This window comes from Hordeum vulgare, chromosome 1H, assembly GCF_904849725.1.
Source record: "Hordeum vulgare subsp. vulgare chromosome 1H, MorexV3_pseudomolecules_assembly, whole genome shotgun sequence".
Lineage (NCBI taxonomy): Eukaryota > Viridiplantae > Streptophyta > Magnoliopsida > Poales > Poaceae > Hordeum > Hordeum vulgare.
Genome location: NC_058518.1, coordinates 257,620,561 through 257,692,649, shown reverse-complemented (window position 1 = coordinate 257,692,649; position 72,089 = coordinate 257,620,561). Strand labels below are relative to the sequence as shown.

General features: G+C 43.0%; 1 protein-coding gene across 4 annotated transcripts; it reads left to right on the top strand.

Annotated features, from left to right (window-relative positions):
* The first annotated feature begins 28,018 nt into the window (after positions 1 to 28,018).
* On the top strand, positions 28,019 to 37,090 carry LOC123430382 (WD repeat-containing protein 70). 4 transcript variants are annotated; one of them, XR_006622925.1, is made up of 10 exons: positions 28,019 to 28,609; positions 29,480 to 29,692; positions 29,781 to 29,981; positions 30,242 to 30,349; positions 30,456 to 30,593; positions 34,528 to 34,779; positions 34,865 to 35,185; positions 35,324 to 35,503; positions 35,585 to 35,651; positions 36,640 to 37,090. XR_006622925.1 is itself a non-coding variant. In XM_045114264.1 (9 exons), the coding sequence occupies exons 1-8, from the start codon at positions 28,127 to 28,129 to the stop codon at positions 35,492 to 35,494; spliced, it is 1,887 nt and encodes a 628-aa protein (XP_044970199.1). In that variant the 5' UTR covers positions 28,019 to 28,126; the 3' UTR covers positions 35,495 to 35,503; positions 35,585 to 37,009. The 4 variants fall into 4 exon arrangements, 2 of the variants coding, with proteins under 2 accessions (XP_044970199.1, XP_044970188.1); XM_045114264.1 differs by having other exon boundaries at positions 35,585 to 37,009; XR_006622924.1 differs by having other exon boundaries at positions 28,020 to 28,609; positions 35,324 to 35,651; positions 36,640 to 37,009.
* Positions 37,091 to 72,089: the final 34,999 nt, after the last annotated feature.

Genomic DNA, 72,089 nt, shown 5'->3' with positions numbered 1-72,089 from the left:
TCTAGGGCAAAGAGTCGTTAAGAAGTTGAATGTTATTCACTATGCTAGTAAAACTCTAGATAGTGCCCAAAGAAACTATGCCACTACGGAGAAGGAATTTTTAGCAGTCGTGTTTGCATGTGAAAAGTTCAGGTCTTACATAGTTGATTCCAAAGTCACTATTCACACTGATCATGCTGCTATTAAGTACCTCATGGAGAAGAAGGACGCTAAACCTAGACTTATCAGATGGGTTCTCTTGCTACAAGAATTTGATTTGCACATTGTCGACAGAAAGGGTGCTGATAACCCAGTAGCAGATAACTTGTCTAGGTTGGAGAACGTTCTTGATGACCCACAACCTATTGATGATAGCTTTCCCGATGAGCAATTGAATGTCATCAATGCTTCACGTAGTGCACCGTGGTATGCTGATTATGCAAACTATATTGTTGCCAAATACATAGCACCTAGTTTCACGTACCAGCAAAAGAAGAAAATCTTCTTTGACTTGAGACATTACTTTTGGGATGATCCTCACCTTTATAAGGAAGGAGTAGATGGTGTTATTAGATGTTGTGTACCTGAACATGAACAGGGAAAGATCCTACAGAAGTGTCACTCCGAGGCCTACGGAGGACACCATGCGGGAGATAGAACTACACACAAGGTATTGCAATCAGGTTTCTATTGGCCCACTCTCTTCAAGGATGCCCGTAAGTTTGTCTTGTCTTGTGACGAATGTCAAAGAATAGGTAATATTAGCAAACGTCAGGAAATGCCTATGAACTAATCACTTGTCACTGAACCATTTGATGTCTGGGGCTTTGATTATATGGGACCTTTTCCCAAATCCAACGGGTATACTCATATCCTAGTTGCCGTTGATTATGTCACTAAGTGGGTAGAAGCTATCCCCACTAGTAGTGCTGATCACAACACCTCTATCAAGATGCTAAAAAAAGTTATCTTCCCTAGATTTGGAGTCCCTAGATATCTAATGACCGGGGGTGGTTCACACTTCATTCATGGTGCTTTCCGTAAAATGCTTTCTAAGTACGATGTCAACCGTAGAATTGTGTCTCCCTATCACCCTCAGTCCAGTGGTCAAGTAGAGCTAAGTAATAGAGAGATTAAACTGATTCTGCAAAAGACTGTCAACATGTCTAGAAAGAATTGGTCTAAGAAGCTCGATGATGCACTATGGGCTTATAGAACTGCCTATAAGAATCCCATGGGCATGTCTCCGTACGAAATGGTGTACGGTAAAGCGTGTCATTTACCTCTTGAGCTAGAGCATAAAGCTTATTGGGCAATCAAAGAGCTCAACTTTGATTTCAAACTTGCCGGTGAGAAGAGGTTATTTGATATTAGCTCGCTTGTTGAGTGGAGAACTCAGGCATATGAGAATGCCAAGCTGTTCAAAGAGAAGGTAAAGAAGTGGCATGATAAGAGGATACAAAAGCGTGAGTTCAATGTAGGTGATTATGTCTTGCTATATAACTCTCGTTTAAGATTCTTTGCAGACAAGCTTCTCTCTAAATGGGAAGGTCCCTATGTTGTTGAGGAAGTATATCGTTTCGGTGCTATCAAGATCAACAACACGGAAGGTAATTGTCTGAGAGTGGTAAATGGGAAGAGAATCAAGCATTATATCTCAGGTACTCCCATAAATGTTGAAAGCAATATCATCAATACCATAACTCCGGAAGAATACCTAAGGGACATTTATCAGCCTGTTTCAGACTCCGAAAACGAAGAGGTATGTGATTCGGTAAGAAAACAGAGTCCAAAACTTTTCCAGTAGGAATTTTTCTCCGTTTTGGACTATTTGAAAAAATACAAAAATTGGAAGTAGTCCGGAAAGTGCGCGAGGAGGCGACAAGCCTGCACGGCGCGGGCCCACCCCCTTGGCCACGCCGTGAGGGCTTGTGGCCACCTCGTGCGCCTCCCGGACTCCATTTTCATGCAGGGTACTCCTTCTGGTCTGGAAAAAATCATTATATATACTCCCGTTTGGTCTGACCTCTGCATCATGCAGATTTCCTCTGTTTTTCGTTTTGAGTCTGTTTTCTACCGTAGATCTAGGTCAAGATGTCATCCCAGAAATCTGTGGGGGAGAACAACCTCCGTCAAATCTATGGAGAAGTTCATGCTGATCTGAAAAGGATGGAGGTCATGGAGGCTAAGTGTGACAGCCCGATGCCAACGTTCCAGAAGATTCCCCCTTCCTTCCGTTTTCGTCGTGTGTCTATTTTATTTGTCGCATCATCATCGCATCATGCGCATCATCAGCATTGCATCGGCATCTCCATTGCCGCCAGTTTTCAAAACTTGCATCCGTTGTTAGTTGCCGGTTTGCGTCGTCGTCCGTTCTGAGCCCGACCGCAGTCGCACGCGCCCGCGGCACCGTCGAAACCCTGTTTTAAAAGTGTGCGTTAAACTTTCTCTGATCGGGTTGAAATTTGACGTGCGGAGTTATTTTAATATAGCTAGGCCGCCTATCAAATTTCGTCGCGATCGGAGTCCGTCTGGTACCCGAACGGTCGACCGTAGCGGCACCGTAATCGGTCTACCGTCGGACGTTTGTCAGTGTTTGAAAAATTCGTGCTGCGCCGCTCGTTCTCCCTCTCGTCTCCGGATATTCCCTCTACATGGCCGCGTACCTGTTCCCGCGTTCGGAATCGTCCGAATCCGACCCCGCGGTTGGATCCGGAACGCGATTCCGGTTAACCGAGCCCCCCCCCCCCCCCGTTTGTCTATATATAGCCCCATGCCATTAATTAGAGAGCCACTCCTCTCTCTGCCTCGAAAACCGTGCCCTCACCTAACCCTAGCGCAGCCTCCCACCTCTCTCTCCCACCTCCAGCCGTCGGGCCCGCCCGAGCCCGGGTCAGGCCTGCCGAAGCCCATCTCGGCCCGAGGCTAACCCTAGCCCGAGCTCCCGCGCCTTCGCCGTCGACCGCCGCCTCCTGCCCGCAGCAGCCCAAGCTGCCGAGCCCCGCGCCTCCGGCGACGCCCGCCGGTCGTCCCGTTCGCCTCCCGTCGCCTGCTCACAGCGTGAAGCTCTCCTCGCCCGAGACCTGCAGCACCGGGCCGCAGCCGCCGCCATGGCCGCCGCCCCACGCCGTGCCTCGGCTCCCCGCCGGCCTCCCGCGCCAGATCCGGCCGGCCTACGCCGGAACCGGCCGCCTGCACCGACCGTCGGAGGCGCCCGCCTCCATCCCCGCCGACGCCTGCTGCTGTCGTGTTCTTCGCCGCCGCAGCTGCCTGTGGCTCCCGCTCGGGAGGAGCCCGACGGGAGTTGCTGTCCGCTCGCCAACCCCAGCGTGGGCCGCTCCTGCGCCAGCGGACCAGGGCGCCAGCTCCTGCCCAAGCCGGCCCAGCTGGGACGGCCCAGACGCCCCTCTGCCGATCCAGGCAGCAGCGCCCTCGCCCCGCGTGGGCCTTGACTGCTCGAGCAGCCGAGCCAGCCTACCTCTCCACCAAACGGGCCGGCCCAAAGTGAGCCAACACCCGAGCCTTCTTTGTTTTGCACAATGCGGTGTTAATTTATCTTGCGCCCTGTTAGGCCCATTAGAATAATTAGGTTAATTTTTCGGAATTGATAAATTCCAGAAAAATGACGATATTAATACGTCCGTAGTTTTCAACTCGTGTATCGGATTGCGACGAGTAGCATATGTTTCTCTTGTAATTTTTCGCGTAGAATCCGATTTTACAACTTGCACATTTGTTTGACGTCGTTTAGCATGTTGTATGCCTAGATAAGCATGTTGTCTCAATAGGAAAGTGCCCGCATTTAATTTCCACGCGTGTTTGAATTGCTCGAATGCCATGATAGAAATGTCCATGTACTAGGAATCATTTTTGCATGCTTTTTAGAGCAATCATTGTATTTTTTACGTGTAGGGATTTGCCGGTAGTTTATTTTCCCGTATCTAGGTGTTTATCTTGCATTTTTGTGTGGCATTATTTTGCGTTGCAAACCCCACATATTTTATATGTTTCTGTGCATTTAGTTTTAGCTTTCGAGTAAGTTAGTTCGCGAGATATTTTGCCGTGTTGCCCTTTTGATTAATTCGTAGAATTTATTCCGTGCTCCGTTTGATTAAGTTGTCAACTAGGGAGTTGATCTTGGATGTTTTGTTTAGCCCCTGGTATTTTTGGTTGCAATAGAAATGCATGTTTAGGTGTTGTTTGCTTGCTCTCAAGTTGCTAGAAATAGTGCTGTTTTAGATGAGCTGAAATATTTCTAAGTCTGGAATCTGTTATTATTTTGTTGCTGTCTTTTCTTGCTTGCATCTTGTGATCTGTAGCTCTTCTGAGGTTGGTCCAATGGAGTTAGTTGTACCCCTTGTGTTTCTCTAGCATGCTGTGAAGTTTCATGCCATTTGGAGTCCTGTAGCTATAGGTTGTGCTGCTGTCAATATGCCTTCAGGCTGAAAACTGCACTTTCATGAGGTGTTATTTTCACTAAGTCTGAAATAGTGCGTGAGATGTCATTTTGTGTCTTCTTTTCCTAGTGCTCCTTGCTGCCATGCTAGTTGTTGTTAGTTGTTTGTAGTAGTGCTTCTTGCCCTCTTCCGTGCCATGCCTTTCTTGAGCATATCGGAGTTGGGTAGCCGAAGTTGTGAGGCGTAGAAGTTGCTATGTGGCTGTTTTGGGCAGTTTGTAGTCATTTCTTGTTTTGCTTGTAGATGTTGAACCGTAGCTCCGATTTGATCGTGTCCTACATGAAACTTGCTTAGAATCTTGTGTAGTTTCATTTTCTCTTGCTGGTTGCATGTGTTGAAGTGCTCGTAGCCGCCGTTGCACACATTTTGCATTCATGCCATCATATCTTGCGGTGCTTGTATCTTTTGAACCGTAGCTCCGTTGGAGATGTTCTTTATGTGTAGATTGCTTTCCTTGACGCGTAGAATCACGTGAACCTATTTGTTTTGCTGTCTAACAACTAATTAAAGGTGTTAATTCAGATCTGGACAGAATTGTAAATTAACATGTGAGGTCGTCTCGGAGATGCTATATGTCATTTCTGACCTCATTTAAAATGTCTAGATAGGTAGTTCAATTACCGCTTCACCTCTTGCATGTTTGACAACATTAATATTGTCGTGTATCTGATCGGGATAGAACTAAATAAATTAACGTGGAGTTTCGTCAATATGCAACTCGTGCATATTGAACTTCACTTAATGTGTAGTGTTTGATTGTGTGATTTGTCATGCCGTGACTTGCATGTTTTCAGTAGCTCATGCATCATGTGTGTTGTGCATCGTGTGGTGAATTCCGTGTGTTGATTTGTGTTTCCGTTTTCCTCCGTCTCGATAGAGTTCCGCAAGCGTGTCGGATGTGAGTACCCGTTCGACTACGTCGGTTTGTCTGCTTCACGGAGGCATCCTTCTTCCAAGCGGGATCTCAGGCAAGATGATCATTTCCCCAGATACCATTACTATCATTGCCATGCTAGTTTATCGCTTCTATCGTTTATGTCTCATTGCCTACCACATGTTAAATTCAGCCTCTCAACAATGCCATGTTAACCTTCAACCTGTTCAACCTAGCAAACCACTGATTGGCCATGTTACTACTTGCTTAACCCTGTTGTTAGCGTTCCTAGTTGCAGGTGCAGTTGCTTCCATGTGAAACATGGCTTCCTTGTTATATCACCGTATTAATGCTATTTAATTTAATGGACCTATATACTTGGTAAAAGGTGGAAGGCTCGGCCTTTCTAGCCTGGTGTTTTGTTCCACCTTTGCCCCCTTTAGTTACCGGCTACCGGTGTTATGTTCCATAATTGAGCGCTCCTAACACGATCGGGGTTGTTATGGGGACCCCCTTGATAATTCATTTTAGATTAAAGCTGGTCTGGCAAGGCCCAACTTTGGTACTACATTTGCCTAATCACCTAATAAAATTGCATAGGGACCCGCCGGCACCCGCGGACTATTTTAATCAACCCCCGGGCCAGTGCTCCTCATGAGTGTTGGTCCAAAACAGAGCAGCTTATTAACGCTACCCGAGGCAACTCGGCGTTTGGCGTGGTAACCATCCTCATCCGTCGTGTCCTGAGAACGAGGTACGCGACTCCTATCGGGATCGTCGACACGTCGGGCGGCCTTGCTGGATTAGTATTACCTTTGACGAGATATCTTGTGCATCGGGATTCCGGTGATGCTTTGGGTAATCTCAGAGTTGAGGTTTTCCACTAGGGAATCCGACGAGATCACGAGCTTCGTGATTGAGGATTTCTATGCGGCTTGTGGTAATTTGTGATGGACTAGTTGGAGCACCCCTGCAGGGTTAAATCTTTTCGGGAAGCCGTGCCCGCGGTTATGTGGCAACGTGGAAACTTTGTTTAACACTGGTTCTAGATAACTTGAAGTTAACTTAATTAAAACTTGCCAACTGTGTGCGTAATCGTGACTGTCTCTTTCGTGAGTTCCTTCTCCGATCGAGGACACGGTGGGGTTATGTCTGACGTAGGTAGGTGTTCAGGATCATTCATTTGATCATCAGTAGGCATGTCCGTTATGCGTAGATCATCCCCCTCTTTATTCTTGTACTCGTAAGTTTAGCCACCAAATATATGCTTAGCCGCTGCTGCAACCTCACCACTTAACCATACCTCACCCATTAAGCTTTGCTAGTCTTGATACCTTTGGAAATGAGATTGCTGAGTCCCCTGTGGCTCACAGATTACTACAACACCAGTTGCAGGTACAGGTAAAGGTTACGTGACGCGAGCGCGTTGATTGTTCATTTGGAGTTGCTTCTTCTTCTTCTTCTTCATCGATCTAGGATGGGTTCCAGGCCGGCAGCCTGGGATAGCAAGGATGGACGTCGTTCTTATTTTTCTCGTTTGTTTTCGTCCGTAGTCGGACCCTGCTCTTACTCTTGATGATTATGTAATGTACTGATGTGACTCTGATGTAGCTTGTGGCGAGTGTAAGCCAACTCTTTATATATCTCTTCTTTTCAGTACATGTACTTGTAACGATATCCATTCTTGCGACACGACGAGATGCGCTTCTATCCCTGACGAGGCCCTCGTGCCAAATTGAGGATAGGGTCGCATCTTGGGTGTGACACTAAGGAGAGGCTACCTAAAGAAACCAAGGGCAAAGCTAAGGAGAAGGATCAGGCATGGGACGAAGTGCAATCTGTGCTCAACAAGGAAGAAGTTGAAGAAGTGGATTTCCTCCAACCTTACCTCCAACTACTGTCTCCATCTTTGATTGAACTCTTGAGGTTTTGTGAAACAACTCATGATCGCAATACTTGTCTCACTCGTGAAGTTGTTTTGCTGGAGAAACATATCAGAGATCTCCAAGGTATAAATCAAAGACTGATGGCCCTATTGGAATCAAAGGTTGCAACAACTCCATCACCATCACCACCAAAGGAAGACAACTGAGCATTGGTATGGGCAATCCCCTTGGCTTGTGCCAAGGTTGGGGGAGTTGCCCCGGTATCGTATCACCATCACATCTTTTGCCTTTACCTTTGTTTTAGTTTGTTCCTTTTTAGTTTTCTTTTTCTCTAGTAGTTTAAAAGTCTTAGTGTTTTAGTCTTGAGTTTTGCTTTGTGTCACCCCCGATGTATTCTTGCTCGTGAGCCTTATAATAAAGAGTGTCTTAGTTGAAGGGCTTTGCCTTTTGCCATGATCAAAAGAGTGAGAATAGAACAAAAGCATGAACGATCATGTAATGATCTTATGGGAAGTGATGGCTTCACATATAAAAAGAATGAGGCGTTGCAATTAATAGGAAGTGATAAAGAAGGAGAGGTTCACATATAAATATATCATCTCTGACACCATATATGATTGTGAACACTCACTAAACTATTGCATGCCTAGAAGTAGATGTTGGAAAAGGAAGACAACATAATGAATTGTGTTTGCTTGGCTCTGAACAATGTTATATGATTAGATATCCCTTAGCATGTGACGATTGCTTCCACCTCACAATAGCCAAAACTCCCGCACTAAGTAGAGATACTACTTGTGCATCCATAAACCTTCAAACCAGTTTTGCCATGAGTGTCCATCATACCTACCTATGGATTGAATAAGATCCCTCAAGTAAGTTGTCATCGGTGCAAGCAATAAAAATTGCTCTCTAATATGTATGATCTATTAGTGTGTGCAAAATAAGCTTTATACGAACCTGTGATGAGGAAGACATAAAAGCGACAGACTGCATAATAAAGTTCCTTATCACAGGAGGCAATATAAAGTGGCGTTCCTCCGCACTAAGAGGACACGCATCAAAACCTCAAAAGCGCATGACAACCTGTGCTTCCCTCTGCGAAGGGCCTATCTTGTACCTTTACTTTTTGCCCTTGAAAGAGTCATGGTGATCTTCACCAATTCCTTATTTTGCCTTTGTCTTGGCTACCGTCATATGCTTGGGAAAGATCTATATTCATATGTCAACTTGGAAGTAAGTACTCATGAATTATTATTGTTGACATTACCTTGAGGTAAGCAGTTGGGAGGCAAAACTATAAGCCCCTATCTTTCTTTGTGTCCAGCTAAAACTTCGATCTCATGAGTACCACGTGAGTTGTAGCAATTGTAGAGAACGAAAGAATGATTGAGTATGTGGATTTGCTTTACAAGCTCTTATTTGACTCTTTCTGATGTTGTGATAAATTGCAATTGCTTCAATGACTAAAGGCTATCGGTTGTTACTTCTCGATAAGGTTCTTGATCCATGCTTTACTTTGTGAAGGAATTAGCACTTTAGCATGAGAGATTATATGTTGGTATTGTTGTTCTCATCATGATCATGATGCATGCATGTTCGTATCTTGTTTTGTCGACACCTCTCTCCCTAAACATGTGGACATATTTATTGAGCTAGGCTTTCGCTTGAGGACAAGCGAGGTCTAAGCTTGGGGGAGTTGATACGTCCATTTTGCATCATGTTTTCATCTTGATATTTATTGCTTCTTTGGCTGTTATTTCACTTCACGGTACTATTCTTATGCCTTTTCTCTCTTATTTTAAAAGGTTTACATGAAGAGGGAGAATGCCGGCAACTCGAATTCTGGCCTGAAAGTGGAGCAAAGTTGAGATACCTATTATACGCAACTCCAAACGCCGTAAAAATCAACGAGGAATTTTTTTCCCGATTTATCAAAAATATTGGGCCGGAGAAGTGCCAGAGGGGCACCAGGGGGTGCCCACAAGCCTGCACGACGCGGCCACCCCCCCCCCCTGAGGCCGCGCCATGAGGGCTTGTGGGCAGCCCACTGGCCCACTGGCCCCCCTCTTTTGCTATATGAAGGGTTTCGTCCAGGAAAAAATCAGGGAGGAGCTTTTTCGTGGTTTCGCCGCCGCCACGAGGCGGAACTTGAGTAGAACCAATCTAGAGCTCCGGCAGGACGATCCTGCTTGGGAAACTTCCCTCCCGGAGGGGGAAATCGTCGCCATCGTCGTCACTAACACTCCTCTCATCGGAGGGGACTCGTCACCATCAACATCTTCATCAGCACCATCTCGTCTCCAAACCCTAGTTCATCACTTGTAACCAATCTCCGTCTCGCGACTCCGATTGGTACTTGTAAGGTTGCTAGTAGTGTTGATTACTCTTTGTAGTTGATGCTAGTTGGATTATTTGGTGGAAAAGTTTATGTTCAGATCCTTGATGCTACTCATTACCTCTCTGGTCATGAATATGATTATGCTTTGTGAGTAGTTACTTTTGTTCCTGAGGACATGTGATAAGTCATGCTAATAGTAGTCATGTGAATTTGGTATTCGTTCGGTAATTTGATATGTTGTATGTTGTTTTTCCTCTAGTGGTGTTATGTGAACGTCGACTACATAACACTTCACCATTATTTGTGCCTAGAGGAAGGCATTGGGAAGTAGTAAGTAGATGATGGGTTGCTAGAGTGATAGAAGCTTAAACCCTAGTTTATGCGTTGCTTCGTAAGGGGCTGATTTGGATCCACTAGTTTAATGCTATGGTTAGACTTTGTCTTAATTCTTCTTTCGTAGTTGCGGATACTTGCGATAGGGGTTAATCATAAGTGGGATGCTTGTCCCGGTAAGGGCAGTACCCAAGCACCGGTCCACCCACATATCAAACTATCAAAGTAACGAACGCGAATCATATGAACATGATGAAAACTAGCATGACAGAAATTCCCGTGTGTCCTCGGGAGCGTTTTTCCTCCTATAAGACTTTGTCCAGGCTTGTCCCTTGCTACAAAAGGGATTGGGCCACTTTGCTGCACTGTTGCTACTTTTGTTACTTGTTGCTTGCTACGAATCATCTCACCACACAATCACTTGTTACCGACAATTTCAGTGCCTGCAGATTTTTCCTTGTTGAAAACCACTTGTCAGATCCTTCTGCTCCTCGTTGGGTTCGACACTCTTACTTATCGAAAGGACTACGATTGATCCCCTATACTTGTGAGTCATCAATGTCAACAACACGATGCGTGCCTCACTACCCCTTCTGTCACTTGGTGAGGTCACCGCACGGTATGAACCCAAAACCAAGCACTTTTCCCATTGCAAGAATCATAGATCAAGCTGGCCAAACAAAACCCACAACTCGAAGAGAATTACAAGGATATGAAATCATGCCTATAAGAGATTAGAAGAAACTAAAACAAGATTCATAGATAATCTTATCATAAATCCACAATTCATCGGATCTCGACAAACACACCGCAAAAGAAGATTACATCGGATAGATCTCCATGAAGATCATGGAGAACTTTGTATCTAAGATCCAAGAGAGAGAAGAAGCCATCTAGTTACTAGCTATGGACCCGTAGGTCTATGGTGAACTACTCACGCATCATCGGAGAGGTCATGGTGTTGATGAAGAAGCCCTCCGTATCCGAATCCCCCCTCCGGCAGGGCACCAGAACGTGCCCCAGATGGGATCTTGCGGAGACAGAAGCTTGTGGCGGCGGAAAAGTACTTTCGATGATCTCCTAATTTTTTCTGGAATTTTTGGGAATATATAGGCGAAAGACCTAGGGCGGAGGTGGCCCAGGGAGCCCACAAGCCTGTGAGGCACGGGCCCCCCTGGCCGCGGCTAGGGGGCTTCTGGGGTCCCTGGTGGCCCCTGCCTTGGTTCTCAAGTCCCCCGAGCATCTTCTGTTTCAGAAAAAATCTTTTGGAAGTTTCTATCCGTTTGAACTCCGTTTAAAATCCTCCTCTGAAAAGGGTCAAAAACATGGAAAAAACAGGAACTGGCACTTGGCACTGAGTTAATAAGTTAGTCCCAAAAAAGATATAAAAGGCATACAAAACATCCAAAGTTTGACAAGATAATAGCATGAAACCAGAAAAAATTATAGATATGTTGGAGACGTATCAAGCATCCCCAAGCTTAACTCCTGCTCGTCCTCGAGTAGGGAAGTGATAAAGACTGAATTTTTATGTGGAATGCTACCTAGCATAGTTGTCCTTTGTAACTTCTTTCATGTGACATGAATGTTCAGATCCGTGAGATTCAAAACAATAGTTTGCTATTTACATGAAAACAATAATACTTCAAGCAAACTAGCAAGGTAATCATGAACTTTCGAAATAACAAGGCCAAACGAAGTTATCCCTACAAAATCATATAGTCTGGCTATGCTCCATCATCCTCACACAACTAATTTAAATCATGCACAACCCCGGTATTGGCCAAGTAATTGTTTTCGCACTCTTACTTTCTCAAACTTTTTATAACTATCACGCAATACATGAGCGTGAGCCATGGATATAGCACTATAGGTGGAATAGAGTGTGGTGGTGGTTGTGAGACAAAAAGGGAGGAGATGGTCACATTGACTCGGCGTATCAAAGTGCTATGGAGATGCCCATTAATAGATATCAATGTGAATGAGTAGGGATTGCCATACAAAGGATGCACTAGAGCTATAAGTATGTGAAAGCTCAAAAGGAGAACTAGTGGGTGTGCATCCAATTTGCTTGCTCACGAAGACCTAGGGCAATTTTGAGGAAGCCCATCATTGGAATATACAAGCCAAGTTATATAATAAAGATTCCCACTAGTATATGGTGGTGACAAAACGAGAGGCTCTCAATCATGAAGAACATGGTGCTATTATGAAGCACAAGTGTGGAAAAAGAAGTAGCATTGTCCCTTCTCTCTTTTTCTCTTTTTTTTATTTGGGCTCTTTGGCCACTTTTTTTCATTTCCTCACATGGGACAATGCTCTAATAATGATGATCATCACACTTTTATTTACTCACAGCTCAAAGCTTAGAACGATGATGACTCTATAGGAAATGCCTCCGGCAGTGTATCGGGATGTGCAACAATCTAGCTTGGCGTATGACGTTGAAACATCTCGCTAGCTATCTTACGATCATGCAATGGCAATATGAGAGTGACGACACAAGTCATGAGACGGAACGGTGGGAGTTGCATGGCAATATGTCTCAGAATGGCTATGAAAATGCCATAGTAGGTAGGTATGGTGGATGTTTTGAGAAAGTCATATGGTGGGTTTGTGCACCGGCGAAAATTGCGCGGCACTAGAGAGGCTAGCAATGGTGGAAGGTGAAAGTGCATCTATACCATGGACTCACATTAGTCATGAAGAACTCACATACTTGTTGCGAAAGTTTTTATTAGTAATCAAAACAAAGTGCTAAACGCATACTCCTAGGGGAAGGGTTGGTAGGTGTTAACCATCGCGTGATCCCGACCGCAACACAAAGGATGACAATCAATAGATCAATTATGCCCCGACTTCCTAACATAGCGGTTCACCATATCTGCATGCTACGAGAATCACTAACTTCAACACAAGTATTTCTAGATTCACAACACCCTACTAACATAACTCTTAATATTACCAAATCCACATCTCAAAACTAATTGAGAGGAATCAAAACTTCTCTTTCTACTCAATGCACATGAAGATGGAGGTTTTTGTATGATCTTTGGGTACCTATCACCTTTGGGACTACTTTCATAGCACAAGCCAACTACCAAGTCACGCACCACCGTGCTCTAAAAGATCTAAGTGAAGCACATAGAGCAAAATTATCTAGCTCAAAAGATATAAGTGAAGCACGATGAGCATTCTAGCAAAATCACGATGAGTGCATGTCTCTCTCAAAAGGCGTGCAGAAAGGATGATTGTGACACAACAAAAATAAAAGACTCCTACGATACAAGACGCTCCAAGCAAAACACATATCATGTGGTGAATAAAAATATAGCTCCAAATAATGTTACCGATGGATTGAAGACGAAAGAGGGGATGCCTTCCCGGGGCATACCCAAGCTTAGGCTTTTTGGTGTCCTTGAATTTGGCTTGGGATGCCTTGGGCATCCCCAAGCTTGAGCTCTTTCCACTCCTTATCTCTTTGTCCATGAGAACATCACCCAAAACTTGAAAACTTCACAACACAAAACTTAAACAGAAACTCATGATATCATTAGCACAAGAAAACAAACTACCACCTCTTTAGGTACTGTAGAAATCTTGATTTCTATTTATATTGGTGTTAGATTACTGTATTCTCACTTTTCCATGGCTAGTACCCCCCGATACTATCCATAGTTTCATCAAAACAAGCAATCAACTCAACAAAAACAGAATCTCTCAAAAACAGACCAGTTTGTAGCAATTTGTATACTTCGTATACTTCTGGTACCTCAAAAATTCTGAAAAATTACGACTGCCTGGGAAAAAGGCATATCAACCAGCAACAAAAATAATCAACTCAAAAGCTCTTTTTGAATAAAAATGAAAAATAATTTCGTGAGCGAAAAGTTTCTGTCTTTTTCCAGCAGGATCAAACAACCATCACCAAGACTAGTCATAAAGGTTTTGCTTGGCTCAAACACAAAAAAAACACAAAAGGACACAATCATAACAGAATTATGATGGTGTGGACGCAACAAAACAGAAAGAAAAAAACAAAGATAAATTCATTGGGTTGCCTCCCAACAAGCGCTATTGTTTAACGCCCTTAGCTAGGCATTGATAATTCAATGATGCTCACACAAAAGACAAGAATTGAAGCACAACGAGAGCATCATAAAGCATGTGAAAATCATGTCTAAGTCTAACATACTTCATATGCATAGGCATTTTATAGGAAAACAAATTGGCAAGACAACCAATAGTTACCAAATGCAAGGAAGAAGAAAGAGACAATATCAATCTCAACATAACGAGAGCTAATTTGGTAACATGAAAGTTTCTACCACAATATTTTCCTCTCTCATAGAAATTACATGTGGGATAATAATCAAATTCAACAATATAGCTATCACAAAGGATATTATTTTCATGATCCACATGCATGCAAAGTTGACGCTCTTCAAAAATAGTGGGATTATCATCAACTAAAGTCCTGACTTCTCCAAACCTACTTTCAATATTATTGCAAATATCATAATCATCATGAGGTTTAAACAAATTTTCAAGATCATAAGAAAAATCATTACCCCAATCATGATCATTGCAACAAGTAGTGGACAAAGCAAAACCAGCATCCCCAAGCTTAGGGTTTTGCATATTTTTAGCATGATTGACACTAATAGGATTTATAGTGAAACCATTGCAATCATGCTTTTCATTCAAGGAGCCCTCGTGAATCACTTCATGAATTTCTTCATCATGATTTTCAAATTCACGCATCTCAAGCAAAACTCCATAGAGAAAGTCAAGTGCACTCAACTCACTAGCAAATGGTTCAACATAATTGGATATCTTAAAGAGATTAGCAAGTGGATGAGGATCCATATCAATAGATTTTCAGCAAGCGAAAATGCAAGCATATTTAAGGCACATAGCACACAAGCAAAGGAAAGGCAAGCGAAAGAAAGGGCGAACAAAAAAAGAAAACGGAAAAAGGCACATATTTTTGTAAATTTTTGTTTTTCAGAAGTGGGGGAGAGGAAAACGAGAGACAAAAAAGTAAATGCAAGAGATGAGTTTGCGACACTTACTTGGATGAGTTCTTGACTTGATCCTCCCCGGCAACGGCGCCAGAAATCCTTCCGCTACTTCTCAAACAACAGCGCCAGAAATTGACACGTTGACGGAGACTTGCTTGCGTTGGTTTTTTCCCTTGAAGAGGAAAGGGTGATGCATCACAGGAGCAGTAAGTATTTCCCGCAGTTTGAGAACCAATCAATCCAGTAGGAGAATCTCGTCAAGTCCAGAGTACCTGTGCAAACACAAACGATCTTGCACCCAAAGCTATAAAGGGGTTGTCAATCCCTTCAAGATTGATTGCAAAGTGAGATCTGAAGGCGGAAAGTGCAACGAAGTAAAATAGTAAGGCTGAAAATATGGTGTGAAGTAGACCCGGGGGCCATAGTGTTCACTAGAGGCTTCTCTCAAAATAGCAAATATTACGGTGGGTGAACAAATTATTGTCGAGCAATTGATAAAACCGCGCAAAGTCATGATGATATCTAAGGCAATGATCATACATATAGGCATCACGTCCGAGACAAGTAGACCGATACTTTCTGCATCTACTACTATTACTCCACACATCGACCGCTATCCAGCATGCATCTAGTGTATTGAGTTCATGACGAACAGAGTAACGCCTTAAGCAAGATGACATGATGTACATGGATAAACTCAAACCAATGATGAAAACCCCATCTTTTTACCCTTGATGGCAACAACACGATGCGTGCCTTGCTACCCCTTCTGTCACTGGGTGAGGTCACCGCACGATATGAACCCAAAACCAAGCACTTCTCCCATTGCAAGAATCATAGATCAAGCTGGCCAAACAAAACACACAACTCGAAGAGAAGTACAGGATATGAAATCATGCATATAAGAGATCAGAAGAAACTCAAATAAGATTCATAGATAATCTGATCATAAATCCACAATTCATCGGATCTCAACAAACACACCGCAAAAGAAGATTACATCGGATAGATCTCCATGAAGATCATGGAGAACTTTGTATTGAAGATCCAAGAGAGAGAAGAAGCCATCTAGTTACTAGCTATGGACCCGTAGGTCTATGGTGAACTACTCAAGCATCATCGGAGAGGTCATGGTGTTGATGAAGAAGCCCTCTGTATCCGAATCCCCCTCCGGCAGGGCACCAGAACGTGCCCCAGATGGGATCTTGCGGAGACATAAGCTTGTGGCGGCGGAAAAGGACTTTCGATGATCTCCTGATTTTTTCTGGAATTTTTGGGAATATACAGGCGAAAGACCTAGGGCAGAGGTGGCTCAGGGAGCCCACAAGGCTGGGAGGCGCGGCCCCCTGGCCGCGGCTAGGGGGCTTGTGGGGTCCCTGGTGGCCCCCTGCCTTGGTTCTCAAGTCCCCTGATCGTCTTCTGTTTCAGAAAAAATCTTTTTGGAAGTTTCATTCCGTTTGGACTCCGTTTAAAATCCTCCTATGAAAAGGGTCAAAAACAGGAAAAAACAGGAACTGGCACTTTGCACTGAGTTAATAAGTTAGTCCCAAAAAAGATATAAAAGGCATACAAAACATCCAAAGTTTGACAACATAATATCATGAAACCATCAAAAATTATAGATACGTTGGAGATGTATCAGCCGCTTCCAAGAAGACACATACATCCTTGGATAAGATTCCTACCAAAGAGTTCTTGGAACTTCGCTGTCAAGATCCGTATGTCACTCCTCAAGAATATGCTATTTGTGAACCGTCCCTTGTGTACCAAGAAGCAATCGTGTATCTACAATGAGATGCTACTGAATAAGAAATTCGCTATTGGCCGAATGCCAAGTCTATTGATATGGAGTTCTTTGAAAAGAATGCCCAATACTTTGAAGAGGCTATTGAGCTCTGTCAAAAGCTTGGAATCATCCATCTTATGGAGTTCAACAAGGACTTTGATGCTGAGATGGTAGCTGTGTTTTATGCTACCATTCACTCTGGGACTGACGATGCCCAAACATTGACTTGGATGACCAATGGGAGGAAGCTGACTGCTACATGGAGGGAGTTCATGGACCTGCTACACATTGAGGACAAGAGGCTCGATGACCCAGTCGGATTTCGCCCCCACAACGAAACTCAAGCCACTTGTTAGAGCATATATATCCATATGTGGTTTTGGTAATTGATGACAATTCCTATGGACTAATGGTTGCCTTAAGTTACATTTATAGGATTTGTCCATAGGCACTTCTTGAAGTCCATCTGTTGGGTTCAAGGAGTTTATATGATGACCAAGATGGTATTCAAGGTATTATCCAAAGAATGGTCATAGAGACACATGGTTGATCAAGATCTCAGACAAAGAGTAAATCAAGATGATCAACACACAAAGCGTACAAGATGTACCGAGAGGGATCAAGTGATCCCATGGTATGGTAAGCATTGTCCATTACGTGTTTGTGTACTAACCCATGGTCTTCGTGAGAGTTCTATGTGGGGGTTAGGTGTGTTTCCATGGGATTGCGTCAAAGGGAAGATCTCATACAACCCATGAAGTATGACGTCAAGTTGTGATCGTCATCAAGATTGCGATGTGCAAGTTCAAGTAGATCAGCACGAAGATATCATGATTGAAGCTTGCCGTCCATTGTGGTGGAAATGGACTTGTGAAGATATGCTGAAGAGTGGCTCACCCATAGTGAGTATGGGGGAGCAATCAACTAGTCTTCATCAAGCCAACGCAATCAAGAAAGGTGGTCCATCTTGAGGAAGCCAAGATCATCATCATCTAGCTCAAGAGGACGAGGTGCAAGGTATAGGTTTGCCCTTGATAGGTTTTCTGTTTAGGATAGATTGTTGTACTATCAAGGGGGGCTCTCAAGTGAGTAGCTTGATCGTAACGTTCGTTGAGAGATCAAACCATTTGCATCCTTGCATCATACTTCTTGGTTCTTGTTTGGTGTTTCTCTTTGTGAGTTTTAGAGCTTATGGTCATCTTCGTGACAAGCTCGAGTTCATCGAAAACGGAGTCCATATGCATCTAATATGATGTTTTCAATGTTGGAGTTTTTCCCGGTTCTTCATTCATAGAGGACTCACATCTCTATATCATTGGCATTTTCATATCTGCATGGTCTTAAGATTTCCTGTCGTCCTGAATCCAACAAGCTTGGGTTTGCTCGATTCGGAGCTCGTATGCGAAAGTTATGGCTGTTTCAGTGGCGAGCGGTAGTACCGCTCCAGTCCTAGCAGTAGTACCGCTGGCCCTAGCGGTAGTACCGTTGGCCCTAGCGATAGTACCGCTAGAGCTGGCGGTAGTACCACTCCAGGAGCTTAGTACCGCCTTCCTAGCGGCTGTACTTCGTCGGACCTTTTTGCGAAGACTTTCTTGGCGACGGTTGGCCCGCTAGTATCTTTGCGCTACCATGGGCTCAACGGTAGTACCGCTGCAGGTTCAGCGGTAGTACCGCTGCAGCCAGCGGTAGTACCGCTGGAGCCAGCGGTAGTACCGCTGGACTCGGGCTGTAAGTGGGGGTAACGGTCTGATTCCTCCCCCCACTATATAAAGGGGGTCTTCTTCCCCCTTGGTCTTATCCATCTGTTGAGCTCTTGTTCTACCTCCTTTGTTGACATTCTTAGAGCTTGCTAACTCTCAATCCCTCCAATGATTATTGCTTGTTCTTGAGGGAAAAGAGAGAGGAGATCTAGATCCACATCTCCACCAATCACTTTCTCCTCTATGTGAGGGGAACCCCTTGGATCTAGATCTTGGAGTTCTTTGTGAGCTCCTTGTTCTTCCTCTCATATTTCTCCATAGCTTTCGTTGTTGTGGAGGGATTTGAGTGTGAGGGACTTGACCACTTCGTGTGTTCTTGCCATTGCATTAGTTGCACGGTTTGAGTTCTCCACGGTGATACGTGGAAGTGATAAGTTGAGAAGCTTACTACCTTTGGTACTTAGTACCCTAGATATTGTTCTTCGTGGATGCTTTGGCATCCTAGAAGCTTGGTGGTGTCTCAGAGCTCAATCATTGTGGTGTGAAGCTCCGGGCAAGCGTCGGGGTCTCCAATTAGGTTGTGGAGATTGCCCCGAGCAATTTGTATGAGTACCGGTAACCGCCCCCAAGGGTTGCCACGTGTACGGGTTCGGTGACCGCCCCCAAGGTTTGCCATTTGTACGGGTTCGGTGACCGCCCTCAAGGGTCCCTTAGTGGAATCACGACATCTTGCATTGTGCGAGGGCGTGAGGAGATTACGGTGGCCTTAGTGGCATCTTGGGGAGCATTGTGCCTCCACACCGCTCCAACGGAGATTAGCATCCGCAAGGGTGTGAACTTCGGGATACATCATCGTCTCTGCGTACCTCGGTTATCTCTTACCCGAACCCTTTACTTATGCACTTTACTTTGTGATAGCCATATTGTCTCTTGTCATATATCTTGCTATCACTTAGTTGTTTATCTTGCTTAGCATAAGTTGTTGGTGCACATAGGTGAGCTTAGTTGTTTGAGGTTTTGTGCTTGACATATTAAACGTTAGTTTTATTCCGCATTTGTTCAAGCCTAAACCTTAATTATTTTAAAGCGCCTATTCACCCCCCCTCTAGGCGACATCCACATCCTTTCACCACTCACAAGCGCCATCTCTGGGCCTACTCCACTGAGAAGGTATCCTTCACCACTGACAAAGTTACTCATGTGCCGCAGCCGTTCCTTGATATTATGCCCTGCATCTTCTGGAACACTCTCTTCCCTCATGTTGGAAACTTTGACATGGTGCACTCCTACCTCATGGATCTGTTGCTCTTTTGTCAGAATTTGAAGGGGTGTGCTGAGGTGCCAGCTCTCGATGTTTCTCACATTATGTGGTCTGAGCTACTCTCTTTTGTCGTTGACTGCAAGGTTCCTATTTATGGTTCGTACTTGATGCTTCTTCTTGAAAGCACTTGGGCTAAGACCTATCCAAGCATCGTCTTTGAGCACGGTGAGTTGGTTTCTCATAAGGTTGTGCAGCTCCGCCAGAAGAACAAGTGGGCAAACTATCTTGCTCCCGAGACTGTCTTGCCTGATGATGACGTTGAGGATGAGGATGGAGATGACGAGGATGATGAGGACTTTGTGGTCCAGGGTGGTGTTGCTACTCATTCTGCGCTCTCTACCGCTGAACCATCTTGGGCTAAGAAGCTCAGGGAGAAGATGAAGAAGCTTTTATGCATGCATGCTCATGGTTAGTACAAGGCTCATGTGGCAGGCAAGGAGGCAAGGTGCCGTCACAAGGCTTTGGGTAGGCACGTGGGTATGGAGATTCAGAGTGGGTCTGAGGACTCCATCACATATGAGGATGTATAGACTTCTCGTCATTGTAAGTGGGATTCACATGATGCTATGCCTGGTTCGTCTACCCCGCCCAGCCCTTGTGCTCCACCCGACTCAACCAATTTCACCCCGAGTCCAGAGAATATTGACGATGGTTCTACGAGTTGCTACCACCTCGGGTCATCTTAGATCCCTCTTCCCTATTGGTGTCTTGCTGCCAAAGGGGGAGAGTGTAGGTGATTTGCCGAGTCACAAGCGTGTGTTTTAGTTGCTGGTGTTTATTCGCTTGTGAACTCTTTTATCATTACTTTTGCTTTGGTTTGTATTTGTGAAAATTTTAAAGACCAAGTCGTATGGTGTGAGACATATGCCACCCTACGATTATCCTTTAATGTCTTCATATATGATGTGAGCCATCCTTATCATGTGCCCTTTACCTTTACTCACATATCTTGTCTTGCAATCATAATTCACTCTTATATCTATCACTGCAAGTAGTTGTTGGTCTATAAAATATAGGGGAGTGTTGATCCTAGTGTGGGCACTTTTCATTCCAAAACCATATCTAATAATAGTGCACACTAGGGGGAGCCCGTCTATATTTTCTAGATTTTGGGGTTTGATTTTACTTATTATATTATTCTCTGTGCAAATCCCATGTTGTCATCAATCCACCAAAAAGGGGGAGATTGTAAGGGCATATTTATACCCTAATGGTTTTGGTGATTGATGACAATGCTTTTGCTGACTAAACATGTGCATTAAGCTTTCAGAGATTATCACATGGCACGAGACGATTAATTTCCCCTTCGGTTGATAAAAGAGAAGACGGTTATTTTCTGACGATTTAGTGTCATAGGGAAATCTGCACTATCAAGAGGGGGTCCGCATTTGGAAAGGTTGGGTGGAATCAACACGTACACTTATGCACCCATCCTTTCTCAACAACTCGAGCTCTACCATGCGCCCCTCGTTGCCTCAAAATTGCCCGAGCGGTAGTACCGCTGTGATGAGCGGTAGTACTGTTGGAGGTTCCTAGCAACTCACGTAGGGCACCAGACACTCCCTTGTCTGGTGTCTGGTGACCAGCACCACCAGAGCGATAGTACCAAGCGGTACTCTTGCTGCCCCTACTACTGCTGAGATTTGCTCCATCCAGCCGCAGTTTATGTGGTGATCTTTCGTATGGACGGTAGTATCGCTGATGTGCGGCTCGTAAGTGGGTAACAGACAGATTCCCTTCCCACTATATAAGAGGGTCTTCTTCCCCAAGGAGACTTATTACCTCCTATCCTTCCAAAAGCTCCATTGTTTCTCCCAAGCTCATTTTCGCCCGATCTCTCTCCCTAGCCCACAAATCTTGTTGAAACTCCACAGTTTGGTTGAGAGGGCCTCGGTCTACACTTCCACTAAGAGAAATTTGACCCCCACTAATCCCTTGCGGATCTTGTTACTCTTGGGTATTTGAGCACCCTAGACGGAAGAGGTCACTTCAAAGCCACATTCCATTGTGATGAAGCTTCGTGGTTTCGTTGGAGCCTCCAATTGAGTTGTGGAGATTGCCTCAACCTTGTTTTTAAAGGTCCGGTTGCCGCCTTCAAGTGCACCACTAGTGGAATCACGACATCTCGCATCGTGTGAGGGCATGAGGATAATACGGTGGCCCTAGTGGCTTCTTGGGGAGCATTGTGCCTCCACACCGCTCTAACGGAGACGTACTTCTTCACCGGGAAGGAACTTCAGTAACACATCCTGGTCTTCATCGGTTACACTTGTGGTTACTCCTTACCTTTACTTTCTGCAAGCTACTTACATTGTCTTCCTTGATTGTTTGTGTTGTGATTATTGTTAGCATCATATAGGTTGCTCACCTAGTTGCATATCTAGCCAACCTATTTGTTGCTAAGCCTAATTTGTTAAAGAAAAGTTTAAAACTACCAGTTGCCTATTCACCCCCTCTAGTCAACCGTATCGATCCTCTCAATGATAATGGTGCATCTTGCTCGAACTGGGTGAAGGAGGGGTTGCGTACTATTTCTCCCCGCATGCCGACTATAGGGAGAGGGAGAGAGAGAGAGAAGCATGTTGTGATGGCTACAACTACCATTTGCTCGGTCCTTCCATGCCCCACCTTCATGTGGCTACTCCCCTCGGACGTACCAACTTTCCAGCCGCTCTGCATGCCTCAATGGTGGTCCTCCTTGAGCCCTAATGATGCTGTCAAGAGAAGTGGTTGTGTTGGCACAGTCGATGTGCTCCTAATACTAACGACGGCGTATGAACAAAAGAGCACCAAACATTGTAAACTCTTTGCTGTCTGAGTGGTCATCTAATCTTTGAAGTGGGTAAGTATAAAATATGAATTCATGATAAGATGAGGAAGAATCTAACGGATTGAGAGGTATAGCTCAGTATTTCACCACGACAGGTAAACTCTCCAATATCACGCAAACTCTGAAATTTATTTTATACCCGTTGCAACAAGCAGACTCTTTTGCTAGAACACTTCTGCTAGTAATGTGCATGCGGGTAGCCTAAAAAGGATGGTGTTATATCTGTTCCATTTTTCTACCAAGAGACATATACATAGATAGCAAGACCACGGTTATGGAATATGCAAGACATAGAAGGGACCTAGTTTCATAACAGCCAAAAAAGTATTGGGCGTCCGGTTATCTTTTGTTAAGCAAGTGCTACAAAATTATATTTCATTTCTTGCTTTGAAATCGCATCGTGCATCTTGATGAGTAACTTTAGTGATTTGGTTTTGCATAGATTTATACAAAGATTTGCTTACATTGAGCATCACGTGAGTGGTAATTATGCATTTCGAAGGAAGTTCTTTTCGTGGTAAGCAAAGGTAGTAGATTTTGATCCAAACAAGTAATATTTTTTTTCTCAATTGCTTGTGCAATATATGGAAGTGGCATATATTTCATCGATAATCTGGTAAAAACTTTATAGGACAATGTCACATGTATGTCTAAATCGTATCATTTTCTGTCTTTTTAAGAATCAGCATTGCATGCCAGCAATTTCACAACAATGAAAAGATAAGAAAGGCATAAGTGGATTGTGCACGACGAGGTAAACTATCAAGTACCACACAAACTCCCATTTTTTCTTATAATATCCATTGCAACACAAGGGATCTTCTGCATGCATAATTTTCATGAGCAACATATGTGTTTTGCCCATAATCAAATACACATAAACTTTTCTCCAGTTACAACGTGCGGTCATTTGTGCTATTTTTAATAATAAAACCATTAATACTTCTGGCAACATGTCACATAAATTGCCATTAAAATTGTAAAATATTACCATCGATGCTATCTATAAGTGAAAATATAAATTTCACGCATGGTAATTCCTACTTGGACCGGCCCACATAGTAGGGATTTTCTATACTACACTCTATGCGTCGAGAGAAGACGAAGTGCGCCCGTTTGGACAGATTGTTTTTTGTATTGTATCAAAAAGTCGTTCTTTATTTTTCTTTTTCTTTTTTTCTCCTTTAAATAATTTGGTACTTCAAAAAGTTCATTTAAAAAAAAGAGAATTTTAAATCAAATGTTTAATAAAATAGTTTCCTAACATGTTCTTAATTTTTTTTAAATGTTTACAATTTTGAAAACAAATGTTTTGAAAATAAAATAGTTGTGCATAAATTTCCTAACAAGTTCGTGTATTAAAAATGCTAAGGAAATTGATCGAAATGTTCGTCAAAATGTTACCAATGATGCAGCAAAATATTGTTATGGCTTTTACGATTTTTTTTTCACCTGTTGCAACACACCGACCTAGTAATTAGTAAAATCGTTTGTCTTTTGGCAGCACAAAGCACGTCCACCGACACGAACACGAATCGAATTTGATACCTTCCCTAGGCCCAGTTCTTTTGAGCAGATTCTATAGAATCTCAGTCCCGAAAATCCCGAGCCAAAAGAACTCGAATGAACTACCAAAATCTGAATCAGATTCTGCAGAATCTCAGTGCAATTCAAAATCTGAGAAAAACCTGGTTTCTCCCACAATCTCAAGATTCTACCAAGTCCCACAAAAGAAAACCTTTCGGATTAATACCATACCCCTATTGTACCACGTAATTACAGGCAAAATGCCACCGAGCAGTCAACCAAAATGCCCCGCATCTGCACACCTCGCCTCTGCACCGAGCAATCCTCAGGCCGCATCTGCGCGCGCTCCTCAGGCCGCCCCCGCCCCGCCGCCGGCAGGCCCCGTCGCCCCGCCGCCCGTAGGCCCCGTCGCCCCGCCGCCCGCAGGCCCCGTCGCCCCGCCGCCCGCCGGCCCCGTCTCCCCGCTCGTCAGGCCGGCCCCGCCCCGCCCAGCCGCCGGCCGGCCCCGCCCCGCCCCGCCGCCGGCAGGCCCCGTCGCCCCGCCGCCGGCAGGCCCCGTCTCCCCGCCGCCCGCAGGCCCCGTCTCCCCACTCGTCAGGCCGGCCCCGCCCCGCCCCGCCGCCGGCAGGCCCCGTCGCCCCGCCGCCGGCAGGCCCCGTCACCTCGCTCGTCAGGCCGGCGTCCGCCCCGCTCGTCAGGCCGGCGTCCGCCCCGCTCCTCAGGCCGGCGTCCGCCCCGCTCCTCAGGCCGACCCCGCCCCGCCCAGCCGCCGGCCGGCCCCGCCCCGCCCCGCCGCCGGCCAGCCCCGCCCCGCCTCCGGCCGGCCAGGCCCCGCCCCGCCCACGCTGCAGTCTGCCCCAACTGTGAGCTTCGTTCTTCTTCTCTGTAAATAAACAGACATATATTGCTGCTTATTTGTTAGATGGATGGATGGATTTGCTGCTTATTTGTTAGATGGATGGATGGATGGATTTGCTGCTTATTTGTTAGATGGATGGATGAATTTGCTGCTTATTTGTTAGATGGATGGATGAATTTGCTGCTTATACAATTTGGGATAGTGCTGTCAATGCTGTCAATGTTTCCTGCTGTCAATGTATTGCTAGATAGTGCTAGATAGTGCTGTCAATGTTTCCTGCTGTCAATGCTAATGTGGTAATGTTGAATAATAATGGTAGATGGAGAAAGTTAAAGAGCCCAAAGCAAATTGGGATAGTGCTGCTCATACAATTTATATGACTGCTTGCGTAGAGGAGGTTCGAGGAAATAATCGCAGCGGCAGCTTTTTGTCGGACATAGGACAAGCTAATTTGCATAAAAAGTTCAATGAACGCTCCGGAAGAAACTATTCAACCCGGCAAATCAAAAATAGGTGGAGTGTGTGTAGGAGCGACTACAATACATGGAAGACATTGATCCAGCAAGCATCTGGCCTAGGAAGAGATGAGCATACGAAGACTATTGCTGCTACAAATGAGTGGTGGGCATTGGAGATAAAGGTATTGTTTTTGTCATGTCATTTTTAAATAATGAGTCATGTTGCTTCACTTTGATATTAACATGTGGTGGCTTATGATTACAGGCACATCCAGAAGCTGCCAAGTTCCGGTATGCTCCACTAGCGGAGGAGGAAAAAATGTCAGAGGTTTTCGATAATTGTTGTGTCACAAATGAGCATGCGAGGGTGCCAACTCCCTCTTATCAAGGTGATCCCTCCCGAATTATTTTGGAGGATGACTCAGGGTGTGAAAGTCAGGATTGCCAAGTTACCCCTATTCAAAATCGAGGAAAGAGTGGGAAGAAGAGGGCGTCTCCTTACTCGCCAAGTCCAAAGATGAATGATAAGTGGGCAGGTGAGAATGCTAAAAATGAGGCTTTTGTACGCATGGTGGATCTCTTTAGTGCAAGAGACAAGAGGGATGCAGAGGAGAGTGCAAGGGATAAGAGGGAGGCAGAGGAGAGGGCAAGGGAGAAGAGGGAGCCAGAGGAGAGTGTGGATCAAACAAGACAAGAGATTCAACACATGATGGCCATGGTGGAAGCGGATGGTGCAAAACCAGGAAGTGATGAGCATTTCTATGCTACCTTTCTTTTCATGGAAAAGAAATATCGCGATGTTTTCTCCTCTTTCACGGCTCATGAACCTATTGCAAGGCTTGGATGGATAAAGAGGATGTGGCAGCTTAACAACAAGTAGAACATGTTTGAATTGTATTTACCGTTATTTCCTTTCACGACTCATGAAGCAGACTATTTGCTTGTAATGCTATTTGCTTTCAACATGTACTATTGTGATTTAAGCTATTTATTGGCACTGTTGTGAACCTGATATGAATTGTGTTGTATCTAATATTATATTTTGTGCATGTTGTTCTGGCAGATGGATATTTCCAAAAAGATTGCTAAAAAGAAACAAGATGATAAAGAATTTGAGGCGGCAATGGTTGCATTTGCTATGGATGTAGCGTCGTCAAGTATGACACTACCGTATGCACCAAGAAAGTTACATCTTTTTACAGGCCTCCAATGGGTAGAAGAGAAGGAGAAAGATGCAAAAACTTTCTATGCGATGTTTAGAATGAGGAGGTCAGTGTTTCGCACATTGCATGATCTGCTAGTTCAGAGCTATGGGCTTGAGCCAACTTCCAACATATCATCAAAAGAGGCATTGGCACAATTTTTATGGACTGTCGGTACATGTCAAACCACTGATAATGTCGCGGATCGGTTTGCACATAGTCGTTCAGTCATTAACAAAAAATTTCACGAGGTTTTGGAGTGTGTAGACCGCATGGCTGGCGATTACATTAGACCAATTGATTCAACTTTCTCTGAACCGCACCCAGTACTTACAAAAACAAAGTTTTGGCCTCATTTTCAACATGCTATTGGAGCCATTGATGGAACACACATCAAGGTAATTGTGCCCAAAGAGTTGGAGCCCCAACACAGGAATAGAAAAGGTTACACAAGTGAAAATGTTATGGCAGTGTGTGATTTTGATATGAGGTTCACGTTTGTTGTTCCCGGATGGCCCGGATCTGTTCATGACACACGTGTATGGAGCGATGCCATAGTTCGTTATGATCACTTTCCACAACCCCCCACAGGTAATCTCTCTCATGTGCCCATATAGTAATATACATGGTATGCTATAAATTTATAATGTCTTATGTTGATGTCCTACTGTAGATAAATATTATCTTGTCGACTCCGGATATCCAAACAAGGTTGGTTATCTAGCACCATACAAAGGGCAACGATACCATGTACCAGATTTCCAACAACACCAACCAGTTGGGAGATATGAGACATTCAACCATCGACATTCTTCTTTGCGAAATGTCATCGAAAGAACATTTGGTGTTCTGAAGATGAAATGGCGAATTCTCGAAGGCATACCTCGGTACAAACCGGAGACCCAAAAAATGATTGTCACTGCATGCATGTGTCTTCACAATTGGATCCGTGATAGCAAGTTACGTGATGAGCATTTCGACAAGTTTGACAATGATGCATACGTGCAACCTGTATTGCCGTTTACAGGTGCCAACGCTCTACCACCAGAAGATGATGGTACCATGAACGCAACACGTGAGGCGATTGCTGCTAGTCTTGTACCTTGAGAGTATTGTCTTTTTTTAGTTTATGCACTTGCCGTCATGAACAAAACTTTACACCCATTGTAATATTTAGCAATTTTTATGCCATTCGTAAAATACATTTTCGTCACTGTTAGAAACAACAGAGTGTTAACAATTCAGCAAACAACTTCTATCTAAGGACAGTACAGACATTTCAACAGACAACACTTTCCAGAATCTCAAACTACAATCTCTGAAAAGAACTCGACCACAGATTCTGGGAGAAGCAGATTCTGGGAGAATTTTCCATAATCCTGATTCTCTAGAATCCAGGGTGAAAAGAACTGGGCCCTAGTCGCTACGAGCAGCCCAGCTGTGACTCGACCAGTTAGAGCGACACGGCGTGCGAACGCTCGACGAAAAAAAAAAACCCTCGCGGCAGCACCCATCTCTCGTTCCGAACTCGCCGGCGACGAGTGGCCCCATGGCGGACGGCGGCGAGATGGACGAGGAGGCGATGATGCGCGCCTTCTTCCCGACCTCATTCGGCAAGGCGCCCGCCCGCCCCAGCGCCGCCTCCCACTCCTCCACCCTCCGCAAGCCCCAAAACCCTAGCTCCAACCCCTCCACCTCTACCGCCGCCGAGGAGGACGATGGCGGTGGCGCCGTTGTCGGCCCCCCTAGGCCGCCCCAGGCCTTGGCTCGTATTCCGGAGGATGATGAGGAGGGTGGCGGTCTGATTGGGCCGCCTCGGCCGCCACAGCGGCCGTCTGCGCACGCGGAGGCGGAGGACGAGGACGGCAGCATGGTTGGGCCGCCTCGGCCGCCGCCGTCGAAGGAGGGGGATGAGGAGGAGGAGGACGAGGACGAGGATGATGACGACGACGACGATGATATGGATGACGATGGGGAGGATTTCGGCAGGATTCCCCTCAGCAACGAAATTGTTCTGCGGGGGCACACCAAGGTAACCACGCCCAGAATTATTTCCTTTTCTACAGCTGAGTTGTTTTACCTTTGGAGTTGTTAAAGTTGATGTGGTTGGCCTTCAGAGTTTCTGGATAGTTGTGGGAGTTGTCAGGTTTCTTAGTTATTTCACAAATACTCCCTCCGTGCCATAATATAAGAGCGTCTTTGACACTACATTAGTGTCAGAAAACACTCTTATATCAAGGGACGGAGGGAATATGTTTTAGCCGAATTAAACTGATCCTAGAAGATAAGCTGTGGAAGCTCACCTTCTGTTTGTACCGCACGGTGTTGTTCTAGAAATTTTCTCTGTGTGTTACTTTACATACCACAAAGTTTTCCCTAGAGAATTTCTATCGAGACCCCAAATGAGGCACGGACAAAATTTGGAGTATACCGTGCCAACTCTAGCCATGTTCGCACAAAATGAGTTGTTGCTATTGCATTGTCGGTTCGCGTTGTCTACAAGCAGTGCAATGTCCAATCCATGGTAAAGCTGGGTACATCCTCAAGTTTTTTCTTCTCGAACACGCACCCAAGTGCATGCCATTTTTTATTGGAAGAGAAACTTCAGGATGATGCATGCTTTACAACTAAAAGTCTACAACTCAAAAAGAAATAAAGAAGGCAGCAAAATACCTAGCCAACCGAAGAAAAAGAACAGCAGAAAAAAAAGGCTAAAACAAAAAGGGTTTACACCTAGCTAGCCAACCTTAGAATCGACAAATTTAGTTGAATATCAGCTGGCGTGCTCTTGGGGTGATCCTCGAAGGTGCCTCCTGTGATGCTATGAAGAGTTGCCCATGTTACATTGCTAGTTCCAAGTAAATCTATTTCGCTGGTTAATAATCATTTATTTCATTTGCAGGTGGTCTCAGCCCTTGCTGTTGACCCTACAGGATCCCGAGTGCTCTCCGGCAGCTACGATTATACTATACGGATGTATGACTTCCAAGGCATGAATTCAAAGCTACAGTCATTTAGGCAATTAGAACCTTGTGAGGGGCATCAAGTTCGTAGCCTAAGCTGGAGTCCGACATCGGACCGATTCTTATGTGTCACGGGTTCTGCTCAGGCCAAGGTATATTCTGGTTTGCTATCTCCTGAATCACCAAAAACTGTGACGCTAGAAATCAATACCGTGTTATTTACATTATGCTTCCTATCAGATATATGACCGAGATGGGCTTTCGCTTGGTGAGTTTGTTAAGGGTGATATGTATATCCGTGATCTGAAGAATACAAAGGGTCACATTTCTGGACTAACTGGTGGTGAATGGAATCCCAAGTCAAAAGAAACTATATTGACCTCATCGGAAGATGGATCATTACGTCTCTGGGATGTTTCAGACTTTAGCAGTCAAAAGCAGGTACGTTAAACCAATCGTTCCATTCTCTAGATAGCAGTGTATTATGTTGAGGAAGGTTCTACTAATATAATAACCCTGAAATATCAGTGTATTATTTTGAGGAAGGTCCTAGCAATATAATAACCCTGAAATGCTCTGATATTTGTTCGTTTTTGCACCAACATTTGCTTAAAGTTGAACCACTTGTTATGTAGCATGATTGAAGCTCCTACCATTTTCTATTGTGGAATACTGAATACTTCTCATTACATTTTCAATAGGTCATCAAACCTAAGTTAAAAAGACCAATGCGAATTCCTGTTACTTCATGTGCATGGGATCATGAAGGCAAGCGGATTGTTGCTGGCGTGGGGGATGGTTCCATTCAGGTACTTTATATATTTCACAATCTCTAAACTGTCCTATCACTTTGAATTTAACCAGATGGTTTGGTTAATACTTAATACATTGTATGACCTCATATGTCTTTTGTAGCTCTGGACCATAAAGACTGGATGGGGAAGCAGACCAGATATTCATGTTGAAAAAGCACATACAGAAGATATCACTGGGGTTAAGTTTTCTACTGATGGGCAGATTCTTCTGTCAAGAAGTATGGATAGTACTCTAAAGGTAATTTATCTGTTCTGTTAACATGATCCGCGTCTGCATGTTTAAAGTTCATTATCTGCAATCCGCCTATGCCGTCATACTCTTACACACTGAAAAGTTGTTTGGTATTTAGGTTAAGCATCAGTCAAGTAAGCCATTTGAGATGTCACCTACATTTCTCCCTTAAAAATACTTCTGCTTAGAGCATGCTTGTTATAGCTGCAACTTCCACAGTTGCAGCTGCAACAGCTCGGGCACAAAGGAGTAGCTGTAGCTGCTAGCTGCGGCTGAAAGATTAGAGCCAATATGCAGGCTTTTGGTAGTTGCGCTGTAGCAACTGCGGCTGGTGCAGAAGGGTGCTAAAATGACCATAATGTCTTCTGTTGTTCTGTAGATTGGGAATAGGTGCTGATTCTAGTGTTATAACCGCAAATGACTTAATTAAGAGCTCTTTTTGTCGTTGCTGGTTTTCATGTTTTTTAACTGAAATTACAATTGTTTGATGTCATGGACAGTGTATTTAAATGATTTTGGCATATTGGCTATATGATACTCCCTCCGTTTTTATTTACTCTGCATATTAGTTTTGTCTCAGGTCAAACTTGACCAAGTTTATACAAATTTTGTTAACATCCGCGATACCAAATCAATACCATTAGAATCATCATTAAATATATTTTCACATCATATATATTTTTATTGTGAAAGTTCATATTATTTTCGATAAACTTAGTCAAAACTAATACAACAACAACAACAACAACAAAGCCTTTGGTTCACATCTTCATCGATATCCCCATTCTTCTACAGCACTGACTCCAAATACTGAAGGGTGTCCTTCTGAGGCATGACCTGCCCATCAATGCTAACCTCCTCCTCTTGCCTAGTACTGAAACCGCACCTCATGTACTCGGGTTTAGTTCTACTAAGTCTAAAACCTTTCGATTCCAAGGTTTATCTCCATAGCTCTAACTTCCTATTGACTCCCGTCCGACTATCATCGGCTAGCACCACATCATCCGCAAAGAGTATACACCATGGGATATCTCCTTGTATACCCCTTATGACCTCATCCATCACCAAGGCAAAAAGATAAAAGCTCAAGGCTGACCCCTGGTGCAGTCCTATTTCAATTGGGAAGTTGTCATTGTCGCCATCACTTGTTCGGACACTTGTCACAACATTATCGTACATGTCCATGATGAGGGTAATGTACTTTGCTGGGACTTTGTGTTTCTTCAAGGCCCACCACATGACATTCCGCGGTATCTTATCATAGGCCTTCTCCAAGTCAATGAACAACATATGCAGGTCTTTCTTTTGCTCCCTGTATCTCTCCATAAGTTGTCATACCTAGAAAATGGCTTCCATGGTCGACCTCCCAGGCATGATACCAAATTGACTTTTGGTCACGCTTGTCATTCTTCTTAAGCGGTGCTCAATGACTCTCTCCCATAGCTTCATTGTATGGCTCATCAGCTTAATTCCACAGTAATTAGTACAACTCTGAACATCCCCCTTGTTCTTGAAGATTGGTACTAATATACTCCGTCTCCATTCTTCTGGCATCTTGTTTGCCTGAAAAACGGGGTTGAAAAGCTTGGTTAGTCATAACTAATATGCGTAGTACATAAAAACAGAGGGAGTAATACATTTGAAGAGATCAAACATATTGTGCTAATTATATATTACATGAAACCATTGTTGTCAAATACAAGGTTTTCATTACATTACTACTATAGTTCAACAAGGTCTCCAATAAGGAATTAAGGATGCAAATACACAATTCAAACTGTTCTCAGCCAAGCAAGCAAATACATATTTTAGGATGTTCAAAGCTATGCAAGGAAATACATAAAGATACATAACAGTCCACATTGACGCGAAACTACTACTTCCCTTCCCTCACAGTCTCTTGAGCCAATTGAGTCTCCCCTCATTTGACTTCATTGCATATAAGAAGCTGTGATTTGATGGTTTAGCAAACAACTTTGTAGCCATGTAGTACTCATTACTAGTCTCGAATGCCCCACACTTGGCAACCTCTTCCATAATGGTGAGAATGTCATCATTGAAGTCCTTTGGCACATTATTTTTCTTTAATTAGATGGACTGCAAGGAATTGAACTTGCTTTCTTACACTTGGGCTTTGGTGGTACTGGGATCGAGACCCATCAACATTCGCTCCTCCAATCATGATCAGAAGCTCCTTTAGGTTCCCTGGAGGTTCTTTGTGGAAAACTCTAATTGCCCTGTGAACCTGCACATAAGATAAAACTTAGTACTTCTCAGATATATAATAAAATATGACATTACTAAATCTGATTTCTGCATTTGAAAGCATCCAACCATGTCAAGTACTTGGTTGGCCTATGATCCGTTTCAACCTTGAAAGGAAATGAATCTGCATAGCCAGTCATCAATTCACATTACTATGAAAACATAGCAGAGCAGCAGCACAAAGCATAGCTTCGACATCACATACAACATAGTAGTTCTATTTTAAATTCACAATAAATTCTTAGTCCACAACACAGAGCCGAGAAGCCCATGGAGCAGCTCATGTGCAATAGCAATTCACAAGCATCAGTTCATAGTCACAGTTCATATGCGATAGCAATTCACAGCACATCAGTTCACAGCCACCACACACACCACTCCCAGCCTTCTCATGCACAGCACACCGCAGACTCCCAGCTCATACACACGCAGCAGCACACGCATACTCAGCTCATGCCAGCACACCCGGCACACGGGAAATTTTTGTTTTTACCACTCTAGCTTTTGCCAGTTTTCCACGCACACCCAGCTCGCCCACCTCTCACTCACACACACACACAGCTTAGGCATGAGCGCACACCTACCTCACACACACAAGCACGCACAGCTCAGGCATGAGCACGCCCACCTTGGCGACCACGCTGCAGGGGGAGGCTGATGAGTAGATCAGGAGGGGGTTACCTTGCAGGGAGGAGGGTAGGTGGGGTGGAGTCCATCGCAGGGCTCTGGGAGGGGCGGCAGGGACCGTGCCCTCCGGGCCAAGGGTGTGTGGCTGGAGGAGGATCTGTTCCTCCGGCCGGAGATCCGTCGGTGGCGGCGGAGGTTGATGTTGGGGGGGGGGGGGGTAGATTTCTGTCGTTGGAAGCTGTCGGGGAGAGAGGAGAAAGGAACGAACCGGTATGGGGTTGTGTGTGTTTCGGGGGGGGGGATGTTTTTTGTGCTTTTGGAGAGCTGTTGCTGGGAGCTGGATTGAAAAACGGTGTAAAGGGAGCTGGGTTGTGTGTGTGTGTGTGTGTTTTTTTGGGGGGGATGTGTTTTGTGCTTTTGGAGAGCCGTTGCTGGGAGCTGGGTTGAAAAGCGGTGTAAAGGGAGCTCTAGCGCATTGCGGATTTCTGTCGTTGGAAGCTATCGGGGTGAGGGAGAGAGGAGAATGGAACGAACCGGTACGGGGTTGTGTGTGTGTGTGTGTGTGTGTGTGTTTTTTGGGGGGGGGATGTCTTTTGTGCTTCTGGAGAGCCGTTGCTGGGAGCTGGATTAAAACACGGTGTAAAGGGAGGACTAGCGCGTTGGGGATTTCTTTCGTTAGAAGCTATCGGGGTGAGGGAGAGGAGAAAGGAACAAACCTGTACGGGGTTGTGTGTGTGTTGGGGGGTGGGGGTGGGGGTGGGGGTAAAATGTCTTTTGTGCTTTTGGAGAGCTTCTGCTGGGACCTGGATTGAAAAATGGTGTAAAGAAAGGTTTATTAGCCATGATCACTACTTATTTATCGATTCCAACGTAGCAACCTGCAACGTGTTCAGTTATCAGACTCAGTTAGATACTTTTGCTGTTTGGGTCTACTGTTATCATGTGAATCTATGGTCTATGATAATGATAAGAGCTGCAGCATTGCTCTTCTCTTCCTTATACTGTATATTATTTCTAATTATGATATTGCATTGAAAATTTTATGTAGATATGGGATTTGAGGAAAACGAAGAGTCCTTTGAAAGTGTTTGACGATCTGCCTAATAACTATGCGGAGACAAATGCTTCATTTAGTTCAGACGAGCAACTCATTTTTACAGGAACCTCTGTTGAGAAAGATGGCAGAAATGGAGGCCTACTTTGCTTCTTTGATAGAAGGAAACTAGAGCTTGTATCAAGGGTGGGAATTTCACCACATTACAGCGTGATAAGGTCGCTCTGGCATCCAAGGATTAATCAGGTTATTCATTAGTACTTGGATTTGCTGGTGCTGAATACTATTTTTAGGATATTATCGAGTTTCTGAACCTCTACTATTTCTGTAGGTGTTCGCAACAGTTGGGGACAAGAAGGAAGGTGGGACTCATATCTTGTACGATCCTTCTGTTAGTCAGAGGGGAGCTCTTGTGTGTGTTGGACGAGCACCAAGGAAACAATCTGTTGATGATTATGAGGTGCAACCTTTAATACACAATCCACATGCACTGCCTCTATTCAGAGATCAACCAAGCCGTAAACGCCAAAGAGAGAAGATGATGAAAGACCCCCTCAAATCACACAAACCAGAAGCACCTGTTAGTGGTCCAGGGTTTGGTGGTAAAATTGGCACGACAAAAGGCAGCTTGCTGACACAGTATCTCATGAAGGTAATATACACATTAACCATCCCTTTTGTTTCATATGCAAGGCGAACTTAGGTTATTTATGTACTCCAGTGTGTTTCCTCCCAAAGTATACCTGCTTTTAGTTGTTGACATATAATTTTATCAATTTGTTTGTTACAGGAGGGTGGTTTAATTAAGGAGACATGGATGGATGAAGATCCAAGAGAAGCAATTTTGAAATATGCGGATGCTGCAAAGAATGACCCAAAGTTTATTGCGCCAGCATATGCTCAAACTCAGCCGGAAACAGTCTTCGCAGAGTCTGATTCCGACGGTGAAGAGAAAAAATAACATGTGGATGTAAGCTGTTTTGTTTTATTTTAGTAAAATGAGATTTGACACAAGAATGTTCTGTTTTCTGACAGAGTGAATCTAACGCAGTGACCATCAAGTTTCTTGCATGAGTCCTGCAACATGTACTTTTACTGAGGAGAAACTATAGAATGCGGTAAGTGTCGAATACGATGGTACCCCAGCATGTCTTCTCAGTTCCGAGTGTTATATCTGTATGTATGTTGGTAGGTTTATGCAATTGTACTCCCTCCGTAACAAAATATAAGTCGTTTTTTATGCCCTATGCAAAACCCAAAAACGTATTACATCTTGATACAGAGGCAGTATTATGCAATGGAGATAGGCATAGTTTATGGCTTGCAAATAACACAATTGCTACATCCCTATATTCACTAGTTCAATCACCCAACTTGGAAACTGAGTAGGAGCTCTGACACTCACATTAGAGGTATGAGTTAGACTTGAACCCAGGTGGTTTTTTGCTAACACTACTGTCCACTCATGAAATAATGCGCTGCTATTCATCTTAGTATGCCTGTGTGCGGTGTGTTGCAATCGGGAGCACTTGTCGAACTGCAGTTGTTCTTGTACTCCCTCTTGTAAACTAATCTAAGACGTCTTATATTTTTTAAGACTTTAAGTTCACCGTCCTTGGGATTAGTTACTAATCCAGAGGGAATGCCCCGTAAAATTTAATATATCTTTTTGACGGTTGAACTTCTCATGTATTTACTTGGCAGTCTTTTTTTTCTTTCTGTATTTGATTATTGAACTATTTCATAAAATTCGCAACCATTGGGAGATCGGTTTTTTCTGAAGATACCCAGGGAAAAGTTGTCGCACAGGAAAACTGTTGCAACAAGATGGGTCCATCAAGCTCTTTTTTTTTTTTTTGGAACAGAGGCAAAAGACTTGCCTCAGGTATTAAAAAAGGAGGGGAGTTCTACAGTGTAGGAAAAGGCTTTACATCATAGCCCGTCCGAACACACGGTAAACGACAACTACTCTTGCGGCATATGATGTTGCTCAGGTGTCTCGCTTCTGCCGTGACCCAAAGCTTTACTTCATCCTGGATCAGTTTGAGGATGTATATGGGTGGCGTATATTTTTTTCTGAAGACTATAGCGTTTCTCCCATTCCAGATTACCCAACTGACAAGCATAGTCAGTGAAGCACAAGCATAGTCAGTGAAGCGATGAGATTACCCAACTGACAAGCATAGTCAGTGAAGCACAAGCATAGTCAGTGAAGCGATGGCCTTCCTGTTCATCGTGTTTGGTTTTGACATGCTTGTCCACCAATACTTGACGTTCTGCTCAGTCAGCCATTGGCGAGTGTCAAGTGACCATCAAGCTCCTTTGTCAAGTGAATGAAGATTAACAAACCAGATTCATGTTACAACAGGATGAGCATTTTGCTGTATAACCAGTTTACCAGCCATTATCCATGATCTGCACGCTTGATCCAGTGTATTGCCATTAGTTCACGAGAAAGCTGTACTGTTTTTCCTTCCGTGTTGTTGTCTTTGTGATGATTGATGTGACGTGTAGAGTAGACAAGAAGATCGATTTGCACTTTCCAGATGTCATCCTACCTGACGCGCGTTTTATAGTGCGGTTCGTATCCAGCTGCCTTTTCTCCGCATTTGCCCTCCACGCGTGATGTAGTCATTTATGCATAGTCGTTAGCGTGCAGTGCTTTTTATGTTCTTCCTGGGAATTTTATCGTGACCAATGATTGTGGAGCACCGCTTGTTTTGTGTCACGTCATGGAGCACCACGCCGACCTTAAAATTGGACACGTCCGAACTCGTCCATGGATACAGGAGCTGGAAGGCAAAAAAGAAAAAAGAAAAAAGAAAAAAAGATTGTCAACAAGGTACATATATCCGGTTAAATCATTAAAACACACTATATCAATTTACTTGTTCGATTTGAGCACAACTTGGTCACCGACTGATTAGTTGTTTTAAATAGCCGCAATACATGCTCACAGACTTTTGGATGATGTACCATTGATGGTTAAGCTATGTTGTTCCATAATCGCGGATGACTTTGTTGTGGTAGGATTTGATATTCTTGTGCTTGTGGAGTCAAGAATGAATATTAGATCAAAATATTGTGTCCCTTTGCTTCGTGCCATGGATTGGATTACTGGTAGTGGCTAACCATACATCACACCAATTCGTTCTCCCTCATGTTAAAACTTTATCTTTTTTTAGGGGAAAGAAAAGGACTCTGCTGTGTATTTTTATTGCTTTTTAAATAAAAACTTTATCTTCTACTCGTCTTCCTTGGGTCTGCACTGCTCGGTGTATGAGCTGACTACTAGGTGTACAATCCCGACACCTGCTCCGAGTCGTCCACTTGCATGTCCTAGAAGCCGCCTCTGCCTCTGTCATGGATCGTCTCCAACAACACCCTGTCCACGTCGTCCTACGCTGTCTTGTTTGGTTGAGACATACCGGCGAACAAAGAGCAGGCACCTAGTTGATCCACGTGTGGCGACCGTGACCGGACAAGCTAAGGTGATGTTGAGTCCACAAAATGGAGCAGCATTGCATTGTCGTCGATGCAAATGCGACATGTATAATGATGACATCAATAACATAGTTAAACCCACAACCACTGCTACTATACATACTCGATGATGAAGATTTCAATACCATTGTTACACCAACAAGCCCTGTTGTTATACATACTGGATCAATTATTAGAGCTCCTCCACGCCAATTGAATTGTGAGGTACTTTCGTTTCTTCAAAATACTTCTAATGTTCATGAACAGATGATGCTGTCTAAATTAGATGCTTTTGTTTTACTTATGAATGAAGGGCCTATCATGGACAAGAAGGATGGACATTGGAGCGGGATCAAGCATGGACAAGAAGGTGCGTGCGCGGGAAAGAACAATGGAGTTTTCAGTGGCGATTTTCGCACTTTGAAGCCATCATAACGTGGGCATGAAGACTTGGACGAAATATACAAGATGTCACTTCATAAATTTCGTCCATAGGCTGTTATGGGTGATGCGTCACCCTATTCTTTTGGTCAGGACCATGTAATTTTGAAATACCACACTATAGGCTGTTTTTAGAATTCGTATGTGTGGGGAAAACGAGTTAGGGTTGGTTTCAGACTCCTCCTCCAAGGGGTCATGAAATTCCCCTGCATTCCCCCATATATATAGCCCTTAGGGCGCCATTTAAGACTTGGGTTTTGTGTAGATTGAAAGTTCGCCATAGCTACAACTTCGCGTCCTTCATTTGTGTTCTACGACCAGACCAAGACGCCATAGAACCCTAGTGTCATCAATAAAGCTTTTCTCTTATATTTGCAATATTTGAATTGCAATTTTAGTTTTTTGCTTGTTCTTCGTTTGCATGCAGGAAATAGACCTTCATGTTGTGGTTGATCGTGCTTCGGTGTGATCAATAACCTCTCAAAGTTAGTTTAGCAATTGCTAAGGCGCGACGTCGTCGCACGTTGTAGTCGGATCGTCTAAGTCTACACCACCAAAAACGATAGGCACCATCTTAAGAAAAGACGGGACACCTTTGCGTCTATCAAGTGGTATCAGAGTTCCAGGTTGCTTGATGAGAATTTCCAATTTTTCGTAGTTCGGATCGCATATGTTCTTCGCACCTACAGTCCACAAAAAAGCGAGAAGAAAAAATAGGGTTAGATCATCATATCCGAACCAATCGAAGACTTTGCATTTTTTTGTTCGGTGTTTGCTTTGTTGAATTTGCGGTTGCATTGCCGTGTGAAGTTGATGGTCTCAACGTCTAGTCCTTTAGAGTTTCGAGTTCTGTTCATAAGTTATCACGTTGCCATACTCACCATCATCATCACCGTTGCCATACCCACCATTATGAGCACCGCTGCCATACCCACCATGGGCGGGTTTGCCCCCGGTAGCCCAGGCCATTTCCTCGGGCGTTGAAAAACTTCCTGGGCCTATATACCTATAAAGAAAATTTGGCCTGGGGCGCAACCGAGTTCGAAGCCCAGTAGCCAGGAAAACTCACCCCACACTGCCGCTGGCGGCCAAGAAAACTCACTCCGCACTGTCGCTAGCGGCGAATCCTATTTAGCGTGGTTATAGGGAAATTTTGCTAACCGACGCCACGATAGACAGGCCAGACCATTCTATTCTTTTTTCGTTTTTAGAGAAACGTAAAAAATATGGGACCACGAGGGTTCGAACCGGGAACCATCTCTATGTAGCACTTGGATCTAAACCATCGTGCCATGACCAGACTTGGGTAAATATATTTCAGTACATCATTTGACTATCTATGTTAGCTCGGGTCTTTGCTTTTTGTAGGATTGAAAGTATATCTAGAGGGTGGGTGATTAGACTACTTGCTAAGATAAAAACTTAGCCTTTTCCCAATTTTAGTTGTGGGCTAGTTTTAGCAATTATGACTGGTCAAGTTCACCCTACACATGCATATCTAAGAGTATAGCAGCGAAAAGTAAAGACATGCAAATGTAATGTAAAGGGTAAGGTAGGAAGATCAAACACAAAGGTTGATACGATGATTTTTGGCATGGTTCCGATAGGTGGTGCTATCGTACGTCCACGTTAGTGGAGAATTCAACCCACGGAGGGTAACGACTGCGAGAGTCCATGGAGGGCTCCACCCACAAGGGGTCCACGAAGAAGCGGCCTTGTCTATTCCACCATGGCTTCCGCCCACACAGGACTAGCCTCACTCATGGTAGATCTTCACGAATTAGGCGATCTCCTTTACCTTACAAACTTCTTGGTTCAACTCCACACCACGAAGTAGGAGGCTCCCAAGCGACACCTAACCAATCTAGGAGGCACCACCCTCCAAAAGGTAATAGATGCGGTAGAACGATGAACTCTTTGCTCTTGTGCTTCAAAAGATAATCTCCTCAACACTCAATCACTCTCTCACATATTTGACATGGGCAGGAGAGATTGATTTTGTGGAAAGCAACTTGGAGAGGCTAGAGATCAAGTTTCAAATGGTTGGATTGGAATCTCTTGATCTCAATACATGAGCAGGTGGCTCTCTCTCAAAAAATGGATCTGGCAAGTGTAAGTGTGTTCTGAGTGCTTCCTCTACGAATGAGAGGTAGGTGGAGGGATATATATATATAGACATCCCCCAAAATCCAACCGTTACAACATTATTGCCCAACTCGGTGACACCGAAATGAATCTCGATGGTACCGAGTTGCACTAAATGTGGCAACTTTTGAATTCCCGGTGAGACCGATATATGAATCTCGGTGGTACCGATACGATGACCTAGACCAATTTCCAAATCTCGGTTAAACCGATTTCAAACTCAAAAATTATGATTCTTGAAATCTTTTCAACAGGAAGTTGGTCATTAAATCTCGATGGCACCGATGTGAATGTTGGTGGTACCGAGATGGTAGGGTTTGTTATAGGTTATGTGAAGTGTAAAATGGGTAGGGCCGAGTGGAAATAGTTGGTGGCACCGATTTTGCTGGTTTTGCTTTGGACACATATATTATTTGGGAGAATGAGTGAATGTTTTTGGTGCCTACCTCTAAGCACTTGAGCAACCAATTCATCATAATGCCTCACCCCCTTTTAATAGTATTTTCTTTCCTATGGAGTGATTTCTCACAAATGTAAAATGTAGAGTCTTCTTGCTTGAAGCTTGAGCCAATCCTATTCCTTTCCTTGCATCAAGGGGTTTCTCCTCACAATCCTATAGCCAAGGCATCTTTGAACTTTTCTGAAATATACTTGGATAGGATCATTAGCCCAATGATGCATATGTTGTGATCAATTATCAAATCCACCTTCGGGAGCAATTGTGCTTTCACTTTTTATTTTTTATCATCCTTTTTTGTTTTCTTTAATGCACCCTTTTTTCTTAAAATCCCCCAACCTTTTTTGTTTTGGCCTTTTTTCCATTTTAAATTTCATGATTTTTTTAAAACCAATGGAATTTTCATTTGAATTAGTGAACTCTTTCCGAATTCGATGAACTATTTTCAAATTTTGTGATTTTTTTCAAAATCGATGAATTTCCTTTCAATTTGATGAACTTTTACCTGCTATATTATGCACTAGTTTGCATTTCAAAATTGATGATTGAAGGTTTAACTACTTCTGCTATTGAATATGTAGTCATGTGATGCTCAGATAAACCAATCCTTTGATTTGGTATCAATCATTTGTATCATCTATCTATGCTACATATTGTTTTTTAATTTGTCTTGCTTTATTAGTTGACCAATCATCGAAAAATGCTGTCATTGAATATCATGTTTGATTTCTTATTAGTTATGCAACATAGATTGACTTTTGTATGCCTTGAAACTAGAGTTTTTTCTGTGCAAAATTTAGCTATTGGTTTCTCGCGTGGGGCGTGAGCCAATCCTGGGTCCGCCACTAATACCCACCGTCATCATCACCGCTGCCATATCCACCATCATCATCACTGTTGCCATACCAACCATCATCATCACGTTGCCATATATTCCCACCACATATTCGCCACCAATCTGAGTCCATCACATATTATGTTTGATTTCGAGATTCATCTTTTTTCACATTCGTGTTTGCTTGTCTAAGTAGGTTTTGCATTTCATCCATTGTTCTTTGTTCGTAGATGAGGGTTATTTACAAAAAGAAAAGAAAAAATAAAAATAAAAAGCGCACTGGTAAAAAAAATGGCCATCCTATTTTTAGGTGTAGTAGAGCATTTTGAGATAGTCGGCTTTATAGAAAATATTTTTTGAGCAGTTTTGATTTTTTCCTTTAGGCGTTCCAGAAAAAAATAGTCAAAAAAGTTTCGTGCCTATCCTGTTTTTAGACCTTCGGAAGAGTTTTGAGACACTTGCCATTATAGTGATTTGCTACAAAAAAATTCAGAGTGTGCTCTTCCCTTGATTACGTGCCGCGTCATGATTTTGATGGTGTTCTAGGCTCGCGTCTCTAGTACAATCTAGACTAGTAATAACACATTATCGTCTTTGAGTGTTTCTTCAACTTTGCATCTCTGAACTGATTATTGCTGACAATTTTGCTACCATATTATAAGCCATCCCAGCTACACATATTACTACTTCATGTGTTTGACACCACCTGACAATTGCTTTATCCAAGCATTGAGAGTTTTGACTACTACGGTTGCCGATCACCACCTGCTGCTGGGTAAGAACCGGTAAGAAGTTGAGATTTTCTTGACGGATTTGTGACACACCACCACCACCACCACTTCCTAGTAGTATGTAGGTTCATATTCTTGTGTGTTCCTATTGCTGCTAACCATGACAGGATCACAAGGCGACGAGATTGACTGGATGGCATGACCAACAAGGAGCTTCATGATAAATTTTAGCAAATGATGGGTGAACAAGTGGATGACTGGGTGACCAACTTGGGAGAGACCATGGAGAAGTTAGATCATTTGGAGAAGATGTTCGACACCAAGATGGATGCCAAGTTCACTGATGTGCTTGCATGTCTACCACCATGAGCTGCACCTGTCATATCTCTGCAACAACAACAACAACAACATCATCCAATTTTCACAGGACGAGCGCGACGTGTGCCTATCGACCAAGGCCCAATTTTGGGTGTCGTTGCTACTGCTGCTACTGTTGCAGCTTCTATAGCTATTGTTGCTACTGTCTTTGAGAAAAATGAGGATTATGATGGTGATTACGATGATGCTGGAGAGGTTGCTCCAAATCAGCACCACGGGCTACCACCACCACAAGCACTAGGCCGTCCACGTGGATACAATCGCAATGGTAGGGCTGCACCCCCCCTAAGGTACGGGATTATGACTATCTCCCTAAGTTTAAATTGAATATTCTACATTTCAGGGTAGATACGTTCATGGTATATATCTTACTTTGGAATTAGAAATAGAACAACGTTTTACATGCTTACAATTTCCTCAGGATAGACGTGTTGTTGTTGCTGTTTGTGCATTCACTAGTTTTGCTTGTGTTTGGTTGTCTGAACATTGTAGAATACATCATGATAATATTCCAAGTACTTGGGTTGCTTTGAAAACTGCTATGCTGAATCGTTGGGTTCCATCATATCATCAACGTGAATTACTTCAAAATTTATAGCGCTTAAGACAGGAAAAAATTCCGTGGAAGAATATTATCAGGAATTACAAACTGGTATGGTTAGATATGGTATTGTTGAGGATAACGAAGCTATGCTTGCATGTTTTATGGGTGGATTCAATAGAGATATTGAGACTATTTTAGAATATAAGGAGTATAACACTATCACTTGTTTATTCCATCTTGCTTGCAAAGATCAACATGAAGTGTAGGATCGACATGCATGGGCAATAACTAATTTTTTGTGCAGTTCGTAGTTCATCATGGATCTACTTCGACACGTCCTGCTGCAACACCGCCTACTTCAGCCGCCAACTCCAACTGAGGTACCAGCAAACATGCCCCTCCACCACTGTCCACCAAGAGCACACCTTTCAGACCTGCACAGAGCTCTTCTTCATCCACTGCATAAACATGGCAAACACATGAGGTTATATGTCGGCGTTGCAAGGGTGGAGGTCACTATGAGAGAGAATTTCCATCCAAGCGTGTGATGATCATTACTTGGGGTGGTGGATATGACCCCACTAGTGATTATGATGAGTAGACTCTGGCTTTTATTGCAAGTGAAGAACAAGGTGTAGATGACACTGAACAAGAGACACAATACATGGCTGTTGACTAATAGGTATGAAAATGGAAGTGCTATTATCCACTAGAGGGGGGGTGAGTAGGCGATTTGTATGAAAAACTTTGAAACAGTAAATGTTTTCAAAGTGAGTGAAAGTGAATCAATATCAGATAGGGATAACAGTCAAGGATCTAAGCATAGCATGAAGTGAGATGAAGACATCCAGAAATATATAACATAGTCATCATACAATCAGAAGTGTATCGAAGATAAACTAGAGTAGGATAAAAAAATGCCAATCAGATGGAAGTATTCGATGAATGCCTTCTTCTTCTTCTCCTTCTTGCTGTTGGGGATCTGTGGAAGGCTGGACGCGTCCTTGCGGGCAGTTGGAAGCTACGGATGCTGGTTAGATAGGTGGATGGATGGATTGGATTGGACTGAGCGATGGTTAGTTGGCACGGAACACGAGGGAGACCAAGTGGCGGCTGGGGGTTGATCGAGGACAAGGTGGAGACTGCTACCTCTTGAGCTTGCGTTGGTTTTTCCCTTGAAGAGGAAAGGGTGATGCAGCACAGTAGCAGTAAGTATTTCCCTCAGTTTGAGAACCAAGGTATCAATCCAGTAGGAGAATCAAGCCAAGTGTCCAGAGTACCTGCGCAAACACAAACGAGCTTGCACCCAACGCTATAAAGGGGTTGTCAATCCCTTCAAGATTGATTGCAAAGTGAGATCTGAAGGCGGAAAGTGCAACGAAGTAAAAGTGTAAGGCTGAAAATATGATGTGAAGTAGACCCAGGGGCCATAGTGTTCACTAGAGGCTTCTCTCAAAATAGCAAATATTACGGTGGGTGAACAAATTACTGTCGAACAATTGATAGAACCGCGCAAAGTCATGACGATATCTAAGGCAATGATCATACATATAGGCATCACGTCCGAGACAAGTAGACCGATACTTTCTGCATCTACTACTATTACTCCACACATCGACCGCTATCCAGCATGCATCTAGTGTATTGAGTTCATGACGAACAGAGTAACGCCTTAAGAAAGATGACATGATGTAGAGGGATAAATTCATGCAATAGATATAAACCCCATGTTTTTACCCTTGATGGCAACAACATGATGCGTGCCTCGCTACCCCTTCTGTCACTCGGTGAGTTCACCACACGGTATGAACCCAAAACCAAGCACTTCTCCTATTGCAAGAATCATAGATCAAGTTGGCCAAACAAAACCCACAACTCGAAGAGAATTACAAGGATATGAAATCATGCATATGAGAGATCAGAAGAAACTCAAATAAGATTCATAGATAATCTGATCATAAATCCACAATTCATCGGATCTCGACAAACACACTGCAAAAGAAGATTACATCGGATAGATCTCCATGAAGATCATGGAGAACTTTGTATTGAAGATCCAAGAGAGAGAAGAAGCCATCTAGCTATTAGCTATGGACCCGAAGGTCTATGATGAACTACTCACGCATCATCGGAGAGGCAATGGTCTTGATGAAGAAGCCCTCCGTATCCGAATCCCCCTCCGGCAGGGCACCAGAACGTGCCCTAGATGGGATCTTGCGGAGACAGAAGCTTGCGGCGGCGAAAAAGTATTTTCGTGGATCTCTCTCGTGGTTTTGGATTTTTCGGGGATTTATAGGCGGAAGAAGTAGGGCAGACGAGCCACAGGGGGCCCACAAGCCTGCTAGGCGCGACCCCCTTGGCCGCGCCTAGGGGGCTTGTGGCCTCCCGTGGTGGCCTCTACCTTGGTTCTCACGCCCCCTGCGTATCTTCTGTTCCAGAAAAAAAATCTTTTCGGAAGTTTTATTCCGTTTGGACTCCATTTAATATTCTCCTCTGAAAAGGGTCAAAAACACGGAAAAAACCCAGAACTGGCACTTGGCACTGAGTTAATAAGTTAGTCCCAAAAAAGATATAAAAGGCATACAAAACATCCAAAGTTTGACAAGATAATAGCATGGAACCATAAAAAATTATAGATACGTTGGAGACGTATCAAGCATCCCCAAGCTTAACTCCTGCTCGTCCTCGAGTAGGGAAGTGATAAAGACTGAATTTTTGATGTGGAATGCTACCTAGCATATTTGTCCTTTGTAACTTCTTTCATGTGACATGAATGTTCAGATCCGTAAGATTCAAAACAATAGTTTGCTATTGACATGAAAACAATAATACTTCAAGCAAACTAGCAAGATAATCATGAACTTTCGAAATAACAAGGCCAAAGAAAGCTATCCCTACAAAATCATATAGTCTGGCTATGCTCCATCATCCCCACACAACTAATTTCAATCATGCACAACCCCGGTATTGGCCAAGTAATTGTTTTCGCACTATTACTTTCTCAAGCCTTTTTCAACTTTCACGCAATACATGAGCGTGAGCCATGGATATAGCACTATAGGTGGAATAGAGTGTGGTGGAGGTTGTGAGACAAAAAAAGGAGGAGATGGTCACATCGACTCGGCGTATCAAAGGGCTATGGAGATGCCCATTAATAGATATCAATGTGAAAGAGTAGGGATTACCATGCAATGGATGCACTTAGAGCTATAAGTATGTGAAAGCTCAAAAGAAGAACTAGTGGGTGTACATCCAACTTGCTTGCTCACGAAGACCTAGGGCAATTTTGAGGAAGCCCATCATTGGAATATAGAAGCCAAGTTATATAATGAAGATTCCCACTATCATATGGTGGTGACAAATCAAGAGACTCTCAATCATGAAGAACATGGTGCTATTATGAAGCACAAGTGTGGAAAAAGATAGTAGCATTGTCACCATCACATATATATATTTTTTGGTTTTTCTCTCTAATTTTTTTGTTTTTTTTCTCTTTTTCACTCTTTTTCTCTCTTCTTTTTTTTGTTTTCTTTGTTTGGGCTCTTTGGCCTCTTTCCATATATATACATTTTTTGGTTTTGTCACCATCACATGGGACAATGCTCTAATAATGATGATCATCACACTTTAATTTACTCAAAGCTCAATGCTTAGAACAATGATGACTCTTATAGGAAATGCCTCCGACAATGTACCAGGATGTGCAACGATCTAGCTTGGCGTATGACTCGCTAGCTATCTTACGATCATGCAATGGCAATATGAAAGTGACGGCACAAGTCATGAGACGGAACGGTGGGAGTTGCATAGCAATATATCTCGGAATGGCTATGAAGATGCCATAGTAGGTAGGTATGATGGCTGTTTTGAGGAAGGCATATGGTGGGTTTGTGCACCGGCGAAAGTTGCGCGACACTAAAGAGGCTAGCAATGGTGGAAGGTGAAAGTGCATCTATAACATGGACTCACATTAGTCATGAAGAACTCACATACTTATTGCGAAAGTTTTATTAGTAATCGAAACAAAGTGGTAAACGCATACTCCTAGGGGAAGGGTTGGTAGGTGTTAACCATCGCGCGATCCCGACCGCAACACAAAGGATGACAATCAATAGATCAATTATGCTCCAACTTCCTAACATAGCGGTTCACCATACGTGCATGTTACGGGAATCACTAACTTCAACACAAGTATTTCTAGATTCACAACACCCTACTAACATAACTCTTAGTATCACCAAATCCATATCTCAAAACTAATTGAGAGGAATCAAACTTCTCTTTCTAATCAATGCACAAGAAGATGGAAGTTTCATTGTATCCTCTTTGGATTCCTATCACCTTTGGGACTACTTTCATAGCACAAGCCAACTACTAAGTTACTCAGAGAGATCACTCTCAAAAATATATAAGTGAAGATCGAGAGTTCTTATTTCTCCAAAATATGACACCGCCGTGCTCTAAAAGATCTAAGTGAAGCACATGTGAGCTAAATTGCCTAACTCAAAAGATATAAGCGAAGCTCAAAGAGTATTCTAGTAAAATCACGATGAGTGAATGTCTCTCTCAAAAGGTGTGCAGCAAGGATGATTGTGACACAACAAAAAGAAAAGACTCCTACGATACAAGACGCTCCAAGCAAAACACATATCAAAACTTCTCTTTCTACTCAATGCACATGAAGATGGAAGTTTTTGTATCCTCTTTGGGCACCTATCACCTTTGGGACTACTTTCATAGCACAAGCCAACTACCAAGTCACGCACCGCCGTGCTCTAAAAGATCTAAGTGAAGCACATAGAGCAAAATTATCTAGCTCAAAAGATATAAGTGAAGCGCGATGAGCATTCTAGCAAAATCACGATGAGTGCATGTCTCTCTCAAAAGGTATGCAGCAAGGATGATCGTGACACAATAAAAAGAAAAGACTCCTAAGATACAAGACGCTCCAAGCAAAACACATATCATGTGGTGAATAAAAATATAGCTCCAAGTAATGTTACCGATGGATTGAAGACGAAAGAGGGGATGCCTTCCCGGGGCATCCCCAAGATTAGGCTTTGGTGTCCTTAAATTTGGCTTGGGGTGACTTGGGCATCCCCAAGCTTGAGCTCTTTCCACTCTTTATCCCTTTGTCCATGAGAACATCACCCAAAACTTGAAAACTTCACAACACAAAACTTAAATAGAAACTCGTGATATCATTAGCACAAGAAAACAAACTACCACCTCTTGAGGTACTGTAGCAAACTTGATTTATATTTATATTGGTGTTAGATTACTGCATTCTCACTTTTTCATGGCTAGTACCCCCGATACTATCCATAGTTTCATCAAAACAAGCAACCAAGACAACAAAAACAGAATCTGTCAAAAACAGACCAGTCTGTAGAAATCTGTATACTTCTGGTATCTCAATTTTTTTGAAAACTTACGACAGTTTGGGAAATTGGCATATCAACAAGAAGCAAAAAGAATCAACTCAAAAATCTTTCTGGATAAAAACGAAAAATAGTTTTGTGAGCGAAAAGTTTCTGTCTTTTTCCAGCAGGATTAAACAACCATCACCAAACTAGTTAGAAAGGTTTTACTTGGCTCAAACACAAAAAGAAACACAAAATACACAATCATAATAGAATTATGATGGTGTGGATGCAACAAAACAGAAAGCAAAAAGCAAATATAAATTCATTGGGTTGCCTCCCAACAAGCGCTATTGTTTAACGCCCTTAGCTAGGCATAAGGTGATAGAATCACATATCGTCATCTTTGGTGCTCAAACCATAAGTAGCCCTCATCATGGATTCATAAGGCAATCTTATTTTCTTTCTAGGAAAATGCTCCATGCCCTTATTTAAAGGAAATTAAAATCTAATATTCCCTTCCTTCATATCAATGATAGCACCAATAGTCCTTAGGAAAGGTCTACCAAGAATGATAGGGCATGTAGGATTGCAATCAATATCAAGCACAATGAAATCCACAGGTACATAGTTCCTATTTGCAACAATAAGAACATCATTGATCCTTCCCATGTGTTTCTTAACAGTAGAATCCGCAAGATGCAAATTAAGAGAGCACTCCTCAATCTCATTAAGGCCTAGAACATCACATAAAGACTTTGGAATCACGGAAACACTAGCGCCCAAATCACACAAAGCATTGCATTCATAGTTTTCGATTTTGATTTTGATAGTAGGTTCCCACTCATCATGAAGCTTTCTAGGAATAGAAACTTCCAACTCAAGTTTCTCTTCAAGAGTTTTTATCATAGCATCGACGATATGATCGGTAAAGGCCTTGTTTTGGCTATAAGCGTGTGGAGAGTTTAGCATGGATTGCATAAAGGAAATACATTCAATCAAAGAGAAACTATCATAATTGAATTACTTGAAATCCAAAGTAGTAGTTTCATTACTACTCAAAGTTTTGATATCCTCTACTCCACTTTCAATGCTTTTAGCATCAAGATAGATAGACTTCGAATCATTGGGGCATTTTTCAACCAAGTCGGATTCATATCCAGCCCCATCATCATTAGGTTTGAAACTAGAAAACAAGGATTCAATGGGAGTCACACCAAGCACTTTAAGATCTTCGTGATTCTCATCACGAGAACACGCCTTTTTAAGCCATTCATGTCTAACACAAATTTGGGCGGTTCTTTCTTTACTCTTATTCATGGAAACACGCATAGCTTTCAAAGTTTCATCCATATTGATCTTGGGAGGAGCACATCTAACTTTTAAAGCATCAATATCAATAGACATTCTATCAATGCTCCTAGCCAAATCATCAATTTTGAGTAGTTTTTCTTCTATGGACGCATTGAAAATCTTTTGCGAGTTGATGAACTCTTTGATATTACTCTCTAGATCAGAGGGTAATTTGTTGTAATTTCCATGATCATTGTGGTAGGATTTGCCAAAGTTATTAGAGGGATTACTAGGAAAAGGCCTAGGAACATAGTTTCCTCTAAAAGCATTGTTGTTGCCAAAATTATTCCTACCAACAAAATTAACGTCCAAGCTATCATTGCTACTCTCAATCAAGGAAGACAAGGGCATATCATTAGGATCTAAAGGAGCACCTTTACTAGCAAACAATTTCATTAACTCATCCATCTTAGCACTCAACGAGTTAATTTCTTCTATAACGTGTACCTTTTTACTAGTAGGTGACCTTTAAGTGTGTCATTTAGAATAGTTTGTCATGATATTGTCTAGGAGTTTTGTGGCTTCTCCTAATGTGATTTCCATGAACATTCCACCAGAGGCGGAGTCCAAGATATTTCTAGAATCGAAATTCAAACCAGCGTAGAAGATTTGTATAATCATCCAAAGACTCAAGCCATGAGATGGACAATTTATAATCATCAATTTCATCCTCTCCCAAGATTGTGCAACATGTTCATGATCAAGTTGCTTAAAATTCATGATATCATTACAGAGAGAGATAATCTTAGCCGGTGGAAAATACTTGGATATATAAGCATCTTTGCACTTGTCCCAAGAATCAATACTATTTTTGGGAAAAGATGAAAACCAAGTTTTTGCTCGATCTCGCAACGAGAACGGAAATAGCTTCAATTTAATCACATCATTATCCACATCTTTCTTCTTTTGCATATTGCAAAGCTCAATGAAGGTATTAAGATGGGATGCGACATCTTCACTAGGAAGGCCGGAGAATTGCTCTTTCATAACAAGATTCAGCAATGCAGCATTGATTTCATATGATTCCACACTAGTGGCGGGAGCAATCGGAGTACTAATAAAATCATTATTATTAGTATTCGAGAAGTCACGAAGTTTGGTGTTTTCAGTCATGGTGACTTCAGCAAGCAGACAAGCACACAAGAGAACAAAAAGCAAGTGAAAGAAAAGGGCGAACGAAAAAGGCAAATATTTGTTAAATTTTTGTTTTTTCAGAAGTGGGGGAGAGGACAACGAGAGGCAAAAAACTAAATGCAAGAGATGAGTTTGCGACACTTACTTGGATAAGCTTCACCTAGAATAATCCTCGGTGCTAGAAATTGACATGTTGACGGGAGAATATTCTTGACTTGATCCTCCCCGGCAACGGCGCCAGAATTCCTTCTTGCTACCTCTTGAGCTTGCGTTGGTTTTTCCCTTGAAGAGGAAAGGGTGATGCACAACAGTAGCAGTAAGTAGTTCCCTCAGTTTGAGAACCAAGGTATCAATCCAGTAGGAGAATCAAGCCAAGTGTCCAGAGTACCTGCCAAACACAAACGAGCTTGCACCCAACGTTATAAAGGGGTTGTCCATCCCTTCAAGATTGATTGCAAAGTGAGATCTGAAGGCGGAAAGTGCAATGAAGTAAAAGTGTAAGGCTGAAAATATGATGTGAAGTAGACCCGGGGGCCATAGTGTTCACTAGAGGCTTCTCTCAAAATAGCAAATATTACGGTGGGTGAACAAATTACTGTCGAGAAATTGATAGAACCACGCAAAGTCATGACGATATCTAAGGCAATGATCATACATATAAGCATCACGTCCGAGACAAGTAGACCGATACTTTCTGCATCTACTACTATTACTCCACACATTGACCGCTAACTAGCATGCATCTAGTGTATTGAGTTCATGACGAACAGAGTAACGCCTTAAGAAAGATGACATGATGTAGAGGGATAAATTCATGCAACGGATATAAACCCAATCTTTTTACCCTTGATGGCAACAACACGATGCGTGCCTCGCTACCCTTCTGTCACTGGGTGAGGTCACCGCACGGTATGAACCCAAAACCAAGCACTTCTCCTATTGCCAGAATCATAGATCAAGTTGGCCAAACAAAACCCACAACTCAAAGAGAATTACTAGGATATGAAATCATGCATATAAAAGATCAGAAGAAACTCAAATAAGATTCATAGATAATCTGATCATAAATCCACAATTCATCGATCTCGACAAACACACTGCAAAAGAAGATTACATCGGATAGATCTCCATGAAGATCATGGAGAACTGTGTATTGAAGATCCAAGAGAGAGAAGAATCCATCTAGATACTAGCTATCGACCCGAAGGTCTATGATGAACTACTCACGCATCATCGGAGAGGCAATGGTGTTGATGAAGAAGCCCTCTGTATCCGAATCCCCCGTCCGGCAGGGCACCAGAACGTGCCCCAGATGGGATCTTGCGGAGAGAGAAGCTTGCGGCGGCGAAAAAGTATTTTCGTGGACCTCTCTCGTGGTTTTGGTTTCGGGGATTTATAGGCGGAAGAAGTAGGGCAGACAAGCCATAGGGGGCCCACAAGCCTGCTAGGCGCGGGCCCCCTGGACGCGCCTAGGGGGCTTGTGGCCTCCCCTGGTGGCCTCTGCCTTGGTTCTCACGCCCCCCGCGTAACTTCTGTTTCGGAAAAAATCTTTTCAGAAGTTTTATTCCGTTTGGACTCCGTTTAATATCCTCCTCTGAAAAGGGTCAAAAACACGGAAAAACAGGAACTGGCACTTGGCACTGAGTTAATAAGTTAGTCCCAAAAAAGATATAAAAGGCATACAAAACATCTAAAGTTTGAACAGATAATAGCATGGAACCATAAAAAATTATAGATAGGTTGGAGACGTATCACAGACTGGCAGCGGCCATTGGACTAGTGTAGGATGGGGCATATTGCTAGGGTTTGCCCGGATATATGTGTTGGTCAAAGATGGGACTATTTGGACCCTTCGATTAGATCTGACAGTCCAAATAAATAGGTTAGGGAGTCCAATTGAAAATCCGATGATGGTTTGGGGTATTATGGGGTCGATCCAGACCCACTCGTCATGGACTAGCGTTTCGGTCCGTGAAAGTTTTTGAACTAGGTTGGGTGTAGGTCGGCGCACTGTGTAGAGTGGCTAGGAGAAGATAAGAGGGAAAACGGGCAGCCCGACGATAGAGTTTAAAATACCGAAACGTTTGCGGTTTAGACCGGCTATAGTGCCGCTATAGGTTTATCCGTTAGGGATATCAAACAACCTCTGATTATGACAAAATTTGGCACGCGGTCTACATACAATAAAATAAGACCGCACACCAACTTTCATCACAATCCGGGAAAATTTTATACGCACCTTTAAAAACAATATTTTAATGATGCCACGGGCGCATGCTTGTGTGGTTGGTCTCAAAATGGTCAATGACAAAAACAAAGGGAACATGTTAACTACGAATGATGCAAGTTTTGTAAAATTACAACAACGGAGTGCCGATGCAATGCATAGGATGCACATGATGCGATGATGAATGCGACAACCAAATAATTCACATGTCGACAACAGAATAAAAAGGGAATCTTCTGGAGCTTCAGTTACGGGCTGGCACAACTCTCCTCCACTAACAAGAGATCTCGACCTGAGATCTTAGAGTGAAAGGGGAAGAGGAAGAGGAAAGGAAGAGGTAAAATTTAATTGCTTCTTTGACAAATGAGTGAAACCAACAAAACTTATAGGTTGCAAAGAGATCAAGAATGATATGAGAAACAAGCAAGAATTCAAAATAAATTTGCGCAGTACTTCGGTAGAAAAGTAGAGGAAACCTTGAGAAGATGGTAAGAACTTGAAAGAGAGCCACAAAACTCCGGTTAAATGGATAAGCAAGGAAGAACATGATTTGACAAGACGAGATGATGGGTCGAAGAGAGCAACATCACAAGGCCTCCAGAACAAAATAATAGAAACTAGATCATTTGACGGAGAAGAAAATGACAACTTCTACCACAATTGAATTGACATCACCATGAAGAACCTCTATGTACAAAATAATGATGAAAGAAAAGAAGGTTGAAAAGAATAAGATTATGACCTTGCAAATATTTAGATGAAGCTTCACAAGGATATACTTGAGAAGATTTGGAACACCAAAAAAGAAAAGATGAGAACACTTGAAATCGAGAATTTGATATCATGAACAACTCCGGCAAATAAGGATTGAAATCACCTCAAGGAACAAGATTAAGAATTATGTAATGCTTATCCTTCATCAAGTTAAATTGATGAGAATCAACGGTTTTGGCATACCCTTATAATTCTTGAAAAGATTGGAGAGAGAGATAGAGCACAAACTGAAGAAGTCTTCAACGAAAACTGGTAAGAATTTGAAGCGAATGAGGATACTGCGAATGACTGGATATACATGAGAACGAAGAGACCATGATCCGCCTAACATAAAACTTGAATAAGGCACCAGAATAATTGAGAGACGAATGAAGAGACAACAATTGAGAAGAATCTGAGAACGAAAGCTGAAAGGTGAGAACAAAGAAATCTTCTGAAATGATGGCCTTCGGAGGATTGAGAAATGAAAAACAACTCTGAAATGCTCCATATAAACATGAAAATAATTACTCATGATCGAAAACAATTTGAGAGAGAGCACGAAGGTGAGATGACAATCTTCAAAGGAATGGACAAGATTTAAGAGAACCACTTCTTCGGTCTTCCAAGGTGAGAATGATGCAAGAAGCACCACCAAGAATTACTAAGACACTCCGGAATAATGAATAAGGAAAAGTTGAGGCAATGAAAAAATTAATTTGAAGGGATCTTGGAGAAGGAATATGACTGATGGAAATCATTCTTGCATCATACTTGAAAGAATTAGAGATCTCTAGAAAAGATTAAAGGAGCCAATTAAGATCCTGGGAAAACCTATGGGTTATGGGGCCACTAAAATAGAACACCGTTGAAAGACTGCTTAGAAGAGAGATTGCACCGGTACAAATTAAAACTTGATGAGGTGAGTGTTGGGAAACGTAGCATAAATTCAAAAATTTTCCTACGCATATTCAGATCTTCCTATGGAGAGACCAGCAATGAGAGAGGGGTGAGTGCATCTTCATACCTTCGAAGATCGCTAAGCAGAAGCGTTACTAGAACACGGTTGATGGAGTCATACTCGCGGCGATTCAGATCGCGGGGTGATTCCGATCTAGTGCCGAACCACGGCACCTCCGCGTTCAACACACGTGCAGCCCGGTGACGTCTCCCGCACCTTGATCCAGCAAGGAGGAGGGAGAGGTTGGGGAAGATCTCCGGCAGCATGACGGTGTGGTGTCGATGGAGAGACGAGGTCTCCCGGCAGGGCTTCGCCAAGCACCGGCAGAGAGGAGGAGAAAGAAGGGCACGCTGCGCCGAGGGAGAGGGAAAACTGTGTTTCCAAAAGCCCAAAAGTGCCCACTATATATAGGAGGAGGGGAGGGGGGGTGCCACAGCTAGGGTTCCCACCCTAGGTGGTGCGGAAGCCCCCCCAGATGGGAGGTGCGGCGGCCAGTGCAGGGGGAGGGGGTGGCGCACCCCTAGGTGGGCCTTAGGCCCACCAGCGCCTAGGGTTTCCCCCCCTCTCCACCTCCTGCGCCTTGGGATGAGTGTGGGGGGCGTGCCAACCCACCTAGGGGCTGGTTCCCTCCCGCACTTGGCCCATCTAGCCTCCCGGGGTCGTTGCCCCCTTCCGGTGGAGCCCCGAGGCCACCTCCGGTGGTCCCGGTACGTTACCGGTGACGCCCGAAACACTTCTGGTGTCCGAAACCATCCGTCCTATATATCAATCTTTACCTCTGGACCATTCCAGAGCTCCTCGTGACATCCGGGATCTCATCCAGGACTCCGAAGAACTTTCGATAACCTTGGATAACAATTCCCTATAACCCTAGCGTCATTGAACCTTCAGTGTGTAGACCCTACGGGTTCGGGAGACAGGTAGACATGACTGAGACACCTCTCCGGCCAATAACCATCAGCGGGGTTTGGATACCCATGGTGGCTCCCACTTGCTCCACGATGATCTCATCGGATGAACAACGATGTCAAGGATTCAATCAATCCCGTATACAATTCCCTTTGTCTGTCGGTATAGAACTTGCCCGAGATTCGATCGTCGGTATACCTATACCTTGTTCAATCTCGTTACTGGTAAGTCTCTTTACTCGTTCCGTAGCACGTCATCGTGTGACTAACTCCTTAGTCACATTGAGCTCATGATGATGTTCTACCGAGTGGGCCCAAAGATACCTCTCCGTCACACGGAGTGACAAATCCCGATCTCGATTCGTACCAACCCAACACACACTTTCGGAGGTACCCGTAGTGCACCTTTATAGTCACCCAGTTACGTTGTGACGTTTGATACACCCAAAACACTCCTACGGTATCCGGGAGTTGCACAATCTCACGGTTGAAGGAAAAGATACTTGACATTAGAAAAGCTTTAGCATACGAACAATACAATCTAGTGCTACGCTTCGGATTGGGTCTTGTCCATCACATCATTCTCCCAATGATGTGATCCCGTTATCAATGACATCTAATGCCCATGACCAGGAAACCATGATCATCTATTGACTACTGAGCTAGCTAACTAGAGGCTTGCTAGGGACACATTATGATCTATATATTCACACATGTATTACTGTTTCCTGTTAATACAATTATAGTATGAACAATAGAAGATTATCATGAACAAGGAAATATGATAATAACCATTTTATTATTGCCTCTAGGGCATATTTCCAACAGTCTCCCACTTGCACTAGAGTCAGTAATCTAGTTACATTGTGATGTATCGAACACCCATAACATTATGGTGTTGATCATGTTTTCCTCGTGGAAGAGGTTTAGTCAACGGGTCTGCAACATTCAGATCCTTGTGTACTTTACAAATCTCTGTTACTCCACTCTGGACATGTTCCTGGATGGAGTTGTAGCGGCGTTTGATGTGCTTCGTCTTTCGGTGAAACCTGGGCTCCTTGGCTATGGCAATGGCCCCAGTGTTATCACAGAAGAGTGTCATTGGACCCGACGCGCTTGGGACCACTCCAAGGTCGGTGATGAGCTCCTTCATCCAAATTCCTTCATGAGCCGCTTCTGAAGGAGCTATGTACTTCGCTTCACATGTAGATGCTGCCACGACTTCTTGCTTGCTGCTGCACCAGCTCACTGCCCCACCATTCAAAACATATACGTATCCGGTCTGTGACTTAGAGTCATCCGGATCTGTGTCAAAGCTAGGGTCAACGTAACCCTTTACGACGAGCTCTTCATCACCTCCATAAACGAGAAACATTTCCTTAGTCCTTTTCAGGTACTTAAGGATATTCTTGACAGCTGTCCAGTGTTCCATACCGGGATCACTTTGGTACCTCCCTACCAAACTTACGGCAAGGTTTATATCAGGTCTGGTACACAGCATGACATACATAAGAGAGCCTACGACTGAAGCGTAGGGGACATAACTCATCTTCTCTCTATCTGCTGCCGTGGTCGGCGACTGAGTCTTACTCAATCTCATACCTTGCAAAACTGGCAAGAAACCTTTCTTTGAGTTTTCCGTATTGAACTTCTTCAATATCTTGTCAAGGTATGTACTTTGCGAAAGACCTATGAGGCGTCTCGATCTATCTCTATAGATCTTGATGCCTAATATATATGCAGCTTATCCAAGGTCCTTCATTGAAAAACTCTTGTTCAAATAGGCATTTATGCTCTCCAACGTCTCTATATTATTCCCCATCAATAATATGTCATCCACATACAGTATGAGAAAAGCTACAGATCTCCCACTCACTTTCTTGTACAGACAGGATTCTCCGTAAACCTGTATGAACCCAAACGCTTTAATCACCTCATTAAAGCGAATGTTCCAACTCCGAGATGCTTGCACCAGCCCGTAGATGGAGCACTGGAGCTTGCACACTTTGTTAGCACCCTTAGGGTCGACAAAACCTTCTGGTTGCATGATATACAACTCTTCCTTAAGGTTCCCGTTAAGGAACGCTGTTTTGACATCCATTTGCCAAATTTCAGAATCATAAAAGGCGGCAATTGCTAACATGATTCGGATTGATTACAGCTTCCCTACGGGAGAGAATGTCTCTTCGTAGTCAATTCCTTGAATTTGTCGAAAACCCTTTGCGACAAGTCGAGCTTTATAAATGGTTACATTACCGTTTGCATCAGTCTTCTTCTTGAAGATCCATTTATTTTCTATGGCTCGCCGGTCATCGGGCAAGTCCACCAAAGTCCATATTTTGTTCTCATACATGGATCCTATCTCGGATTTCATAGCTTCAAGCCATTTGTTGGAATCCGGGCTCGCCATCGCTTCTTCATAGTTCGAAGGTTCATCGTTGTCTAACAACATGATTTCCATTACAGGGTTGCCGTACCACTCTGGTGCAGAGCGTACCACAGTAGTAACTTGATCCGAAGCTTCATGATCATTATCATTAACTTCCTCTTCAGTTGGTGTAGGCGCCACAGGAACAACTTCCCGTGCCGCGCTACTATCCTGTTCGAGAGGGGTGTAATTACCTCATCAAGTTCTACCTTCCTCCCACTTACTTCTTTCGAGAGAAAATCTTTCTCTAGAAAGGATCCGTTCTTGGCAAAAAAGGTTTTACCTTCGGATCTAAGATAGAAGGTATACCTAATAGTTTCCTTAGGGTATCCTATGAATACGCATTTCTCCGCTTTGGGTTCGAGCTTTTATGGTTGAAGTTTCTTCACATAAGCATCGCAGCCCCAAACTTTAAGAAATGACAACTTAGGTTTCTTGCCAAACCATAGTTCATACGGTGTCGTCTCAACGGATTTAGACGGTGCCCTATTTAAAGTGAACGCTACATTTTCTAATGCGTATCCCCAAAATGATAGCGGTAAGTCGTTAAGAGACATCATAGATCGTACCATATCTAATAAAGTGCGATTACGACGTTCAGACACTCTGTTGCGTTGCGGTGTGCCATGCGGCGTGAGTTGTGAAACGATTCCACACTTCCTTAGGTGTGTGCCAAACTCGTGACTCAAATATTCTCCTCCACGATCGGATCGTAGACACTTAATTTTTCTGTCACATTGATTCTCGACCTCACTATGAAATTCCTTGAACTTTTCAAACGTCTCAGATTTGTGCTTCATCAAGTAGATATACCCATACCTACTCAAATCATCGGTGAGAGTGAGAACATAACGATAGCCACCGCGAGATTCAACGTTCATTGGACCACACACATCAGTATGTATTATTTCCAATAAGTCGGTTGCTCTCTCCATTATTCCTGAGAATGGAGTCTTAGTCATCTTGCCCATGAGGAATGGTTCGCATGTGTAAAATGATTCAAAGTCAAGAGACTCTAATAGTCCATCAGTATGGAGCTTCTTCATGCGCTTAACACCGATATGACCAAGGCGGCAGTGCCACAAGTATGTGGGACTACCATTATCAACTTTACATCTTTTGGTACTCACACTATGAATATGCGTAACATCACGATCAAGATTCATCAAGAATAAACCATTCACCAGCAGAGCATGACCATAAAACATATCACTCATATAAATAGAACAACCATTATTCTCTGACTTAAATGACTAACCGTCTCGCATTAAGCAAGACCCTGATACAATATTCATGCTCAAAGCTGGTAGTAAATAACAATTATTAAGGTTTAAAACTAATCCCGACGGTAGATGTAGAGGTAGCGTGCCGACGGCGATCACATCGACCTTGGAGCCATTCCCGATGCGCCGTCACCTCGTCCTTGGCCAGTCTCCGCTTATTCCACAGTTCCTGCTTTGAGTTGCAAATGTGAGCAAGAGCACCGGTATCAAATACCCAGGAGCTACTACGAGCGCTGGTAAGGTACACATCAATAACATGTATATCAGATATACCTTTAACGTTGCCGGCTTTCTTGTCCGCTAAGTATTTGGGGCAGCTCCGCTTCCAGTGACCCTTTCCCTTGCAATAGAAGCACTCAGTCTCAGGCTTGGGTCCATTCTTTTTCTTCTTCCCGGCATCTGGCTTACCGGGCGCGGCAACGGCTTTGCCATCTTTCTTGAAGTTCTTCTTACCCTTGCCCTTCTTGAAACTAGTGGTCTTGTTGACCATCAACACTTGATGCTCTTTCTTGATTTCTACTTCTGCAGACTTGAGCATCGAGTACAACTCGGGAATGGTCTTCTCCATCCCTTGCATGTTGTAGTTCAGCACAAAACCTTTGTAGCTTGGTGGGAGAGACAGGAGGATTCTGTCAATTATAGCATCATCCAGAAGTTTGACTCCAAGTGAAGTCAGACGATCGTGTAACCCGGGCATTTTGAGTATGTGCTCACTCACATAACTGTTCTCCTCCATCTTACAGCTAAAGAACTTGTCCGAGACTTCATATCTCTCGACACGAGCATGAGCTTGAAAAACTAGCTTCAACTCTTGGAACATCACATATGCACCGTGTTGCTCAAAACGCCTTTGGAGCCCCGTTTCTAAACTATATAGCATGCCACACCTAACCAGAGAGTAGTCATCACTGTGTGTTTGCCAGACATTCAGAATGTCCTGGGCTGCTGCGGGAGCGGGAGGGTCACCTAGCAGAGCATCAAGGACATAAGCCTTTTTAGGTGCTTCAAGGATGAGCTTCAAGTTGCGAACCCAGTCCGCATAGTTGCTACCATCATCTTTCAGCTTATTTTTCTCTAGGAATGCGTTGAAATTGAGGTTGACGTTGGCCATCTACAATATTTATAAAGACAGCTTTTAGTCTAAGTTCATGACAATTAAGTTCATTTAATCAAATTAAGTATGAACTCCCACTTAAATCGACACCCCTCTAGTCATCTAAGTGATACACGATCCATGTTGACTAACCCGTGTTCGATCATCACGTGAGACGGACTAGTCACCATGGTGAGCAACTTCATGCTGATCGTATTCAACCATACGACTCATGTTCGACCTTTCGGTCTCTTGTATTCGAGGTCATGTCTGTACATGCTAAGCTCGTCGAGTCAACCTAGGTTTTTCACGTGTGTAAATCTGGCTTACACCCGTTGTATGCGAACATTAGAATCTATCACACCCGATCATCACGTGGTCCTTCGAGACAACGATCCTTCGCAACGTTGCACACTTAGGGGAATACGTTCTTGAAATTTTAAGAGGTATCATCTTATTATGCTACCGTCGTTCTAAGCAATAAGATGAAAAACATGATAAACATCACAATGCAATCATATAGTGACAAGATATGGCCATTATCATGTTTGCTCTTTTGATCTCCATCTTCAGGCATCGCATGATCATCATTGTCACCGGCGTGACACCATGATCTCCATCATCATGTCTCCATGAAGTCGTCACACCAACTACTACCATCACTACTACTATAGCTAACCGTTAGCAATGAAGTAAAAGTAGTAAGACATGGCGTTGCATCTCATACAATAAATTAAGACAACTCCTATGGCTCCTGCCGGTTGTCATACTCATCGACATGCAAGTCGTGAAACCTATTACAATAACATGATCATCTCATACATCATACATGCAACATCACAACTTTTGCCATATCACATCACATGTCAAACCGTGCAAAAACAAGTTAGACGTCCTCTAATTGTTGTTGCAAGTTTGGATTTCTAGCAAGAACGCTTTCTTACCTATGTGACAACCACAACGATGATATGCCAAAGCTATTTACCCTTCTTAAGGACCCTTTTCATCAAATCCAATCCGACTAGAGTAGGAGAGACAGACACCCGCTAGCCACCTTTATGCACGGTGTGCATGTCTGTCGGTGGAACCAGTCTCACGTAAGCGTACGTGTAAGGTCGGTCCGGGTCGCTTCATCCCACAATACCGCCGGAAAAGAATAATACTAGTAGCGACAAGCAATTGACAAATCATCGCCCACAACCTTTTGTGTTCTACTCGTGCATAGAATCTACGCATAGAAAACCTGGCTCGGATGCCACTGTTATGAAACGTAGCATAAATTCAAAAAATTTCCTACGCATATTCAGATCTTCCAATGGAGAGACCAGCAACGAGAGAGGGGTGAGTGCATCTTCATACCTTTGAAGATCGCTAAGCGGAAGCGTTACTAGAATGCGGTTGATGAAGTCGTACTAGCGGCGATTCAGATCGCGGTGTGATTCCGATCTAGTGCCGAACCATGACACCTCCGCGTTCAACACACGTGCAGCCCGGTGACGTCTCCCGCACCTTGATCCAGCAAGGAGGAGGGAGAGGTTGGGGAAGATCTCCGGTAGCACGACGGCGTGGTGTCGATGGAGAGATGAGGTCTCCCGACAGGGCTTCGCCAAGCACCGGCAGAGAGGAGGAGAAAGAAGGGGAGGCTGCGCCGAGGGAGAGGAAAAACTGTGTCTCCAAAAGCCCAGAAGTGCCCACTATATATAGGAGGAGGGGAGGGGAGTGCCACCCCTAGGGTTCCCACCCTAGGTCGTGCGGCAGCCCCCCCAGATGGGAGGTGCGGCGGCCAGGGCAGGGGGAGGGGGTGGTGCACCCCTAGGTGGGCCTTAGGCCCACCAGTGCCTAGGGTTCCCCCCTCTCCACCTCCTGCGCCTTGGGCTGAGTGTGGGGGCGCACCAGCCCACCTAGGGGCTGGTTCCCTCCCGCACATGGCCCATCTAGCCTCCCGGGGTCGTTGCCCCCTTCCGGTGGACCCCCGGGGCCACCTTCGGTGGTCCCGGTGGTCCCGGTACGTTACCGGTGACGCCCGAAACACTTCCGATGTCCGAAACCATCCGTCCTATATATCAATCTTTACCTCCGGACCATTCCGGAGCTCCTCGTGACGTCTGGGATCTCATCCGGGACTCCGAACAACTTTCAATAACCTCGTATAACAATTCCCTATAACCCTAGCGTCATCGAACCTTAAGTGTGTAGACCCTACGGGTTCGGGAGACAAGTAGACATGACCGAGAAACCTCTCCGGCCAATAACCATCAGCAGGGTCTGGATACCCATGGTGGCTCCAACTTGCTCCATGATGATTTCATCAGATGAACCACGATGTCAAGGATTCAATCAATCCCGTATACAATTCCCTTTGTCTATCGGTATAGAACTTGCCCGAGATTCGATTGTCGGTATACCTATACCTTGTTCAATCTCGTTACTGGTAAGTATCTTTACTCATTCTGTAGCACGTCAACATGTGACTAACTCCTTAGTCACATTGAGCTCATGATGATGTTCTACCGAGTGGGCCCAGAGATACCTCTCCGTCACACGGAGTGACAAATCCCGATCTCGATTCGTACCAACCCAATAGACACTTTTGGAGGTACCCGTAGTGCACCTTTATAGTCACCCAGTTACATTGTGACGTTTGATACACCCAAAGCACTCCTACGGTATCCGGGAGTTGCACAATCTCACGGTCGAAGGAAAAGATACTTGACATTAGAAAAGCTTTAGCATACGAACAATACGATCTAGTGCTACGCTTAGGATTGGGTCTTGTCCATCACATCATTCTCCCAATGATGTGATCCCGTTATCAATGACATCTAATGCCCATGACCAGGAAACCATGATCATCTATTGACTAACGAGCTAGCCAACTAGAGGCTTGCTAGGGACACATTGTGATCTATGTATTCACACATGTATTACTGTTTCGTGTTAATACAATTATAGCATGAAAAATAGACGATTATCATGAACAAGGAAATATGATAATAACCATTTTACTATTGCCTCTAGGGCATATTTCCAACAGTGAGACCCTTGAAATAATTTAAAAGGATTTGAACAGAAACACGAATCTTTTGAGATAACTTTTGCACTCCGGTTAGAATAGAGATGGATGAATAAATAAGAGAGGCTTGGATAAGAATTTCCAATAGTGGAAATCATTTAATGAATGAAAAGGATATGATGGACACCAAAATCTTGAACTGGATCCACCGGATAAAAAACACGAACGAAGAATGATGAACTCAAAACTCCTAAGAATCTTCACAATGGATCACCGGATATAATATGGAAGAAAAGATAGCGGAAGCATTAGTGAAAAGAAAGGCACTAGGATGATAATTAAATAGGTGAAGAAAAAGGGCGGGAGGGTGGTGAAAAACAGAGACAACTTGGGACACATGAGACGAACTCTGGAAGAAATAAGAGATTGATCTTGTAAACATTGAAAATGATTGAATTAACTTGAAGATAAGCACACCGGATGGAAAAAAATTCATGGCAACTCTGGTTGATCAAAAGGATTAATATTCCCATCGGAATATGAGAGCACTGCTTAGGATAGATATGAAATTACTACTTGACATCGAAGCAACTAGAATTACCATAATCTAACAAAACAAAGGATGAGGCTTGCAAATTAAGCTAGAAACAAATTCATGACAAAGATTCTGTCAAATATTTTTGTGGTAAGGCTCGCTCGGCTCGATCGTAGGTTGGACTTTCATTTTGAAATGACGCTAGAATATGTTCCGTAGGCGTAGCAAACTACAAGGCTTGACAGAGCATATGTGATGAAGCATATCGAGATTGTCCTCCGTAAGAAAGACCGTGAACAAATGAATCCACTAGATGTCAAACCCCAACCTCACATCATGCATCTGTTGGAAGATAATCCTAGGTCACCAATGTCTACTATGCAACCTTCTCCTTGTAGACGTTGTTGGGCCTCCAAGTGCAGATATTTGTAGGACAGTAGCAATTTTCCCTCAAGTGGGTGACCTAAGGTTTATCAATCCGTCGGAGGCATAGGATGAAGATGGTCTCTCTCAAGCAACCCTGCAACCAAATAACAAAGAGTCTCTTGTGTCCCCAACACACCCAATACAGTGGTAAATTGTATAGGTGCACTAGTTCGGCGAAGAGATGGTGATACAAGTGCAAAATGGATGGTAGATATAGGTTTGTAATCTGAAATTACAAAAACAACAAGGTAACTAATAGTAAAAGCGAGCACGAACGGTATTGCAATGCATGGAAACAAGGCCTGGGGTTCATACTTTCACTAGTGAAGTTCTCTCAACAATGATAACATAATTGGATCATATAACTAGCCCTCAACATGCAACAAAGAGTCACTCCAAAGTCACTAATAGCGGAGAACAAACGAAGAGATTATTGTCGGGTACGAAACCACCACAAAGTTATTCTTTCTGATCGATCTATTCAAGAGTCCGTAGTAAAATAACACGAAGCTATTCTTTTCGTTCAATCTATCCTAGACTTCGTACTAGAATAACACCTTAAGACACACATCAACCAAGACCCTAATGTCACCTAGATGCTCCATTGTCACCTCAAGTATCCGTGGGCATGATTATACGATATGCATCACACAATCTCAGAATCATCCATTCAACCAACACATAGAACTTCAAAGAGTGCCCCAAAGTTTCTACCGGAGAGTCAAAACGTGTGCCAACCCATATGCATAGGTTCCCAATGTCACGAAATCTGCAAGATGATCACCAAAACATACATCAAGTACTCACATGAATATCCCATTGTCACCACAAATAGACACGTGCAAGACATACATCAAGTGTTCTTAAAAACTCAATCGGATAAGATAACTCCAAAGGGAAAAGTCAATTCAAGAAGGGAGAGGGGGAAGAACATCATAAGATCCAACTATAGTAGCAAAGCCCGCGGTACATCGAGATCATGACATCTCAAGAACACGAGAGAGAGAGAGAGATCAAACACATAACTACTAGTACATACCCTCAGCACCGAGGGTGAACTACTCCGTCCTCGTCATGGAGATCGCCGGGATGATGAGATGGATTCCCCCTCCGGCAGCGTGCCGGAACGGGCTCCATATTGGTTTTTGGTGGCTACAGAGGCTTGCGGCGGCGGAACTCCCGATCTAGGTTTTTTTGGGGGGTTTCTGTATTTATAGGAATTTATGGCGGTGGAATTACGTCGGTTGGGCCCACAAGGAGGTCACAAGCCTGCTAGGTGCGGCCTAGGGGGGGCGCCTCCTGGGCTTGTGACTCCCTCGTGGCTCTTCTGGCATTCTTCCAAAGCTTCGGGGGTCTCTTTTGGTCCAAAAAAAATCATCGCGAAAGTTTTATTCCATTTGGACTCCGTTTGATATTCTTGTGTGAAAAAGGTCAAAAACACGAAAAAAACAGAAACTGGCATTTGGCACTGAGTTAATAGACTAGTCCCAAAAAAGATATAAAATAGCATATTCATGCATATAAAACATCCAAAGTTGACAAGATAATAGCATGGAACCATAAAAAATTATAGATACGTTGGAGACGTATCAAGCATCCCCAAGCTGAACTCCTGCTCGTCCTCGAGTAGGGAAGTGATAAAGACCAATTTTTTGATGTGGAATGCTACCTAACATATTTTTCCTTTTTAACTTCTTTCTTGTGGCATGAATGTTCAGCTCCGTAAGATTCAAAACAATAGTTTACTATTGACATGAAAACAATAATACTTCAAGCATACTAGCAAAGTAATCATGAACTTTTGAAATAACAAGGGCAAAGAAAGTTATCCCTACAAAATCATATAGTCTGGCTATGCTCCATCATCCCCACACAACGAATTTAAATCATGCACAACCCCGGTATTGGCCAAGTAATTTTTTTTGCACTCTTACTTCCTCAAACTTTTTCAACTCTCACGCAATACATGAGCATGAGCCATGGATATAGCACTATAGGTGGAATAGAGTGTGGTGGAGGTTGTGAGGCAAAAAGGAGGACATGGTCACATCGACTCGGCGTATCAACGGGCTATGGAGATGCCCATCAATAGATATCAATGTAAATGAGTAGGTATTACCATGCAATGGATGCACTTAGAGCTATAAGTGTGTGAAAACTCAAAAGGAGAACTAGTGGGTGTGCATCCAACTTGCTTGCTCACGAAGACCTAGGGCAATTTTGAGGAAGCCCATCATTGGAATATACAAGCCAAGTTATATAATGAAAATTCCCACTAGTATATGGAAGTGTCAAAACAAGAGACTCTCTATCATGAAGAACATGGTGCTTTTTGAAGCACAAGTGTGGAAAAAGATAGTAGCATTGTCCCTTATCTCTTTTTCTCTCTTTTTTTTGTTTGGGCTCTTTGGCCTATTTTCATTTTTTTGGTGGGCATCTTTGGCCTTTTTTATTTCCTCACATGGGACAATGCTCTAATAATGATGATCATCATACTTTTATTTACTCACAACTGAATACTTAGAGCAATGATGACTCTATAGGAAATGCCTCCGGCAGTGTACCGGGATGTGCAACGATCTAGGTTAGCGTATGACATTGAAACATCTCGCTAGCTATCTTACGATCATGCAATGGCAATATGAAAGTGACGGCACAAGTCATGAGACGGAACGGTGGGAGTTGCATGGCAATATATCTCGGAATGGCTATGAAAATGCCATAATAGGTAGGTATGGTGGCTGTTTTGAGAAATGTATATGGTGGGTTTGTGTACCGGCGAAAGTTGCGCGGCACTAGAGAGGCTAGCAGCGGTGGAAGGTGAAAGTGCATCTATACCATGGACTCACATCAGTCATGAAGAACTCATATACTTATTGCGACCGTTTTTATTAGTAATCAAAACAAAGTGCTACACGCATACTGCTAGGGGAAGGGTTGGTAGGTGTTAACCATCGCGCGATCCCGACTGTCACACAAAGGATGACAATCAATAAATCAATGATGCTCCGACTTCCTAACATAGCGGTTCACCATACGTGCATGCTACGACAATAACTAACCTCAACAAAAGTATTTCTAGATTCACAACACCCTACTAACATGACTCTAATATTACCATATCCATATCTCAAAACTAATTGTGAGGAATCAAAATTCCCTTACTAATTAATGCACTTGAATATGGAATATTTTATTATATCCTCTCTGTATGGCTATCATATTTAGGACTAGTTTTATAGCACACGCCAATTACCATGCTGTTTAAGACTCTCAAATGATATAAGTGAAGCATGAGAGTAAAAGACAAACTACTCCAAAAGATATAAGTGAAGATCAATGACTAATTGAATAATTATTTGGCTATGTGAAGACTCTCCCATCTAATAATTTCAGATCCTAAGTACCTTATTCAAACAAAACAAAATGACGCTCCAAGCAAAACACATATCATGTGGTGAATAAAAATATAGCCCCAAGTAAAGTTACCGATGGATTGAAGACGAAAGAGGGGAGTCCTTCCCGGGCATCCCCAAGCTTAGGCTCTTTGGTGTCCTTGAATATGGCTTTGGGGTGACTTCGGCATCCCCAAGCTTAGGCTCTTTCCACTCCTTGTTCCATAGTCCATCGAAACTCTACCCAAAACTTGAAAACTTCACAACACAAAACTTAATGGAATTTCGTGAGATGGGTTAGTATGATAACGAGCAAATTAATCACTTGGGTACTATCAAAACAAGACTCATAATTATTTTCACACAATGCCTACTGGATCTTACTATTTCCACAACTTATATTACTCAATATAATCTATGGAAACACCAAAACAAGCAAACTATGCATTGAAAACAGAATCTGTCAAAAACAGAACAGTCTGTAATGATCTGAATGCTAACCATACTTATGCACTTCCAAAAATTCTGAAACAATAATGAAAATTAAATAAATTTTCATATCAATCATCAGCAAAAAGAATCAGCTCAATATCTCTCTCTGGATAGGAATTAAAAATAATTTCATGAGCGCAAAGTTTCTGTCTTTTTCAGCATGATCAAACAACTATCACCCAAACTAATCATAAAGGCTTTACCTGGCACTTTATTGAAACTAAGGCAATAAAACATGATTAATACAGTAGCTTAATCATGCGAACACACAAAAACAGTAAGGATACATATTGGGTTGTCTCCCAACAAGCACTTTTCTTTAATGCCTTTCAAGCTAGGCATGATGATTTCAATGATGCTCAGATAAAAGATAAGGATTGAAACATAATGGAAGCATCATGGAGCATATGACTCGCACATTTAAGTCTAACCGACTTCCTATGCATAGGGATTTTGTGAACAAACAATTTATTGGAGCAAGAATCAACTAGCATATGAAGGCAAAACAAGCATGACTCCAAAAGTTTCAACACATGGAGAGGAAGCTTGATATTATTGTAATAAGTAGAAGCATATGATCCTATCTCATAATAATTTTCAGTAGCATCACGAATGAATTCAACAATATAACCAGCACCTAAAGCATTCTTTTCATGATCTACAAGCATAGAAATTTTACTACTCTCCACATAAGCAAATTTATCGTCGTGATTAATAGTGGGAGTATCGTAAAAGACTTGAGCACTACATATTGTTTACACATTGAAAAAGCAAGGTTTAGTAAAGGGGTACTCATAATTGTGACAAGTTTTATCATCATTCTTCTTTATAGCATAAGTATCATCACAATAATCATCATAGATAGGAGGTATGCAAAAGTCATAGTAAATTTGATCACTCAAAGTGGGGGGACTAAAAGGATCATCTTCATTTAACAAAGCATCCCCAAGCTTGGGACAAACTTTAATTGTAGAAAATATATTCTCAAACATGTCATTCTCGTCAAACATAGCATCCCCAAGCTTGTGGTTTTTCATATCATAGACATAATCACTCTCATCATTAATAGTATGAATAGCACCAAGAGTATAGCAATTATTGTCATCCTCCACATTTATTTTTAATTCATTCTCATGTTGCATATCAATAATAGGAGCAATATTATTTGGGAGAGATACCTCTTTACCTTTACTTTTTATTCTTTTCTTCTTCACCCCATGTGAAGATTTACTTAATTCTTCCAAGCTTCTTTTTGGAGAGGTTGGTTGAATAGAAAGCTCCTCCTCGTTACGTCATTCATCATAAGAAATAATAGGAGGGTATTGGGAAACCTCTTCCCCTTCGTTAGTATTATCTTTAACTTCTATTTGTTTCCTTGTCTTTAAGTAATTGGCAATGTAGGGATTCTTAATGCAATTCTCCGCACAGTAAAAATAAATTTCTTCTAGATCAAAATCAAGCACTTTCATGATAGCCCAATCTGGAAGGCTCTTAGTATTATGTTTCATGTCTTCATACCCCAAAAGTAGACTAAGTTCATTACGATGCTCGAGGGTAGTGAAGTTATCACAATTTTTGGACACCAGTTGATCATGAAAGAATTTGCATTGGAAATTAAAATGACCTCTTTCATTGCAAAGATCACAAGTAATGCGAAGAAAATAAAATTCTTCAGCACAATAAGCTAGCCTTTCATGCAACCATTTAGTTTCTAAATACTTATGCCTCTTGCAAAATCTATTTTCCTTTTTTGGTAAATATTTGCAAACTCTAGGCACTCCATAGAAATCGACATGCTTATAGGAAACATTTTCATCATGAATGGTGCAATCATCATGGGCATCATGGATATTCAAAAAATTCATACTAACAACATTGCAATCATGCTCATTATTCACATATTTTATGCCAAGCATTCTATGTAATTCTTCTTCTAGCACTTGAGCACAATTTTCCTTCCCATCATTTTCACGAAAGACATTGAAAAGATGAAGCATATGAGGCAACATTAATTCCATTTTTTGTACTTTTCTTTTATAGGCTAAACAAGTGATAAAATACGAAACTAAAAGATTAAATTACAAGATCTAAAGATATACCTTCAAGTGCTAACCTCCCCGACAACGGTGCCAGAAAAGAGCTTGATGTCTACTATGCAACCTTCTCCTTGTAGACGTTGTTGGGCCTCCAAGTGCAGAGGTTTGTAGCACAGTAGCAATTTTCCCTCAAGTGGGTGACCTAAGGTTTATCAATCCGTGGGAGGCGTAGGATGAAGATGGTCTCTCTCAAGCAACCCCACAACCAAATAACAAAGAGTCTCTTGTGTCCCCAACACACCCAATACAATGGTAAATTGTATAGGTGCACTAGTTCGGCGAAGAGATGGTGATACAAGTGCAAAATGGATGGTAGATATAGGTTTTTGTAATCTGAAATTACAAAAACAGCAAGGTAACTAATAGTAAAAGCGAGCACAAATGGTATTGCAATGCGTGGCAACAAGGACTAGGGTTCATACTTTCACTAGTGAAGTTCTCTCAACAATGATAACATAATTGGATCATATAACTAGCCCTCAACATGCAACAAATAGTCACTCCAAAGTCACTAATAGTGGAGAACAAACAAAGAGATTATTGTCAGGTACGAAACCACCACAAAGTTATTCTTTCTGATCGATCTATTCAAGAGTCCGTAGTAAAATAACACGAAGCTATTCTTTATGTTCAATCTATCCTAGAGTTCGTACTAGAATAACACCTTAAGACACACATCAACCAAGACCCTAATGTCACCTAGATACTCCATTGTCACCTCAAGTATCCATGGGCACGATTATACGATATGCATCACACAATCTCAGAATCATCTATTCAACCAACACATAGAACTTCAAAGAGTGCCCCAAAGTTTCTACCGGAGAGTCAAAACGTGTGCCAACCCATATGCATAGGTTCCCGATGTCACGAAACCCGCAAGTTGATCACCAAAACATACATCAAGTACTCACATGAATATCCCATTGTCACCATAGCTAGACACGTGCAAGACATACATCAAGTGTTCTTAAAGACTCAATCCGATAAGATAAAGGGAAAACTCAATTCATTACAAGAAGGGAGAGGGGGAAGAACATCATGAGATCCAACTATAGTAGCAAAGCCCACGGTACATCGAG

Bases quoted from the DNA above. Each gene is read 5' to 3' on its own strand.
- LOC123430382 (XM_045114264.1), top strand. From the start codon at position 28,127: ATGGCGGACGGCGGCGAGATGGACGAGGAGGCGATGATGCGCGCCTTC. The intron at 34,780-34,864 runs GTTATTCATTAG...CTATTTCTGTAG, and splicing joins GGCATCCAAGGATTAATCAG to GTGTTCGCAACAGTTGGGGA. The intron at 35,186-35,323 runs GTAATATACACA...TGTTTGTTACAG, and splicing joins TGACACAGTATCTCATGAAG to GAGGGTGGTTTAATTAAGGA.